We start from the raw sequence: 72089 nt of genomic DNA on the forward strand, positions 1-72089 counted from the left end.
TCGAACGTGTTAAGTTCCGCAGGAGATCCAAGTCTAAACCTAAAAGAACAAATAAATTAAACTTAGGATCAAACGTGTTAAGTTCCGCAGGCGATCCAAGTTTAATTTAAAAGAACACATGGTAGCTAGGAAAAGGTTCAGATCTTTGTACAAATTTTTTGTACAGTGGAACCGTTAGGTTTTCCGAGTAGCAACCAATAGGATGTCGAACCGGTAGATGATTTTCTACCATACGAATTTCATGACCATCTGCTCCGTTATCTTGGCTAGGGGCTCGGCTTCAACCCATTTTGAAAAGTAGTCCACTGCCACAAGTAGGAACTTCCTCTGACCGGTCGTCATGGGGAATGGTCCTATGATGTCCATGCCCTATTAGTCGAACGGACAGGAAACAGTGAAAACCTTCATCTCCTTTGTAGGCCGGTGAGAGAGGTTGTTGTACTTCTGCCAGGATAAGCACGTGGCCACCTTTCGAGCGGCATCCTCTTGGAGGGTCGGCCAAAAATATCCGACCAGAAATATTTTTCAAGCCAACGCACAGTCGCCCGAGTTACCCCTACAAGCGCCTTGGTGTATCTCCTTCAGTATGTAATCGACGTCTTCTGGCCCGACGCATTTAAATAGGGGTCGGGCGAAGGCCTTCTTATAGAGCTGGTCATCGATCAGGGTGAATCGGCCCGCTCTCTTCTTTTTCAAGCGAGCATCCTCTGGATCGGTAGGCATAATCCCCGAACACAAGAATTCTGTTAGGCCCGTCCTCTAGTCATTTGGAAAGGTGATTCCCTCCATACGGTCAATGTGGGCCACCAGTGACACTTGCTCGATCGACTAACCTATGACAATCGGCGTTAACGAGCTGGCCAGCTTTGATAGCTCATCCGCCGCATGATTTTCCGATCGGGAGATCTTCTGGATAACCACCTCTTAGAAGTTGACCTTCAGCTTTTCGAAAGACTCTGCATAGAGTCTTAACCGCGAGCTACTAATTTCAAAGTTCCCAAACAGTTGCTGAGCGGTGAGCTGGGAGTCCGAGTGGATGAGGACCCTATCTGCTCCCACGTGCCGAGCTGCTTATAGGCCAGCTATCAGTGCATCGTATTCGGCTTCGTTGTTAGTAGCTCGGTAATCCAACCGGACGGACAGCTGCATCTGATCTTCCCAAGGTGAGATGAGGATTAGCCAATCCCGCTGCTTTGTCGAGTGGATGAACCATCCACATATATCTTCCATGTTGCTGGTGGTTCGTTACTTTGGACTTCTATAACAAAATCCGCTAGGGCCTGAGCCTTGATCGTCGCTCAGGGTTGATATTAGATGTCGAACTCGCTGAACTCGGTCGTCCACTTGATTAGTCGTCCAGACGCTTCTGGATTGAGGAGGACTCTCCTTAGTGCATTGTTAGTCAGAACTATTATTGAGTGTGCTAGAAAGTACAGGCGAAGCCTCCGTGTGACGAGTATTAGTGCATAGGCCAATTTTTCGAGACTGGTGTAGCGAGATTTAGCGTCCTTCAATATATGACTCAGAAAATATACAGGTTGCTGATCTTGGCCGCTCTTCTTGACTAAAGCCGATCCAACGACATGTTTGTTGGATGACAAATATTGTTGGTTGCTACTCGAAAAGCCTAGAGGTTCCACTGTACAAAAATTTTGTACAAAGGTCTGAACCTTTTCCTAGCTACCATGTGTTCTTTTAAATTAAATTTTGGATCGCCTGCGGAACTTAACACGTTTGATCCAAAACTTAATCTATTTGTTCTTTTAGGTTTTGACTTGGGTCTCCTGCGGAACTTAACACGTTCGACCCAAATCACCTTAAGTTATTAATTCCATTAAATATTATTTTCCATAATTGGTTCCCAGTACTGACGTGGCGAGGCACACGACCTTCTTAGATATAGGAGCAACCACCACCGACTAGACAAAACCTTTTATGGAAAGCTAATATTTAATTTCCTGAAATAACTTTAGGTTAACCGAAAAAAACAATCAAATCACAAGGAAAAATAAAACAAAAGAACGCAACATCGAAAAACATATTCGAAACACTAAAATCATATGCCTCTTGTATTTGGTATTATTTCCAAAAATAACTAGTATGATGCAGAAAGGAAAAATACTAGTTATACCTTTTAGAAAGACCTCTTGATCTTCTACCGTATTCCTCTTCTAACCTCGGACGTTGTGTGGGAAACGATCTTCCGAGGTGAGAACCACCTTTCCACCTTCCTTCTTTCTTCTAGATTTCGACCACAATAAACTCCTCCAAGCATGAAGAATTTCGGCCACCACCAATGCTCCAAGGGATGCTAGAGACGAGGCTTGCTTTCTCTCCTTCTTCTCCTTCCTTGATCCGGCCAAAAACAAAAGCTCCACCAAAAGATGAGTTTCGACCAACAAGAGGAGAGGAGAGAAATAGGGCCGGCCACCAAAACCAAAGAGGAGAGGAAAGAAAAAGAATAGAAGTTCATCTCATGAAGGCTCCTCTACCTCCTCTTTTATAATCCTTGGTTTTGGCAAATAAGGAAACTTTAATAAAAACTTCCTTAATTCCTTTGCCATGAAAATAAAATTTAATTAATTAAAATCAAATTCCTCTTCTTAATCAACATGGCCGGCCACACAACAAACCTCCAATCAAAGGAAATTTAATTCAATCAAGAATTAAAACCTTCCTAATTTGTTTCCGGAAATTTACAAAAATTTCTCCAATAATTTAATCCCTTCATGATTGGTTTATAAAAAGAAAATTTAATAAATTAAAATCTTTCTTTTAAACATGTGGATAAAAAGAAAATTATCTCTAAAAATTAAAATCTCTTTTAATCTACAAATAAGGAAAGATATCAAATCTTTTCTTAATCTTTTGTAGAAACTAATAAAAGAGAATTATTAATTTTTAAACTTTCTTTTAAATCATGAACATGGTTAAAAAGGAAAGTTTTTAGCAAAATTAAAATCAACCTTTTAATCTACAAATAAGGAAAGAGATTTAGCTCTTCTCTTAATCTTTTGTAGAATCTTATAAAAGGAAAGATTTAAACTCTCTTTTAAAACATGTTATCCACATAAGAAAATTTTTAAAAAATAAAAATCCTTTTTATTTTAATTTGGGTCGGCCACACCAAGCTTGAACCCAAGCTAGGGTCGGCCACCTTGAAGCACCCATGAACCAAACTTTGACCGGCCCTAGCTTGGTCTCCAAGCTAGCTTGGCCGGCCCCTTATGGGATGGGTAAGAAGGTGGGTATAGGTGGGTATAATACTCTATAATTAAGAGGCTACGATAGGGACCGAGAGGAGGAATTGGTTTTGGTCTCCCGATAAAATTAAGCATCCCGTGTTCACCCCGAATACACAACTTAATTTTATCAATAATAATTCATTCCACTAGAGAACTATTATTGAACTACCGCATCAATCCCAAATTACATTTTGGGCTCCTTCTTATTATGAGTGTGTTAGTCTCCCTGTGTTTAAGATAACAAATGTCCACTAATTAAGTAAGTTACTGACAACTCACTTAATTAATATCTAGCTCCAAAAGTAGTACCACTCAACTTCATCGTCATGTCGGACTAAGTCCACTTGCAGGGTTTAACATGACAATCCTTATGAGCTCCTCTTGGGGACATTCTCAACCTAAATTACTAGGACACAGTTTCCTTCTATAATCAACAACACACACTATAAGTGATATCATTTCCCAACTTATCGGGCTTATTGATTTATCGAACTAAATCTCACCCATTGATAAATTAAAGAAATAAATATAAAATATATGTGCTTGTTATTATATTAGGATTAAGAGCACACACTTCCATAATAATTGAGGTCTTTGTTCCTTTATAAAGTCAGTATAAAAGAAACGACCTCTAATGATCCTACTCAATACACTCTTAGTGTACTAGTGTAATTATATAGTTAAGATAAACTAACACCTAATTACACTACGACCTTCCAATGGTTTGTTCCTTTCCATCATGGTCGTGAGCTACTGTTTATAATTTATAAGGTACTGATAACATGATCCTCTGTGTGTGACACCACACACCATATTATCTACAATATAAATTAATTGAACAACTACATTTATCATAAATGTAGTCATTTGACCAATGTGATTCTTATTTCTAGATAAATATTTATACCAAAAGTTAGGCTTTTAGTATACATCCTAACAATCTCCCACTTATACTAAAAGACTAAGCTGCTATATCTGCTGCCATACATCTGATTCCCAACCCTTCAACATGCCCATCAAAAGCTCTTGCCTTAAGGACCTTAGTGAAAGGATCTATAGGTCATCACCTGATGCAATCTAGGCGGCAACAACTTTTCCTCGTTTATACGATTTCTCGTATTGGGTGGTACTTGTGCTCTATTGTGTTTACTTGCCTTATAGACTTATGGTTTCTTCGAGTTTGCTACTGCACCAATATTATTACAATAAATTGTAATAATCTTTGGACAAACCAGAAATCATATCTAAGTCTATCTTGAGGTTATTGAGTCATTCAAGATGCTTTGCCTCAGTCCATATACTGATTGAGCTTGCACAAAAGATGCTCTTAGCCCTTTGCAATGAATCCTTCTGGTTGCTTTATATGGATGCTTTCTTCAAGACTTCCATTAAAGAATGCTGTCTTGACATCCACTTGCCAAATAGATAAAAGAATCCGAATAGACTTAAGCATGGCTACCAGTGAAAAAGTTTCTTTTTTCATCAAGCCTTGCTTTGAAAGTTTCTACCTTCCTGTCTATCCCTCTTTTCCTATTATAGACCTTTTTACACCCAAAAGCTTTACACCATTTGGTGGTTCTACAAGCTTCCAGACTTTATTAGAATACATATATTCTAATTCTATTATTCATTACTCTTTGCCAAGATGCTGCATCTTTATCTTGGAGTGCTTCGTCATATGTCCGGAGATCAGGTTCATTTCCTCCTGGGATCGAGTCCAAAAATTCTCCCAAAACATGAATCTTTTTAGGTTGCCTAACAACCCTCCCACTACGATGAGGCACTTTCTGCAATTGTGTATCATTTGTGATACGTGTTGCAGTTTCCTTGTGGTATCTCATCTTGTACAGTTGGTACTAGATTAGACATGCCTTTTATTATTTCCGTAAGAACAAATTTACTTATGGGCACTTGGTTTATTACATAGTCCTTTTCTAAAAATCGGTCATTGATACTATCAATGACCTTCTGATTTTTAAGACTATAAACCTACTTTCATTTCTCTAGGATAACTCACAAACAAGTGAATTCCTGTGTAACTTATCATTGTCTCTCTTCAGCATATGTGCTGGACTACCCGAATCTGAATATGCTTCAAAATAGGCTTACGCATATTCAGCAATTTTATATGAGTAGAGAGTTCTGACTTTGGAAGGTACTATGTTCACTTCCGTTTCCAGAGTATATCCTTAAAATGAATTTAGTAATTTTCTAAATAACTCATCATTAATCTACTTATTTCCATAAGAGTCTTATACCTTCCTTTTTCTACACCATTCTGTTGGGGTATACTAGGTGTTGTTAGTTGGGATTGAATCCCTACTTCTGATAAGTGACTCCTAAATTCTCCCAAAAAGGTACTTGCCACTACGATCTCACCGTAGTGTCTTGATACGTTTACTTTGACGTTTCTCCACATCAGCCTCGTACTCTTTGAACTAATCAAAGCACTTAGACTTACGGCACATTAAGTAAATGTATCCGTATCTCAAATAGTTGTCTATAAAATAGACGAGATATTTGAAAATACCTTTTGTCTGGATAGTCACAAATCAGAATGAACCAATTCCTATATATCTTTGGCTCCATACCCCTTAAACTTAAAAGCTCCTTGGTTATTTTCCTTCCAAGTAAGACTCGCAGGTTGGAAAGATTTCCACTACAAATGAACCCAAAAGTTCATCAGCTACCAATGAATCCTACTTAAGTTAATATAACCTAGCCTTAGATGTCAAAGATATAATTGGTTCATTTTTGAAGGTTACTTTCTCTTAAGTTAGAAGATGTGTTGCTAATTCCATTTGTTGCATCGTGGGAGTTATTGGATTATAAATTGTCAACCAACATACCAGAATAGATAACTTCCCTATTTTTCTTGATAACAACTTTGTTATCAAAATAGACACAATATCTATTCTATAATAGTTTAGAAACTGAAATCAGGTTCTTTCTAAACTTAGTATGTAAAGACAATTTCTAATAATCCAAATTTTATTCCTATTAGAGAATAAATCTCTCCCACCGCAACAGCTGCTACTTTTGCAGTAGTGCCCATGTGGACGGTATTTTTTTTTTATTTTCATTTAGTTGTCGGGTTTCCTGGAACCCCACAATGAATTGCAGACATGATTAATGGCATCTGTATCTACACTCCAGGTTCTGGTAGATAACACCACTAGACATGTTTCAACTAATGAATTAAATACACCTAAATTGTTCTTAGTTCTAAGAAGACAGTCTACCTTAATGTCCAAGTCCTATTTCCAATCATTACAATTGGGACTACTAAGTCTTTTCTATAGTATAACAACTAGGGGATTGACAAACATTTTAAATCCTAAGAATCACAAAAATATTTGGTCAAGATCAATTCTTAAAAATCCCTATAAATTTTGTATGCCACGATAGTGTGGTCGTATACAAAATCAAAAAGGAGATTTTATCCATTAACTTTACTTTATGACGAATTAATAGTTGATCTGTCTTTGATCAAATATTTGGTCAAAACCTTTTGAATTTAAAATAACATTGATTCCTCAAACAATATTATTTAAATTCACCAACACTTCAAACACCGTGAATTTTGCATGCCACGATAGTGTGGACGTATACAAAATTAAACATTTGTAACAGGAGGGGTTTACCCATTAATTATCTTGTCAATAAATCTTTATGATAAATAAAATTACCTCAAACACCGTGAATTTTGTATGCCACGATAGTGTGGACGTATACAAAATCAAACATATGTAAGAGGGGGTTTTAATTTTATTATCTTGTCAACCTATTTATTTGACAAATTAATAGTTGGTTTACTTCGGTCACACAAATAATAGCAGTGACTCCGATGGGGAGGATACTATTAAATGTGTCTAAGTGTATACCATTACTTGACACTAAGTCCATTAATAAGATTGTGCCCCTTCCGATGGGGAAGATCACACACTCTTAATTAACTTCCTATAGTCATCCAAAATGGAAGTTTAAGCTAGTGATCCACAAACAAGCTCATCCGATATGGAGGAAGGCACTCAGAGCCAACGCGCAAGCTTGTTGCATCACTTATAAACCAGTAATGGAGACCGTGAAATTTATTTAAAAATAAATCCCTTTCCCACTTAGTTGTTTAAAGTGAGGAATTTTGCCTATGCTAGTCTACCTAACATGCATACTAACAAGCACACACAACACAGCATAAAAAGCAATAAATAGAAAAACTAATTTTCAACTATTATGGCTTTTATCTATTGCTGTCCTCCGTGTGTCGCCAACCCTAGCTACTGCCATCTTTGACCACCGCCACCGGGTCTAGTTGTCACATCCATCTTGCTCCTTGTTCCGCTGCGCCTCTGGTCCTCAAAAGGTTCCACGCCTTGCAAGATTCGATCCGCGGCATAAATAGAATTTTACATTTTTCAATCCTATATTCCTTAGAGGAATGTACATGTAGACTAGATCGAACATAAAATAAAATTTACATCCATCGATCCTATATTCCATAAAAGGAATGTACATGTAACTAGATCAAAAAATAAAATCCTAATAAAACTAAATACAGCTCCTGCTGTATTTTATAATACAATCATGCACACACAATAAAATGCCCTTGACATGTCCAAGGGTCCAATCACACACATAATAACTATAAGCCATAATAGTTGGATCCTGCATCCACAAAGTTAGCACATCCTACTATTAACCTGCCTAAATTATGTATGACATGTGCATAATTAAACTAATACCAAATACACAGAGGTAAAACCCTAGCTTTGATACCAATTGTTGGTTGCTACTCGGAAAGGCTAGAGGTTCCACTGTACAAAAATTTTGTACAAAGGTCTGAACCTTTTCCTAGCTACCATGTGTTCTTTTAAGTTAAATTTTGGATCGCCTGCGGAACTTAACACGTTTGATCCAAAACTTAATCTATTTGTTCTTTTAGGTTTTGACTTGGGTCTCCTGCGGAACTTAACACGTTCGACCCAAATCACCTTAAGTTATTAATTCCATTAAATATTATTTTCCATAATTGGTTCCCAGTACTGACGTGACGAGGCACACGACCTTCTTGGATATGGGCGCAACCACCATCGACTAGACAAAACCTTTTATGGAAAGCTAATATTTAATTTCCTAAAATAACTTTAGGTTAACCGAAAAGAATAATCAAATCACAAGGAAAAATAAAACAAAAGAACGCAACATCGAAAAACATATTCGAAACACTAAAATCATATGCCTCTTGTATTTGGTATTATTTCCAAAAATAACTAGTATGATGCGGAAAGGAAAAATACTAGTTATACCTTTTAGAAAGACCTCTTGATCTTCTACCGTATTCCTCTTCTAACCTCGGACGTTGTGTGGGCAATGATCTTCCGAGGTGAGAACCACCTTTCCACCTTCCTTCTTTCTTCTTGATTTCGGCCACAATAAACTCCTCCAAGGATGAAGAATTTCGGCCACCACCAATGCTGCAAGGGATGTTAGAGACGAGGCTTGCTTTCTCTCCTTCTTCTCCTTCCTTGATCCGGCCAAAAACAAAAGCTCCACCAAAAGATGAGTTTCGGCCAACAAGAGGAGAGGAGAGAAATAGGGCCGGCCACCAAAACCAAAGAGGAGAGGAAAGAAAAAGAATAGAAGTTCATCTCATGAAGGCTCCTCTACCTCCTCTTTTATAATCCTTGGTTTTGGCAAATAAGGAAACTTTAATAAAAACTTCCTTAATTCCTTTGCCATGAAAAATAAAATTTAATTAATTAAAATCAAATTCCTCTTCTTAATCAACATGGCCGGCCACACAACAAACCTCCAATCAAAGGAAATTTAATTCAATCAAGAATTAAAACCTTCCTAATTTGTTTCCGGAAATTTACAAAAATTTCTCCAATAATTTAATCCCTTCATGATTGGTTTATAAAAAGGAAATTTAATAAATTAAAATCTTTCTTTTAAACATGTGGATAAAAAGAAAATTATCTCTAAAAATTAAAATCTCTTTTAATCTACAAATAAGGAAAGATATCAAATCTTTTCTTAATCTTTTGTAGAAACTAATAAAAGAGAATTATTAATTTTTAAACTTTCTTTTAAATCATGAACATGGTTAAAAAGGAAAGTTTTTACCAAAATTAAAATCAACCTTTTAATCTACAAATAAGGAAAGAGATTTAGCTCTTCTCTTAATCTTTTGTAGAATCTTATAAAAGGAAAGATTTAAACTCTCTTTTAAAACATGTTATCCACATAAGAAAATTTTTTAAAAATAAAAATCCTTTTTATTTTAATTTGGGTCGGCCACACCAAGCTTGAACCCAAGCTAGGGTTGGCCACCTTGAAGCACCCATGAACCAAACTTTGACCGACCCTAGCTTGGTCTCCAAGCTAGCTTGGCCGGCCCCTTATGGGATGGGTAAGAAGGTGGGTATAGGTGGGTATAGTACTCTATAATTAAGAGGCTACGATAGGGACCGAGAGGAGGAATTGGTTTTGGTCTCCCGATAAAATTAAGCATCCCGTGTTCGCCCCGAAAAAATAACTTAATTTTATCAATAATAATTCATTCCACTAGAGAACTATTATTGAACTACCGCACCAATCCCAAATTACATTTTGGGCTCCTTCTTATTATGAGTGTGTTAGTCTCCCTGTGTTTAAGATAACAAATGTCCACTAATTAAGTAAGTTACTGACAACTCACTTAATTAATATCTAGCTCCAAAAGTAGTACCACTCAACTTCATCGTCATGTCGGACTAAGTCCACCTGCAGGGTTTAACATGACAATCCTTATGAGCTCCTCTTGGGGGCATTCTCAACCTAGATTACTAGGACACAGTTTCCTTCTATAATCAACAACACACACTATAATTGATATCATTTCCCAACTTATCGAGCTTATTGATTCATCGAACTAAATCTCACCCATTGATAAATTAAAGAAATAAATATCAAATATAGGTGCTTGTTATTATATTAGGATTAAGAGCACACACTTTCATAATAACTGAGGTCTTTGTTCCTTTATAAAGTCAGTATAAAAGAAACGACCTCTAATGGTCCTACTCAATACACTCTTAGTGTACTAGTGTAATTATATAGTTAAGATAAACTAACACCTAATTACACTACGACTTTCCAATGGTTTGCTCCTTTCCATCATGGTCGTGAGCTACTGTTTATAATTTATAAGGTACTGATAACATGATCCTCTGTGTGTGACACCACACACCATATTATCTACAATATAAATTAATTGAACAACTACATTTATCATAAATGTAGTCATTTGACCAATGTGATTTTTATTTCTAGATAAATGTTTATACCGAAAGCTAGGCTTTTAGTATAAATCCTAACAAATATATCCAGAGTGGCTCACCCGCGATTGGCTTGGCTAAAATGGGTAGTGAGCTAAGATATGCCTTCAGCTCCTCCAGCGCTTGGTCGCATTCAGCGTCCCATTGGAATTTTATGGCTCAACACAGTATCTTGAAAAATGGCAAGCTCCGATTGGATAACTAGGATATGAACCGGGACAATGCTGTGATCCAACCGGTCAACCTCTGAGCTTCCTTTAAGTTTTGAGGTGAGGGCATGTTCTGCAAAGCGTGGAACTTACTGGGGTTGGCTTCGATGCCTCGCTCAGTGACAATATAGCCTAGGACGAGATCACTCTTTGCGCCGAACAAACATTTGCTCGGTTTCAGCTTTATCCCGTATGCTCTTAATGTCTGGCAGGTTTCATCGATATCTGGGCACAGATCAACCGCTCGGAGGGATTTGATGAATATGCTATCGACATATACCTCCATGTTACGGTCAATCTGTCGTCGAAACACTTTGTTTATTAGCCTTTGGTAGGTGGCTCCAGCGTTCTTCAGTCTGAACTGCATGACGTTGTAGCAGTATGTCCCGTCGGCCGTGATGAAGCTGACATTTTCTTGGTCTTCTCGGGCGAGCGACACTTGATGGTATCCTTGATATGCGTCGAGCATGCAGATCAGTTCGTAGCCTGCCGTCGAGTCCACTAGTTGATTTATCCTGGGTAGCGGATAGAAATCCTTCGGGCATGTCTTGTTCAAGTCGTGAAAGTCGATACAGACCCGCTATTTGTTGCCCGGCTTGGAGACTGGCACTACATTGGCAAGCCAGCTCAAGAACTAGACTTCCCTGATGTGGTCGGCTTCCAACAGCTTTTCTATCTCCGCCCGGATGATTAAGTTTTGTTCGGCGCTGAAATCCCTTTTTCTTTGCTTGACCGGCTGAGCATCAGGTCAGACGTGCAACTTGTGCTGGGTTATGCTCGGGGAGATGCCGGGCAACTCATGTGTTGACCATGCGAACACGTTATAATTTCTCTTGAGGCAGAGGATCAATTCCGCCTTCTGCTTCTCCTCTAGGTCGGCAGCCACGAAAGTCGTGGCTTTCGATCGGCTTGAGTGGATCTGCACCTCTTCCTTTTCTTCATATATCAGGGTAGGGGGTTTCTCGATAATAGCGTTTACCTCTAACCGTGGAGCTTTCCGTGCTGCTCTGGCCTTGGCTCTGACCATTTCCACGTAGCATCGTTGTGCGGCCAGTTGGTCGCCCTTGACCTTGGCCACCTGGTCTTCTATTGGGAATTTTATCTTCTGGAAGTACGTGGATACTACCGCCCAGAATTCGTTGAGGGTCATTCGACCCAAAATGACGTTGTAGGCCGAGGGTGCATCCACAACTATGAAGTTGGTGGTCCGGGTCCTCCTCAACGGCTCTTCACCCAGTGGGATGGCTAATCTTACCTGGCCGATCGGTAAGACTTCGTTGCCCATGAACCTGTATAGCGGGGTTGCCATGGGCAGTAGCTCGCAGCGATCAATCTACAGTTGATTAAACACCTTTTTGAAAATGATATTTACCGAACTCCCCATGTCGACGAAGGTCCGATGGATGGTGTAGTTGACGATCACCGCTCGGATGATCAAAGCATCGTCGTGAGGGATCTCGACCCCTTCCAGATCGTATGGGTCGAAGCTGATCTGAGGCCCTTCGGCCTTCTCCTGACTGCACCCGATGGCGTGGATCTCTAACCGCAGAGCGTATGATTTTCGGGCTCGATTGGAATCTCCGCCGATCGACCCTCCGGCAATCATGCCTATCTCTCCCCGGGAGGCATTATTTCGGTTCTCCTCTTCCCGAGCAGAGGGCCTATTTCGCTCTGGCGGGATTTTGGAGTGATCGGTTTCCTCCCTCTGCTGATGGTGGTGGCGCTCGAGCTCCCTTCTTTCTTCTCGCTGCTCGGTTGAACGGCGACAATCCCGTCGATCAGGAGATGGAGAGCGACGACGATACCCCTAGGGGCCGGTTGGCTGATGATCGATGTCAGTCCTCGGCAGTCCCGTGTGTTGTACGTCGTCGATTGGTGGAACGAGCAAAATATAGGCATCCATACCTTGCCCTTTGACACCTTGGGCCAGCCGGATGCCACATGCTGTACGGCGTATGCCTGTGCCTCTTGGTGTGGCCATGCTCCTTCAGATTTCGGCTCCTTTGGCGGCAGATGGCTGCTAGCTGGTCGACACTCGATTGGCGCCAATGCTCGGTTGGCGCTTGATTGACGCCGAATGCTCGGCCAACGCCTCCTTTCTTCTAGCAGCATGAGCTTCTTCCACATTGATGTACTCATTGGCATTTTTAGCATGTGGTCGAAGTCCCGAGGTGGCTTCCTGATGAGTGACCGAAAGAAGTCCCCTTCGGTGAGCCCCTGGGTGAAGGGATTCATCATGGTCTCAGATGACACCGAGAGGATATCCATGGCCACCTGGTTGAAGCGTTGGATGTACGCTCAAAGCGCTTCCTTGTGCCCTTGTTTTAGGACCAAGAGGTTGACGCTTGTTTTCTGGTAGCGTCGACTGCTAGCGAAGTAGTGCTGGAAGGCGGCTCGGAAATCTTTGAAGCCTCGTATCGAGCCATCCGACAGCTTTCTGAACCACTGCTGCACCGATCCGGAGAGAGTCGGGAGAAAAACCCTACACTTTATTCCGTCCGTGTACTGGTGCAGCATTGCCTCATCGTCGAACCGATCTAGATGATCATCTGGATCGGTCGTCCCGTTATATGTCCTGATCACCACCGGGGTGTAGTGTCGAGGCAGAGGGTCTTGTAAGATCTCATTTGAGAACTGCTTGTTGATCCGTTCTGGGGATGCGGCGCTTCGAGGTGCTTTTCCTTTTCACGCGTCCTGAACGGGCGGCTCATCAGAAGATAATCCCCGCTCCTGATGCGCCTGGGCTATCTCCGAGGGGGTTTGGAATAGAGCCCAATGGAAAGGGATCGGTGCGGGCGGCGCGGGCGACACCTCCCCTTAGGTGCCGATCGACCTACGATTCTATCCTCATACGGAGAGTTGCTCCACTCTGTCTTCTTGCCCCGCTCGTCGATCAACCACTGAGGTTGTTGGTTGCGGTGCTAGCCAATCGGCTATCGCTTGTTGTTGCTGTTGTTCCACCATTTTTGCTGCTCGTGGTTGCACGAGCATCTCCAACTCTTCTTGCGTAAGCGTCACGGTGGTTAGCCGTCCAACGTCTTCCATTTCCTCGGCTCGGATTCAGGTGACGTTCCCACAGACGACGCCAAATATAATCTTGTCTGAAAGTCAGGGAAGTGGATACTGGGGACGTGGCGCTCCTGCTGACCTCCGAGGGACTTTGCGCTTTCCTGTAACACAAGAAGCGTCAGTGCCGAGCCATGGAAGGGTTCTCCGGCGATAACCCTCCGACGCTTAAGTCAGTTTCCGACAGTGAGTGGAAGCAAGGAGACAGATGAATAGTAGCAACAATAGTAATGTGTGCATACCTCCGCTGAAGCTTGGACCCCTTTATATAGGGATTTTGTAGCGTGTATGCACGCTTCTCAAAGCAGGCACAATATCCCAATCTTTCTCTGAAAACATGTCAGTAAAGTGTCCCTGACACAGTACCTTAACGAGCCGAGTATATCTCTGAAGTGACAGTGGAGGCTTCCGCCGTACGATCTTTTGCCTGAGCATGTTGCCTATCAGCGACATTGACTCCCGAAAGGATGTCGAAGGATATCCCTTGGTGTTTGTTGCTCATCCGAACGGGATGGACGCTCCGCTGGAGTCTTTGTTGTTTGGTTGATAAATCTACTACTTAACTGAGCGGGTTAGCCGCTGGGCCGATACTTCCACTGTCTGATTGCTGCATGTGTCTGGACCGAGCGGGAGAGCCATTCGGTTGTAGTAGCGTTGTCCACGGGTGGTTCGCTCGGCCATGACTCTGCTGATCTGATCATTGATGTAGAACCTGTTAGGATGTATACTAAAAGCCTAGCTTTTGGTATAAACATTTATCTAGAAATAAGAATCACATTGGTCAAATGACTACATTTATGATAAATGTAGTTGTTCAATTAATTTATATTGTAGATAATATGGTGTGTGGTGTCACACACAGAGGATCATGTTATCAGTACCTTATAAATTATAAACAGTAGCTCACGACCATGATGGAAAGGAACAAACCATTGGAAGGCTGTAGTGTAATTAGGTGTTAGTTTATCTTAACTATATAATTACACTAGTACACTAAGAGTGTATTGAGTAGGACCATTAGAGGTCGTTTCTTTTATACTGACTTTATAAAGGAACAAAGACCTCAGTTATTATGGAAGTGTGTGCTCTTAATCCTAATATAATAACAAGCACATATATTTGATATTTATTTCTTTAATTTATCAATGGGTGAGATTTAGTTCGATGAATCAATAAGCCCGATAAGTTGGGAAATGATATCACTTATAGTGTGTGTTGTTGATTATAGAAGGAAACCGTGTCCTAATAATCTAGGTTGAGAATGTCCCCAAGAGGAGCTCATAAGGATTGTCATGTTAAACCCTGCAGATGGACTTAGTCCGACATGACGATGAAGTTGAGTGGTACTACTCTTGGAGCTAGATATTAATTAAGTGAGTTGTCAGTAACTTACTAAATTAGTGGACATTTGTTATCTTAAACACAGGGAGACTAACACACTCATAATAAGAAGGAGCCCAAAATGTAATTTGGGATTGGTGCGGTAGTTCAATAATAGTTCTCTAGTGGAATGAATTATTATTGATAAAATTAAGTTGTATGTTCGGGGCGAACACGGGATGCTTAATTTTATCGGGAGACCAAAACCAATTCCTCCTCTCGGTCCCTATCGTAGCCTCTTAATTATAGAGTACTATACCCACCTATACCCACCTTCTTACCGATCCCATAAGGGGCCGGCCAAGTTAGCTTGGAGACCAAGCTAGGGCCGGCCAAAGTTTGGTTCATGGGTGCTTCAAGGTGGCCGGCCCTAGCTTGGGTTCAAGCTTGGTGTGGCCGGCCCAAATTAAAATAAAAGGTTTTTTATTTTTAAAATTTTTCTTATGTGGATAACATGATTTAAAAGAGAGTTTAAAAATTTAAATCTTTCCCATCGGAAGGGGCATAATCTTATTAATGGACTTAGTGTCAAGTAATGGTATACACTTAGGCACGTCTAATAGTATCCTCCCCATCGGAGTCACTGCTATTATTTGTGTGATCGAAGAAAACCAACTATTAATTTGTCAAATAAATAGGTTGACAAGATATTAAAATTAAAAACCCCTCTTACAAATGTTTGATTTTGTATACGTCCACACTATCGTGGCATACAAAATTCACGGTGTTTGAGGTAATTTTATTTGTCATAAAGATTTATTGACAAGATAATTAATGGGTAAACCCCTCCTCTTACAAATGTTTAAATTTTGTATACGTCCACACTATCGTGGCATGTAAAATTCACGGTGTTTGAGGTGTTGGTGAATTTAAATAATATTGTTTGAGGAATCAATGTTGTTTTAAATTCAAAAAGTTTTGACCAAATATTTGATCAAAGACAGATCAACTATTAATTTTATTCATCATAAAGTAAAGTTGACGAGATAATAAAATTAATGAATAAAATCTCCTCTTCGATTTTGTATACGTTCACACTATCGTGGCATACAAAATTCATGGGGATTTTAAGGAGTTGATCTTGACCAAATATTTTTGTGATTCTTAGGATTTAAAATGTTTGTTAATCCCCTAGTAGTCATACTATAGAAAAGACTTAGTAGTCCCAATTGTAATGATTGGAAATAGGACTTGGACATTAAGGTAGACTGTCTTCTTAGAATTAAGAACAATATAGGTGTATTTAATTCATTAGTTGAAACATGTTTAGTGGTGTTATCTACCAGAACCTGGAGTGTAGATACAGATGTCATTAATCATGTCCGCAATTCATTGCAGGGTTCCAGGAAACCTGACAACTAAATGAAAATTAAAACACCGTCCACATGGGCACTACTGTAAAAATGGTAGCTGTTGCAGTGGGAGATGTTTATCTTTTGATAAGAATAAAACATGGATTTTTGAGTAATTGTCTTTACGTACTAAGTTTAGAAAGAACCTGATTTCAGTTTCTAAACTATTATAGAATAGATATTGTGTCTATTTTGATAACAAAGTTGTTATCAAGAAAAATAGAGAAGTTATCTATTCTGGTATGTTGGTTGACAATTTATAATCCAATAACTCCCACGATGCAATAAATGGAAATTATAACACATCTTCTAACTTTAAGAGAAAGCAACCTTCGGAAATGAACCAATTATATCTTTGGCATCTAAGGCTAGGTTATATTAACTTGAGTAGGATTCATTGGTAGCTGATGAACTTTTGGGTTCATTAGTAGTGGAAATCTTTCCAACCTGCGAGTCTTACTTGGAAGGAAAAATAACCAAGAAGCTTTTAAGTCTAAGGGGTATAGAGTCAAAGATATGTTGAAATTGGTTCATTCTGATTTGTGTGATCCTATGACTATCCAGACAAGAGGTAGTATTGAATATTTCGTCTATTCTATAGACAACTATTCAAGATACAAATAAATTTACTTAATGTACCGCAAGACTAAGTACTTTGATTAGTTCAAAGAGTACAAGGCTGATGCGGAGAAATGTTAAAGTAAAAGTCACTATGGTAAGATCGTAGTAGCAAGTACCTCTTGGGAGAATTTAGGAGTCACTTATCAGAAATAGGGATTCAATCCCAACTAACTGCACCTGGTATACCCCAACAGAATGGTGTAGAAAAAGGAAGGTATAGGACTCTTATGGAAATAAGTAGATTGATGAGTTATTTAGAATATTACCAAAATTATTTTAAGGATATACTCTGGAAACGGAAATGAATATAGTACCTTCCAAAGTCAGAACTCTCTACTCATATAGAATTGCTGAATAGGCATAAGCCTATTTTGAAGCATATTCGGATTCGGGTAGTCCAGCACATATGCTGAAGAGAGACAATGATAAGTTGGAGAGGAATTCACTTGTTTGTGAGTTATCCTAGAGAAATGAAAGTAGGTTTATAGTCTTAAAAATCAGAAGGTCATTGATAGTATCAATGACCGATTTTTAGAAAAGGACTATGTAATAAACCAAGTGCCCATAAGTAAATTTGTTCTTACAGAAATAATAAAAGACATGTCTAATCTAGTACCAACTGTACAAGATGAGATACCACAAGGAAAACTGCAACACGTATCACAAATGATACACAATTGTAGAAAGTGTCTCATCATAGTGGGAGGGTTGTTAGGTAACCTAAAAAGATTCATGTTTTAATTTGGGAGAATTTTTGGACTCGATCCCAGGAGGACATGAACCTGATCTCCGGACATATGACGAAGCACTCCAAGATAAAGATGCAGCATCTTGGCAAAGAGTAATGAATAATAGAATTAGAATATATGTATTCTAATAAAGTCTGGAAGCTTGTAGAACCACCAAATGGTGTTAAGCCTTTGGGTGTAAAAAGGTCTATAATAGGAAAAAAGGGATAGACAGGAAGGTAGAAACTTTCAAAGCAAGGCTTGATGAAAAAAGAAACTTTTTCACTGGTAGTCATGCTTAAGTCTATCCGGATTCTTTTATCTATTTGGCAAGTGGATGTCAAGACAGCAATCTTTAATGGAAATCTTGAAGAAAGCATCCATATAAAGCAACCAGAAGGATTCATTGCAAAGGGCTAAGAGCATCTTGTGTGCAAGCTCAATCAGTCTATGGACTGAGGCAAAGCTTCAAGGTCTTGGAACATCCGGTTTATCAAAGTAATCCAAACCTATGGATTTATTTAGTAACCGGATAAGTCTTGTGTATATAAAAGGTGTGATGGAAACGTGGTGGTATTTCTTGTACTATACGTAGATAACATTTTTTGTAGTTGGAAACAATATCAAAATGTTGTCAGAAGTAAGGGTATGGTTATCCAAACAATTCGATATAAAGGACTTGGGAGAATGTATATATTCTTGAGATCAAAGTAATAAGGGATCGCAAGAAAAGAATATTTTACTTATCTCAAGCTTTATACATCAAAAAAAATCCTTGCTCATTTTAAGCATGCAAAACTCCAAGAAAGGTTTCTTACCTTTTTAGCATGGAGTAACTTTATCTAAAGATATGTCTCTGTAGACATCAAAGGAGATAAAGGAAATAAAGACAGTTCTTTATGCTTCGGCTGTCGGAAGCCTAATGTATGCTATAAATCTGTTTTTCCAAGGGCATAGTTAGCAGATATCAAAGTAACACTGGACAAGGAAATTAGACTGCAGTAAATCATATATTAGTACCTTAGAGGCACTAGAGATTATATGTTAGCTTATAAGGCAATTAATTTGGTCCCTGTGGGTTGCACGGATTTTGACTTCCAATAGAGACAAGAATAAGTCAACCTCGGGGTTTTGTGTTTACTTTAGGAGGTAAAGTCATAACTATGGAAGAGTGATAAACATATGTGTTTTTCTAAACTCCACCAAAGAAGCTTAGTATATGGCAAGCCTCTGAGGTGACCATAAAAGTTGAATGACTCAATAACCTCAAGATAGACTTAGATATGATTTCTGGTTTGTCCAAAGATTATTATAATTTATTGTAATAATATTGGTGCAGTAGCAAACTCGAAGAAACCATAAGTCTATAAGGCAAGTAAACACAATAGAGCGCAAGTACCACCCAATACGAGAAATCGTATAAACGAGGAAAAGTTGTTGCCGCCTAGATTGCATCAGGTGATGACCTATAGATCCTTTCACTAAGGTCCTTAAGGCAAGAGCTTTTGATGGGCATGTTGAAGGGTTGGGAATCAGATGTATGGCAGCAGATATAGCAGCTTAGTCTTTTAGTATAAGTGGGAGATTGTTAGGATGTATACTAAAAGCCTAGCTTTTGGTATAAACATTTATCTAGAAATAAGAATCACATTGGTCAAATGACTACATTTATGATAAATATAGTTGTTCAATTAATTTATATTGTAGATAATATGGTGTGTGGTGTCACACACAGAGGATCATGTTATCAGTACATTATAAATTATAAACAGTAGCTCACGACCATGATGGAAAGGAACAAACCATTGGAAGGTTGTAGTGTAATTAGGTGTTAGTTTATCTTAACTATATAATTACACTAGTACACTAAGAGTGTATTGAGTAGGACCATTAGAGGTCGTTTCTTTTATACTGACTTTATAAAGGAACAAAGACCTCAGTTATTATGGAAGTGTGTACTCTTAATCTTAATATAATAACAAGCACATATATTTGATATTTATTTCTTTAATTTATCAATGGGTGAGATTTAGTTCGATGAATCAATAAGCCCGATAAGTTGGGAAATGATATCACTTATAGTGTGTGTTGTTGATTATAGAAGGAAACTGTGTCCTAGTAATCTAAGTTGAGAATGTCCCCAAGAGGAGCTCATAAGGATTGTCATGTTAAACCCTGCAGGTGGACTTAGTCCGATATGACGATGAAGTTGAGTGGTACTACTCATGGAGCTAGATATTAATTAAGTGAGTTGTCAGTAACTTACTAAATTAGTGGACATTTGTTATCTTAAACACAGGGAGACTAACACACTCATAATAAGAAGGAGCCCAAAATGTAATTTGGGATTGGTGCGGTAGTTCAATAATAGTTCTCTAGTGGAATGAATTATTATTGATAAAATTAAGTTGTATGTTTGGGGCGAACACGGGATGCTTAATTTTATCGGGAGACCAAAACCAATTCCTCCTCTCGGTCCCTATCGTAGCCTCTTAATTATAGAGTACTATACACACCTATACCCACCTTCTTACCGATCCCATAAGGGGCCGGCCAAGTTAGCTTGGAGACCAAGCTAGGGCCGGCCAAAGTTTGGTTCATGGGTGCTTCAAGGTGGCCGGCCCTAGCTTGGGTTCAAGCTTGGTGTGGCTGGCCCAATTAAAATAAAAGGTTTTTTATTTTTAAAAATTTTCTTATGTGGATAACATGATTTAAAAGAGATTTTAAAAATTTAAATCTTTCCTTTAATAAGATTCTACAAAAGATTAAGAGAAGAGCTAAATCTCTTTCCTTATTTGTAGATTAAAAGGTTGATTTTAATTTTGGTAAAAACTTTTCTTTTTAACCATGTTCATGATTTAAAAGAAAGTTTAAAAATTAATAATTCTCTTTTATTAGTTTCTACAAAAGATTAAGAAAAGATTTGATATCTTTCCTTATTTGTAAATTGAAAAGAGATTTTAATTTTTAGAGATAACTTTCCGGAAATTATCCACATGTTTAAAGAAAGATTTAATTTATAAAATTTCCTTTTTACCAATCATGAAGGGATTAAAATTATTGGAGAAATTTTTTATAAAATTTCCGGAAGCAAATAAGGAAGTTTTAATTTGTGTTTAAAATTTTTATTTGCTTGGAGAATAGGTGTGGCCGGCCATTATAATTGTGAGAAGAAAAATTATTTTTAATTAAATAAAATTTTCCTTTTCATGGCAAAAGAATTAAGGAAGTTTTTATTAAAATTTCCTTATTTGCCAAAACCAAGGATTATAAAAGAGGAGGTAGAGGAGCCTTCAAGTGGATAACTTCTATTCTTTTTCTTTCCTCTCCTCTTTGGTTTTGGTGGCCGGCCCTATTTCTCTCCTCTCCTCTTGTTGGCCGAAACTTATCTCTTGGTGGAGCTTTTGTTTGTGGTCGGATCAAGGAAGGAAAAGAAGGAGAGAAAGCAAGCCTCGTCTCTAGCATCCCTTGGAGCATTGGTGGTGGCCGAAATTCTTCATCCTTGGAGGAGTTTATTGTGGCCGAAATCTAGAAGAAAGAAGGAAGGTGGAAAGGTGGTTCTCATCTCGGAGGATCGTTGTCCACACGTCCGAGGTTAGAAGAGGAATACGGTAGAAGATCAAGAGGTCTTTCTAAAAGGTATAACTAGTAATTTTTCTTTCCGCATCATACTAGTTATTTTTAGAAATAATATCAAATACAAGAGGCTTACGATTCTAATATTTCGAATATGTTTTTCGATGTTATGTTCTTTTGTTTTATTTATCCTTGTGATTTGATTGTTCTTTTCGGTTAACCTAAAGTTATTTTAGGAATTAAATATTAGCTTTCCATAAAAGGTTTTGTCTAGTCGGTGGTGGTTGCTCCCATATCCAAGAAGGTCGTGTGCCTCGCCACGTCAGTACTGGGAACCAATTATGGAAATTAATATTTAATAGAATTAATAACTTAAGGTGATTTGGGTCGAACGTATTAAGTTCCGCAGGAGACCCAAGTCAAAACCTAAAAGAACGAATAGATTAAGTTTTGGATCAAACGTGTTAAGTTCCGCAGGCGATCCAAAATTTAATTTAAAAGAACACATGGTAGCTAGGAAAAGGTTCAGACCTTTGTACAAAATTTTTGTACAGTGAAATCTCTAGGTTTTTCGAGTAGCAACCAACAGAACCGAGTGGGGTGGCTGCTCGGCATGCTTCCACAAACACTTATGCTTATTCTTTCTTATCTTGAGCGTCTCAACTCAGCCGATGGCCAAGCTAGTGATGATGTCGAATTGGGCCTTTCACATCTTGGACCGGCAAATCACTCGCCTGCCCGGCCTGTGATAGGGGACGTTGGCCACCTTAACTTTGACCTCCATCGTAATAAAAATTTCTCAAGATTAACCTCTTCTTATCACCGCATCAGTGTCTTTCACCAATGACTTTTTGATGTTTGCTAAATCACTGCAAACATGTTCAGTGATTATTAGTTGATTGGACTATTGGAGGAAAGTATTACTGAAAAAACTGGTCTAACATTTTGAACATATCATGAGTCCTTTCTTTGTACACAAATTCACAGTAAACAAAAACCTAGGATGGCATTGATGACAAAATTTGGTGAACCATGATCCAAAATCCAAAGTATTGGTCAACCATTTATACCCTTTTGCTCAGACCAAATTGCACAATGGTAATTGAAAGTTTATGGGTTTTCTACCGGGAGTGGTATCTGTCAGGCCAGATCCTCTAGACCATCGTAAAAATGGTTCAGAGGATATTCCCTATGTTTATATTGGTGGGAATGTATCCACTTATAAAATAAATAGGGATCATGCATCCCAATCAATACATGGAAAGGGAGCATCCTCTGGATCGTAAAAAGTGGTCCAGAGAATCTCTCGGTATCTGTGCCCTTAGCTGTTAAAAAAAAGTAGATATATGATTGGTTGAATATTGCATGCCTTTTTGCATATTGGGGTTTAACCTATCATGACTCAAACTGACGACTCAAACTTGATTTTTTTGCTGTATTTTGATCACAATTTAAACACTATGGAGAATCTCAATCATCTTCATTATATCTAACAAGAATAATAGGAACGAGAACAGGAACAAGGAACAGAGAATGAAAATTTACTGATCCTCCCGACGGCAACCTGGCGAGGCAGTGAGCACCGACCACTCGCGTGGCGGCCGCTCGCGAGGCGGAGAGCAGCATCACGCAAAACGGCCTCCGCCTCTCGAGGCAGCGACTGTTGGCGAGGCAAAACGGCCGCTGCGACTGCACAGACACGAGTCTAAGTTGATATTTTATTTTTAAAATAAACAATTTTTAATAAGTATAGTTATAAAAATCTTATAAGGATATTTTAAAATAAGTGTCATCGAAAAATTATTATTTATTTTTGTAATGATATGAAACAGAGTAGACACAAATTGGATAAGCGAGATGGTATAATAGATATATAGCATACAAACAAAATTGCATCTAAAACAAATAATCATTTCAAAATCACAAACAACAAGACCTAGCTACTTCACAAAATGACAAATGCAAGAAATTAAGAATCTTATTAAAATGGAGTAAAAAGGTCTTACAAGTGATCTTATTCCAAAGAGATGTTTGAAATGGAAGAACAAAAGTTAAAACATCAAAAACCAACTTCTGAACGAGAAAAATAAGTTTTATTAATTAAGCAGAAAAATGAAATGGCAAACTCATGCCATGGATGAATGCAGACGGTTACTTTACTTAGAGGATGGAACACAAATGGAGTTTTAATATAAAACCCTAAACCACTAGCTTTCTAATGAGACTCTCAATGTACATAAACTCGGAACTATAAAATATGCCGAGCTTGTTGATGACTACCAAACAAAAGGACACAATAAATATAAATGACCTTTTATGTCAACTGTACCTAAGTGTCAATGGAGAATGCTGATGGTTTTTACTTATGTAGATATGCCCAAAGAGAATCGAGCGATTCATCAATGAGTATTTACTAGGAGAAGGAGAAGGCTAAAAACAAATAGAGAGGATATTGCATCCCTCGTCGTTGTCCTAACTGAGGTGCTTTTCATCCTATGATCCTTAGAGGAAATATTAATAGATACATATTTTCTATGGGAATTAGGAAGATGGCTAGAGGATTGAGGAGGTGTCAAACAAGATTTAGGATTCATAGTGCCAAAGCTTGTGCCTTGAGCATTGACACAAATCGACGTTGCATTTTTAATATCTGGGTTGGGACCGTTATAATCCAACGCGATATTGGATAGCTCAATATCTTGGCAGGGATACCATTCACTGCACACGAGACTAATGGCTGCTTTTGAGCTTGATGTCCCTCTGAAGTCTCTAAATTTCACGTCCTTGATCTGAACTTTAGAAGGCTCCTAGTGCAAACAAAAGATGATAATCAATTGATTAATAGTGTGTGTGTGTATATATATATATATATATATGTATATGATTGAGTCGTAGATATATGTACCGTGGCGTTACAATGAGAGTTCGGGCAGTATCTTTGGTCGATTATGATTGGATTTCGAACGTTTATCATGGTCATATCCTGAAAGAGGAAGTGAGCGGCAATGGGTGAGGATACAGACGTCTGCCATGTCTTGATCCTCACTCCATTGTCGGAGCGATTGAAGGTGCACTTGGTCACTGTCAAGCCCTCCACGTGCTTGTCGTTCAAGCCTTGGCCGAGGCTGCCCACGCTGATGCCGTGGCCCGGGCCGCAGGTCACGTTGGTGATGGTCACGTTCGTGACGTCTGGCCCGATGGAGATGCAGTCGTCTCCCGTGCCGATCGTCGAGCTCAGCACGCTGACGACGGAGGAGGCGCCGATGTGGATGCCGTCTGTGTTGGGGCTGTCATGGGGAGCTCTGATCGTCACGGAATCGATCGTCATCTCCTTGCACCCGTATACAACCATGTGGAAGAACTTGCTGTCGATCGAAGAAATGCCGGAAACGCTCCCGCTCGTCACGAAGCTCAACACCAACGTCTGCACAGTATTGTGATTTATTTGCTATTCATCATATATATATATATTATCAATTCAAATATATATACATAGAGAAAGAGATTACAATGGGGAGCCTTGTGCAGTGCTTTTCTACTGTGCAGTTGTTGTAAGGCCAGGCCGAAGCGCCTTGCCCGTCGAGGACGCCGCCGCCGGTGATGTTCAGTCCGTCGACGTACTTGAATTCGACCCAATTCTTCATAGTACCGTTCGCATTCTCTGGCGCGAAGTCATCGATATTGGTGCTCGCTAGCAAATTCCCGTTCAGTTGGAACTTTACTTTTCCGGCGCACTGCCCTTTGAACGTCAACGGACCGACCAAGTATGACCCTTCCGGAATCAACATCGTACTCTCACCTTGTGAATACGAACACGCTGCGCTCCATGCGCTCAAAAACGCCTACGTACGTACCATCATGCATGTATATATATACACTTCAATTCATCATATAATTAATTCTGCTTCGTCCTTACCTTGGAGTCATCGACTTTGGCATCTGCTTTTGCGTCATAATTCATCACGTTGAAAACTCCTTCTTCATTACTGGCTGCGACTCTCAAAGTGATGATCAACCATAGAAGCAGAAGCGGCATAATGAAGGGGAGAATAAGGACGTTGTGATGTGAATCCATACCGTATTAAAAGAAGGAAAGGATGATCAACGTATTTAAAGGAGGAAAAGAAAGAATAATTCAGTTGTATGATTGATCTGGTCTAGGGTTTTAGGATAACTATTAAGTTACTTAACTTATCCAAACTATCCATTAAAATTTGCCTATATTTTTAAAAGAGAATTTTTTTAGGATAAACTTTTAGGAGGATCTGGTCGTGTTAAAAAAAAAGGAGAATGTTTTTTTTTTAGCATAAACTTTATTTTATATTTTTTAGTTATTTAAAAAAATCTTGACTATATAATTATATTATAATTGATTAAAATAAAATTTAAAAATTGCTTTTTAATAATCAAATTGATTTGGTCTAGAAACTAATTAAATTTACTATTTATTTATTTATTTGACAACAATGAATATTGACGTGTTAAATCTAATATATATTTTTATTTTTAAAGATATTTAGTAAGATTAAAATTATCAGTCAATCTAACTTTTAATTTTCATGACTAATTAAAAAAATAATGAATATTTAATCTTACTGAACGTTGGATTCTTTTATATATATATATATATATATATATATATATCAAATTGAAAGAAAAGGAATATTTGATTTATCTATTAAAATAATATTTTATCTTTTGATTTGAAATTTTATAGGAGACTTTAATTATATTTCTAATAATTATCCTCCTCAAATAAAGGACGATTATTAATTTTATAGTTTGAGTATTCTCTTAAGCATCTAGTCATTCTTAACTTATTTAATGTCTCCTTTTAAATATCCGGTTACTCTTAACCTTCTTTAGATCTCTTTGTAAACATCTGGTCACTTTTGACTTGCTTTGGAACTCTCCACAAGTATCTGGTCAATTTTAACCTGCTTCAGTCCTCCCATAAGTATCCAGTTATTGTTGACTTAATTCGGGTCTCCCTTTAAGCATTCGGTCACTCTTGACCTACCCTGAGCTTCTCGTCAACTTCGTTCAAAACCACCTCACATGACATTCGTTCTAGATCATGACTTTGATACTGCTCGTTAGAACACATATGAGTTAGAGGGGGCGAAAAATAGCTCGCTTCGCTTCTTCAAACTCGATGTTGTAGCGGAAAACTTGAAGCAAAGATTCTACAATACTAACACTTGGATTTACTTGGTATCTACCTCCTTGAGGTAACTAATCCAAGGATCCACCCTTTATACACAACATCCAGTATGAAAACCTCATTCTTAGAAACTATTTGGAGGCAGAGAAGCCTTCTACAACCTTGTGTTCATGGAAATAACAAGAAAAATAAAAAAAATAAAAAAATAAATACAAAGAAAATCAAAAATAATTTTATAATAATAAAATATTGCTCAGTTTGCTATCTTGTTGTTTAGAAATGTCTCTTGATCATTTGAAAATGTAGCAACACTTCTCTTCAAACTTCTCAAGAACTGACTCCTTGAAATGTCTACGGGAACCCATTTTCTAATGTTCCTTTCGAATTGAAAAATGTCTTCCAATTGATTAACCTTACCCCCAATAGATTGTCATATCAGATTGATCATTCAAAACCTATAGAATGATTTTTTTCACCTGACCAGTCATACCAATCGATTGAGTGAATCGTTTTTGAAGCCTTCTATTTTCGTGAGAAAACACTCCCATAATCGATTGACCATGCTGAATCGATTCAACACTTTTTTGTTTCCTCACGAAAATTGTTCAATTGATCGCCCTAATCGATTGGCGATGTCGGAATTGATTGCCCTAATCAATTCTGACACCTTTTGTGCTTCATGAAAAATCTCCCAATCGATTAGGCAATTAGTCTACTTGATTTGAATAGCTTTTATTCAAATCTCATCTCCTGCCAATCGATCACTCTAATCGATTGACACTGCTCAATCATCAGACTGATCAATTCAAGTAGTAAACCCGAAATTCTGGATTTAGGCTTTGTCAATCGATTCCACTTCCTAGCAATCGATTACTAATCCTAATTTTAGTCTTTTCGAGGCTGAAATCACGTCTTGTCTAGCATTCGATTGACCTCAACCTACCAGGATTTTCATTGCCCAACATCCAATCATCTGTGACCTGTTGAACTTTTCATTGCCTAGCATCCAATCGACCCTAACCTATAGGGCTTTTTAGCAAGTGTCCAGTCAACTTTTGACCTACTTGGACTTTTCATTTCATATCTAGCGTCTGGTCTTCCATGACCCACTTGGACTTACTGTCTCGTGTCAAGTATCCAGTCTATTGGTGCAATCACCCTGAGGTCAAGGTTGATCAATTTAACTAACCTTGAGTTAACTTTAGCCTGAGTTTTGATGTTTGATAATATGAGAGACACTACAAGAAATTTTGGATTTAACCACACCAATAGACAACGTTGTTTCAAGAAACTGTTGTCTTTTTACCATTTAAACAATAGTTTTATTGAAAACCACTGTTGTTCATCATAATTTTTTTAAAATGACAAGAGATAACTAGATACTTATTTGGGAAAGTCCTACTTGGAAGTTAGGCGACAATAAAGCCCTAGTTGGAAACTAGGTAGTGAAAGTCCTAGTGGGGCTAGCAGTAAAGACCTAGTTAGGAACTAGGTAGTGGAAGTCCTAGCTGAGCTAGGCAGTGAAGAACTAGTTGAAAACTAAGCAATGGAAGTCTTATCGGGCCTAAGTAAAAAAAATTCTAGGTGGATTAAGGAGGATCACATATTAGTAAAAGAAAGTTCTAACTATAGTTAGGCAAAGGAAAATTCTATCTGAGGTTAGGCAGGGTGGAAGCCTACCGAGTAACTAGTCCTAATTAAGGTTAGGCAAAGGAAGGTTCAAGTGGGTCAAGAAGGATTGTATGTTAGCAAAGTAAAGCTCTAACTGCGATTAGGTAAGGAAAAGTCCTAACTAAGGTTAAACTAGGTGAAAGTCTACCTAATGACTAGTCCAAATTGGAGATTTGACAAGAGGGAAATTTAAGTAGGTCAAGGAGGACCACACTTGGTAATCGGAAGTCCTAGTGGAGCTAAGCAATAAGAAAGTCCTGGTAGATCAAGTTGATTGGATGCTAGGTAACGAAAAGTCCCAATGAGTCACGACTAACTTTGGGGTTGGGCAAAGAAACCCTAAACTAGAGTTCAGAGTTTAGGGTTAGGCAATCAATTAACTCAATCAGTTAGCCCAAGGTAGTGCCTAATCAATTGGGGCATGCTCCAATCGATTAGGAAGAGTGCCTAATCAATTAGAAGTGTTTTGCGAAAACACAATAAGGGACAGAATCGATTAGGCAATCGATTGGGCTTAGTCCAATCGATTAAGTCAATCGATTGGATAGGATTTCTAGCAAATAGAAGTTTGGGCAATCGATTGGCCTGAGATTCGTGACAGAATAGAGGCTTGGTGAATTGATTGAGATAATCGATTCATCCTTTGCCAATCAATTGTGCTAATTGATTGAGGCCTTTGTTACGAGAGATCATAGAGCTTGGGAATCAATTGGGCAATCGATTAGACTACTTTATCTTGTGAATAGAAAGCTTCTAAATCCATTGGAGCAATTGATTAGAAGCTATCGCGATTTGATTGGTATGACTCACTAATCAATTAGGGATTTTAAAAAGAACCGTTCTACAGGTTGTTGGACAATCGATTAGGGGAAAACCTAATCGATTAGGAGGTGAAAATCAGTTCAAACAACATTTATATAAAAGGGAGTTCGTCTAGGGTTTTCGCCACCGATTCTTGGGATGTTGAGAAAGAAGTGTTGCTGCATTTCTAACCGATCAAGATGCATTTCCACGCAACAAGATAGCAAGCTAACACTATAACAAAAATGTTAAAAGACAATGGATAAAATCTATTGTTGTAGCCATTTAAAAACCATTGTAATTAGTAGTGTTGCTAAAAGTGTGCTAAATGACAGTAGTTTTAAATCGTTGTCTTTGGACGTGATAGACAATATTTCTGCATCGACTTTAAATTATTGTCTTTTAATACCAAAGACAACAATTTTACAATGGTTAATGTGGCATCCCTAGTTTTTTTTCATATATATATATATATATATATATATATATTATATATATATATATATATATATATATATATATATATATATATATATATATATATATATATATATATATATATATATATATATATATATATCCAAGCATGTGAACGTCTCGAATCATAATTATACTTACAACCATAACATACTTTTAATTTAACTAAATTACTTAAATAGTTGTTAAAACAAATAACTACTAGTAACATTTGGAGCTGGTCATATAGTCCAAGAACTTATTCTACAAAAGGAAATATTTAGCTAATGCAGAAACTAAACTGGAAGGTCTTCGGGTTGTACTGTGATTGTCTTGAGCTGGCTCATTGGTCATTGCCTCCTGTCTCATTCATCTCATACCTCAAATAGTTAAAATATGTGAGTTGAGAGACTCACATATTCAAAATCATGTTATGCAATAGTTAGTACCTATAATCTAGTGTATTAAGAGAAACACATGCTACGTAACTTAGGACTTGTCTACTAGCATATCATGAACATAAGCATAGCCATTGACATAAGCATAAGAGCATAAACATAAATATGTAAGTAAGCTAAGCATAAGAACAGGATTGATAATGAGCATGTACATAAGCATAGACATAAGTATACTTGCATGACATCAACACACACATGAGAATATATACTTGATCATGAGCATGTATATAAGCATATGCATAAGCATACTTGCATGATATCAACACACACATAAGAATAGACTTGATCATGAACATGTACATAAGAATCGGCATAAGTGTACTTGCATGACATAAACATACACATACTAGGGATGAGCATAAACATAAACATAACTGCGTACGGTTAGTAAGCTCCTAGGCTAGGGTCACCGGTCATACTTACCATGTAGAATTTGGTGAGCTCTTGGGCTAGGGTTATTGGTCACACTCAACCACATAGATTTGGTGAGCTTCTGGGCCAAGGCCACCGGTCACACCCAACCACATAGATTTGGTGAGCTCCCGGGCTAGGGCTACCGGTCACACTCAACCACATAGATTTAGTGATCTCTTAGGCTAGGACAACCAATCACACTCTACCTCGTAAGGTTGGTGAGCTCCTCGGCTAGGGTCACCGGTTACACTCAACCACATAGATTTGGTGAGCTCCTGAGCTAGGGCTATCGGTCGCACTCTATCTCATAAGATTGGTAAGCTCTCGGGCTAGGGTCACTGGTCACACTCAACTACATTCATTACATAAGCATGAGAGTAAACATAAACATAAAGACGTAGGTAAACATGATTATGTACCTAAACATGTGATCACTACATAAGAATGAGCATAAACATGTACATAAATATAAACATGATCCCTACATATACTAGTAGAATTTTGGATTTTTACTTCGCCACTGGTTACTTCGACGATTATTAATTACGAAGTAATATATAACAATCAACTTCGTTAATAACACTAGTGAAGTAAAACATTATTTTTTTACTTCAGAATTTAAAAAACAAGGGCTTCACTATTAATTTTTAATAATATTTTACTTTGATATATTAGTTTTGATGAAGTAAAAAGTTTAAAAAAAATTATAATTTTTTATGTGTGAAGTAAAAAAGATGAACCAGATACAAATTAATTAAACTTCTAATTTTCCATCGTCGCTTCTAATTTTTACGAGTCTTAAACATTAACCTCGCTAAGACATAAATGCTCAAAATCCCAATTGCTAGCCCTAGCAGCCGCACGCCTCCAACCTTCCACTGCCTCTATTTTTTTGTCTCTAGCTTGCATCTCCATCCTCTAGCCTCGCGTCTCTAGCATTGCGTCTCTAGCCTTGCGTCTCCATCCTCTAGCCTTGCGTCTCCGTCCTCCAGCCTTGCGTCTCTGTCCTTTGTTTTTGCATCTCCAACCTTGCATCTCCGTCTTCCATTTTTACATCTCTAACCTTGCATTATAGGGCCAGTCTTCTACTACCCTCTCTCGGATCTAGTTCAGTGTTTGTATAAATCTGCTTTTTAAGTTCTTACTTTGACTGATTTCTAGTTCATCATCTTCGATTCTCAAGGAATCAACGATCATCAAAATTTTGAGGGATTATTTAGGAATTTAATGTTTTTTTTTCAAACCTGCAATCACTAATTTTATTTTTCTTGTTCTAGTCCCAAATCTGTTTCTATTGTTTTCTATTTTTCTCGTTACTCAAATAATGGAAGGATTGGTGGTATGTGCTGAAAGTAGTTTCGCTTACACGTCTATTTCAGTAAAACTGGATAATAATGCAGGTCATATACCTCTATATGTTGAAGTTGCATTTCCATATTTTTCACATTAGGATCTTCTTGTTGATATATGAACAATGAAGAAAAATCATCATCTCGAAACAAATCTGTAAGTTGAGAAATATTTTGTTTGTTGTTTCGTGTATGTTGTTTACAAGGAGTTTGTTGTCGCAGTCTATTAGCGCCCATATAGTTTTATTTTTATCTTTTAGATAAACTAGAAATGAGTCTATATTATTTATTTAATGGAATTTCAAATCCGCCGAGGAGATAGTTCATTAAAATTCTGTGAATTTTTTGATTTCATCTTCTTTGAAAGAGTTAGTAATTTGTATAGTAAAGTAACATCATATGCATTCTTGTGAATAATATTTTTGATTTGATTGGTAAAAGGAAATTGGACTATATTTTACCTTTATTTCTTTGCAAAAATAAACAATATTGTTCTACCATCATAGAAATACAGGATTTAAATAGATCATTGAAATGATTATGTTTTATGATCTCCTAAGTGTTAGATTCTATAGCTTTATGCAGTCTTACTCTAAACCTTTTGCTTATTTACTATAATATTTTTTAGGTTTTGATTAAATTCATATTAAAGAAAGGTAAAGTCATTGAAGTAGTTTGAAGAAGACCTTCATCTAGCGGTAAATAATACAAAAATTTATCGTTACAATTTTTTGGGATTTTGCTGTATTGAAATGGATAAATCTTGGATTCAATCGAATAGAAGGTCCAAACAATATGAAGAGGGTGTTGAACAGTTCATTAGCCATTGTTTACAGAATCCTCAGATTGACCCCAATTTAATTCATTGTCCTTCTTGCAAATGTATAAATCTTAAAAAAGGACCGGTTAAGTCCATTCAAGGGCATCTTTATTTCCATGGTTTTAGTCAAAATTATGTGAATTGGATTTGGCATAGTGAGTCTGCTGAAAATGATGGAGTAAATTTGAGTACCAACCAAGAGTCAATTGATAATTATCACGACGACTTTGAAATAGCTAATATGTGTGAGGTAGCATATGATAACTATACAGAAAATCCAAAAGCATTTATGGAATTTTTGGAGGAATCAGAGAGAACATTGTACAATGGATGTAAACATTACACAAAGTTGAGTGCACTTGTGAAATTGTACAATACCAAAGCAAGGCATGAGATGAGTGATGCCCTATTTTCATATCTACTAATGGATTTCGAGGATATGCTGCCAGATAATTATAATCTACTATAAAAAAATGTATGATGTAAAAAAGATATTGAGTTGTTTAGCTTTGAGTCATGAAAAGATTCACGCTTGTTCCAATGATTGCATCCTTTATAGGAAGCAATATAAAGACTGCATAAGTTACCCTAAATGTGGCTTGTCGCGGTGGAAGCTAACCAAGAATAATGTTGAGAAGAAAGGTGTTCCTGCCAAGGTGATGTGGTATTTCCCTACCTTACCAAGATTTAAGCTCATGTTTAAATCTTTAGAGACCTCAAAAAATTTAACATGGCATACAGACATTAGAGGAGTTGTTGGGTCAATTACGTCATCTAGTTGATCCACCAAGCTTATTCACCATCTTGGAAGTTGGTGGATCATATGCGACCCGACTTCGAAAGTGAGTCAAGAAATTTCGCTTAGCACTTGTAGCTGATGGCATTAATCCTTATAGCAACTTTAGTAGTCAATACAACTGTTGGCCAATCATGTTGATTACCTATAATCTTCCTTCAAACATGTGTATGAAGAGGAAATTCATTATGCTAACTATGCTCATTTCAGGGCCTAAATAACTAGGAAATGATATAGATGTCTATCTCGAGGTGCTAGTTGAAGATTTGCAATGATTGTGGGAAGGAGCTGATGGTGTCTATGATGCTTATCGAAGAGAGTTTTTCACTCTTAAAGTAGTCTTATTATGGACCATCAATGACTTTCTAGCCTATGGTAACCTTAGTAGATATACTACACTTGGTTATTATGCATGCCCACTATGCGAAGAAGATACTTATTCAAAGTATTTGGAAAATGGGAAGAAAATGTCATTTGTTGGTCATAGGCGATTCCTACCACGGTTTCATCCCTATTGAAGGCAAATGAAGGAGTTTAATGGCATGGAAGAACATGGAGAAGCTTCTACACCATTATCTAGGGTTACCTTATTTAATAAGCTTTCAGACATAAGGTGTGAGTTTAGAAAGAAGATTAGTTTAACAGGTAAAAGGAAAAAAAAATGCAAAGGAGAATAATGTGAAAGACAGTAAAGACAAAAGAAGAATTCAGAAAATGTTGGAAGAAGAAGTCAATTTTTTTCAATCTTCCTTATTGGAAACATCTGCATGTTAGGCATTGTCTCGATGTGATGCACATTAAGAAAAATGTCTTCGAATCCCTTATTAATTCTTTGATGAATGTTAAAGGAAAAACAAAGGATAATGTGGCAGCTAGGTTGGACATGGTTCAAATAGGAGTTAAGCCTGAATTGACCCCTAAATTTAGTGAAAAAAGAATATATCTTCCTCCTGCTACATGCTCATTCACAAAAATGGAAAAGTTACAAGTGTGTTAGTCGTTAATAAATATAAAAGTTCTAGAAGGTTTCTCATCAAACATGAAGAATCTTGTGTACATGTCTGAGCTAAAGTTAACTTGATTGAAATCTCATGATTGTCATGTTCTAATGCAACATTTCCTGCCAATACTTATACATGATGCACTACCAAAACATAAACTAATATTTTTTTAAAAAATAATTTTCAAAAATATTCTATTTTTACTAATTAATTTTCTATTTTGACAAAAAAAATTTAGAAGTTAGTTATCTATTTTAAAAAATCTTAAAAATTTTTGATAGACTTAAACAGAATAATCTTTATCAGAAAAAAATAAAAATAATTAGTTTAATGAACACAATTGATTTATTTTATCATAACAACTAATTTTATAAAGATAAATCTTAAAAATATTTTTCAACTCCGAAAATTCTTCTAAAATTTTCTAACTATGAAAAATAGATTGTCAAATACTAGAAAAATTAAAGTTCCCAAATTTCTATTTTCTTGAATGTTTAATATTAAAAATAAATTTTTTAAAAAATAATTTATAATAATTCAGATAAAATTCAAAAATTGTTAAAAAATTTTATTAAGATAAAAAATAATACGTTTTATCACATAAAAATAAAATTTTCAAAAATATGTCTACAGAGTATTTTTTAAATTTTCAAAATACTATTTTTAAAAAAATCATAGAAAATAATTTAACTTAAATGAAAATTTTAAACATTTTTTTGTTTGTAAATTAAATCATCAGATAGCAAAGAAAAAAATTTCAACTCAAAATATGAATAGTAGTCATTTAAATAATTTGTTTAAATAATGTGAAAGATAAAATATATTATAATTTAAAGCATTCATAAAATTAACTTTAAATTATATTAGCATGATTTGAGAATCCAATATAAATTATTTCCTACTGGATTAATCAAAAATTTTGGTGGAACATAATTTTTAGGAATTTTTCTAATTTGACCCCTATGGTTCCTAATATACCAGTTTAGCCATTTGTAATTTCTAAAATTTAAATTCCATACATTTTTCGGAGTTGAACCTGCATAGTCATTTTTCAATAATTTATTTATTTTTTAATTTATTGTTCTTATTTTTGAGTTTATCAAACAATTTTAATGGACATGCATTAGCTAATTTTCTTTTTAAATCCACATTTTCTTTCTTTAAATTATTATTTTTAGATTTTAGTTTACATAAAAATCTGGTCATTAAGGTTATTCCAGAATATAGTTGATTAGGGGGTAAGAGGTATACCTCACTTACTGTAACGCCCGAAAATTCTCAAACTTGCATTAGAATTATTCTACGATTTTTCTGGAATTTCTAGATATTTTTCCGGAATTTTCCGAGTAGCGGAAGTAGCAAAAATAAATATAAGCGTAAAACAGCCTAGGCGGGGATTGAACCCGAGACCTATGGTTTAGTGGACAAGGCTAGTAACCAGTGGACCCAGCAGGGCTGTGCTGAAAGGAAAGGGGAACAATCCTAGTTAAGTGGGATTTGGGCGGAACTCATCACTAAGTATAAATAGGAAACTTAAGTTGGGTTTGGGTTAATTTTGGTTCGGCAGCCATCCCCTCATAAACCCTCACCGTGACCTATCCCTCTCCCAAAAACCTGCACCGCCGCCCGCACCTCTCCCTCCTCCTCCTCCTCCTCCTCCTCTCTCGGCGCCCAAGCCCCAAGGGCTCTCGGATCACTTTCCGGCGACGACTCCAACACGAAAAGGGTTCTTCTCCGCGAGAGGAACGCGAAGACGTGAGCGGATCGTCGAGAGGACCATCTCCACCGGAGTTTTAGCGAATAGAATCGTAAGAAATTACGATTATGAGGTAAGAAACCCCTCACCTGCGGTATAATAGCTTCCGTTTGAGTTTTTATGCTTTAGTTAGGATGTATGCAGTTTTTATCAATATCTAAGGTGTATTTAACTCTCTTTTCAGATTAGGGTCTTAGTTGAACACCTTTAGATGGGCCGGGCATGTCTTCCCTCTTCAAATAGGAGGTTAGATGTTGTCGGGTGCCTAGAGGTGGTCTCCCTAATAGAAAGGAGAGTTAGGGCACGCTAGGTGTTCGATAAAATAGCTAGTTTAGTAAAAATGCACCCTAGGCATCTTTAACAGCTCAGTTAGATACATTAGAAGTATCTATGCAGTATACTCAGTTTATTACAGCTTATATGGATTAGATATCCAATGGGTGGGCTCCCATAGTCGCCTCTAGGTGCAGATAACCTAGTTCTAGGTTCAGATAACCTAGTTTCAGCAAAACAGTATTAGCTACTTCAGTATTTTACTTTCAGTTGGCACTGTACAGGATTAGATATCCATTGGGCTGGGCTCCCATAGTCGATCCCTAGGTTTAGATAACCTAGCTAGGTTTAGATAACCTAGTTAACCCTACTAAATTCGGGACTTGCAAACCCGGGTCTAGTTAGGGATGCGCGCATAGCAAGTACAGTTGCCAGGGCCCTACAGCAGCATGTTTAGTATTTTCACTTACTATGTATTAGTTTTCAAAACTCAAGAAAAATCAGTTATACCAGTTGAGTTTCATTGTAGCTTCAGTTTAGTTTAACTTAGCTCAGCATTATGCTTCAGTGAAATTTTCCATGTTAGATCTATGTTCAGCTTATGTTATGCCATGCTTGTATGATACTATGCCATGCCATGCTTGCATATTCAGTATGTTTTTCCAAAAGCATGTTTTAAAAGCATATTTGCATCGTATGCATGATTTAGTGAGGTAGATGGTTTCTTACTAAGCTTTTTAGCTTACAGATACTATTTTCCTTATACTGCAGATACAGGTAAAAGGAAAATGGACTAGCAGCGGAGGCTGGAGGACAATGCGAAGATGGTGTGTGTGTGTTGAACTGGAATCAAAGGTCCTTAGGGGACTTAGCAGGATGAACATTAGACTCTTTAGCATGTTTACCTTAGCACTTTACAGTTTATAGTTTAATACTTTCATCTTTATGCACCTTTAGTTTTGGAACGTACTAAACTATGAAAGAATGAATTAGATTGGTAGTAGTCATTATGGGAATGCTTGTTAATGCATGTTAGAAGTAGCTTCAATTGATTTAGAACTGCTGTGTGAGGTTTTGGCACGCTCAAGTGCTAAAATCAGAACTTCCGGGTGAAATCAGACTCTGATCGGTCTCCAGACCGATCAGGGTCTGAGCTGTGCCACTGGATCGGTCAGCCGACCGATCCAGCGAGATACAGTATGCTACTGTATCCTCCTGGATCGGTCAGCCGACCGATCCAAGCATACCTGGATCGGTCTGTCGACCGATCCATCACGGGACAGTAGCGAACCCAGGATCGGTCTGCAGGTTCCTGGATCGGTCCCCAGACCGATCCAGCCAGTGTTCGCGTGGGGGGTCAATGGATCGTTCCACGGACCGATCCAAAGCTCCAATTTTGCCTCCTCAGCCTAGCTATGATTATCTGGAAGGTAGTGGGACATGAAATCTCACTCTCACAGAGTTAACAGAGGCAACTACCATCGTTTAGTAAAATTTTTATTCAGCCCAGTTTTCCGCATTAGTAATTTAGCTGCAGTTAGCAAAGAAACTGTAGCGGTCCGCCTTGCAGCCTAGCGGTAGAAGGTGGGTCGTTACAGAGTGGTATCAGAGCCAAGTTCCATACTTCCTACACACACATCAGCATTGTACCTGCAGCTTCCAAGTAAGAATACCTCTACTCTCTATATGTTCCTTGCTTTCTTATTTCAGTTCATGTTTATATATATCTGAAGCATGCTAGTATATGATAGTTTTTAGACATGATATCAGTTGTTGTGAAACTATGAATGCTTTAGTTATGTATGTTCTCTATGTCATTAGAAATGACCCGAGGACGCCCAGCTAAGCGGGCACCAGCTACTGAGCCCCAGCAGGAGGCAGGCAGTTCAGTGCCCCCTCCAGATCTTACAGCGTTGGTGGCTCAGTTACAGCAGCAGCTAGCGGAACAGCAACAGGAAATAGCCACCTTAAAGGCTAACCAACAGCATACTCCTACCGTCACCCCGGAACCGAACTTAGCAACCCCAGCATTTATAGAGGTTCCACCAGTTCAGCCAACAGCACCAATACCAGCACCAGTAGTCCCAGCAGCTGAGCTAAGGAAAGAAGCTTACCTAATCCAGTGGCAGAGAGTTAAGCCCGAGAATTTCTCAGGCACTAGCGAACCATGGGATGCTCAAGCATGGTTCAAAACACTGGAGAGGATAATGGAGCTTCTAGACTGGCCGGAACAGGAGAAGGTTAAATGTGCTTCCTTCTGCCTGACAGGGGACGCTAGCATATGGTGGGAGAGAGTTAGAGCGAAGCGCCCAGTGAATCAGATGTCATGGGCTGACTTCGAGAAAGAGTTCTTCGAGGAATTCTTTCACATGCGAGTTACAGACCGCCGCTACGACGAGTTCATTGAATTTCGCCAGGGCAACCTCTCAGTGGAGGAAGCCGTGAAGAAATTCAACAGGTTGGCTCGTTTATGCCCAGAGCTAGTCAGCACAGAGAAGGAGCGAATCCGGTTGATGCTCAAGATGCTGAGGCCAGAGATAGCAGTGAACGTGGCTGGTGGCGTACATAAGCCACAAACTACAGAGGAGTTAGTGAGCAGCGCCTTGACCACAGAACATTATCAGAACAGCATAAAGCAGCAGAAGCAGGTCTCCTCAGAGTCCAAAGGCCAAGGAAGCTCTCACACTCAAAAACAGCAAGGCCACAGCTCTAACTGGAAGGGGAACTCCAACAGCAAGCGCAAATCAGGGAGTGACTCAAAAGGAGGACCATCTAGCAAGCGACCCAGTTATCCAAAGTGTGCTACTTGTGGGAAATTCCACCCTGGGGTTTGCTGCAAGGGCACGCGAGAATGCTTTGAATGTGGACAAGAAGGGCACATGGCCAAGCAGTGCCCGAACAAGACTGGTCTTCCTCAGCCACAGCAGATTCAGCATGCAGGCCAGCCAGCGCAGTTATATCAGATGCAGTCTGCCCTAGAAGGTCCCCTTATCAGCCAGGGCAGATTAGAGGCCCCTCCAGCTATGGCGAACGCGAGGATCTACTCACTCACCAGAGAGGACGTAGCAAATGCCTCGACAGTCGTCACAGGTCAGATTAGCATCTTTCAGTATAGTGCTACTGTTCTATTTGATACGGGGGCAACCCATTCCTATATAGCCAGGGTGTTCTCCGAAAGATTAGAAATACCATCAGAAGTACTCAGTGGTCAGTTTTTGACGACACTACCTTCGGGAGAAGTTATGGCATCCACGCACTGGCTCAGAGCAGTGCCAGTCATTATAGCAGACAGGGAACTCTTCTGTGATCTGATCCTGCTAGAAATGACTGACTACGACGTCATCCTGGGAATGGACTTTCTGATCAGATACGGTGCTTCCATAGAGTGCCGTAAACAGAAAGTCGTATTCCAACCCGAAGCAGAAGCACAGTTTGAATACATCGGCGAACCGAAGAGAAAAGCCAGAAGATGGCCAGAGGTTGATGGATTCGGATGTACGGGTACCTAGCACATGTAGTCAGTACTAGTCAGGGCAAGGACCAACAGCTAGCAGAGGTCCGAGTCGTATGTGACTACCCAGCAGTCTTCCCTGAGGAATTACCAGGCTTAGCACCAGACAGGGAGATTGAATTTGAGATAGAGCTCTTCCCCGGTACTAATCCCATTTCCAAAGCGCCTTATCGCATGGCTCCAGTAGAACTGAAGGAACTTCAGGAGCAATTACAGGAGTCACTCACCATGGGGAGCGCCTGTATTATTCGTAAAGAAGAAGGATGGAAGCATGCGACTGTGTATAGACTACAGATCCCTGAATCAAGTCACGATCAAGAATAGGTATCCTCTTCCGAGAATCGATGACCTGTTCGACCAGCTGAAGGGAGCAGCAGTGTTCTCTAAGATAGATCTCAGATCGGGTTATCATCAAGTGAAAGTCAAGGAAGGGGATGTACCTAAGACAGCATTCAGGACCAGATACGGACACTACGAGTTCGTAGTCATGCCCTTTGGCGTGACCAATGCTCCAGCTACATTCATGGACCTTATGAACAGAGTATTCAGGGAATACTTGGACAAGTTTGTCATCGTGTTCATAGATGACATCCTTATCTATTCAAGTACTCAGGAGGACCATGCAGAGCATCTGAAGACAGTTTTGCAGATCCTTCAGCAGAAGTACGCCAAATTCACGAAATGTGAATTTTGGCTAGACCAGGTAGCCTTTCTCGGTCACATCATCTCCAAGGATGGTGTTATGGTAGATCCCACAAGATAGAAGCGGTAAGTAACTGGAAGAGACCTAAGAACGCCAAAGCTTTCCGGGATTAGCAGGATATTACAGAAGTTTGTAGAGGACTTCTCCAGATAGCCTCCCCAGCCTCTTACCGAAGAACAGAAATTTCAGGTGGAGGATGTGAGAGCGGCTTGAGCTAAAAGGAGGTTGACCGGTGCTCCGTTTGGCTCTACCTGACACCAGCTTTGACATCTGGTGATGCCTCTAAGTTGGGACTAGGAGCAGTACTGATGCAAAACGGCAAGGTGATCGCCTATGCCTCCAGACAACTCAAGGATTATGAGAAGAACTACCCTACTCATGACCTTGAGCTTGCAGCAGTAGTGTTCGCTCTCAAGATTTGGAGACATTACTTATATGGAGCTCAGTGCAGAGTATATACAGATCATCAGAGTCTGAAGTACTTCTTCACTCAGAAGGATCTGAATATGCGACAGCGCAGGTGGCTAGAGCTGGTCAAAGATTACAACATAGACATCCTCTACCACCCAGGGAAAGCCAACAAGGTAGCAGACGCACTCAGCAGAAAATCCAGCGCTACCTTGTTATCTCTAGCAGCCATGTCACCACCCCTACAGAAGGAGATCACGGATTTTGGTCTCGAACTCATCGTCGGACAGCTCTCTATTATGACCTTAGAGTCTACCTTGCTTGGTGATATTCAGTCAGCTCAGGACCAGGACCCTGAAATTCAGAAAATCAAGCAAGGGCTAACAAAATCAGAAAGTAGAGAATTCAGGGTGTCCGATAGCGGGGTGCTGTATTTTGGAGACAGACTCTGTGTTCCAAATCAGGAGGAGCTACGGAGACAGATTTTAGATGAGACTCACAAGACTCCCTATGCGATGCATCCAGGTTCCACCAAAATGTACCAAGACGTGAAGAAACATTTTTGGTGGCCTGGGATGAAGCGAGACATCGCCAGATATGTTAGCGTCTGCCTCACCTGTCAGAGGGTCAAGGCGGAACATCAGCGACCAGGAGGAGTCTTGCAGCCTATACAAATTCCAGAATGGAAGTGGGAGGATATCTCTATGGATTTTATAGTGGGACTGCCCAGAACCACGAATGGTTTTGATGCCATCTGGGTAATAGTCGACAGGTTGACGAAATCAGCCCACTTTTTAGCTATCAAGATATCCTACTCCATGGAGAAGCTAGCTCAGTTGTATCTCCAGGAGATCGTCATACTACATGGAGTCCCACGAACCATTATTTCAGACAGAGACAGCAGATTCACATCACACTTCTGGGAGTGTGTACAGTCAGCATTGGGTACAAAGCTAAAGTTCAGCACAGCATTCCATCCTCAGACAGATGGACAGACGGAGCAAGTAAATCAGGTACTCGAAGATATGCTCCGAGCTTGTGCCCTAGACTTTAAGGGAAGTTGGTGCAAATATCTGAGCTTAGCAGAGTTTGCATACAACAACAGCTATCAGGCCACTATCGGCATGGCACCTTACGAGGCTCTCTATGGGCGGAGGTGTAGATCTCCAATCTGCTGGTATGAGAGTGGTGAACAGAAGGAACTAGAACTTCAGACAGATCTAGTAGCAGATACCACAGCAGCTATACAGCAGATCCGCCAGAGGATAGACACGACACAGCTCAGAGCCGCCAGAAACGCTATGAGTTTTCAGTTGGGGATTCAGTGTTCCTCAGAGTAGCTCCCATGAGGGGAGTAATGTGTTTTGGGAAGAAGGGCAAGCTAAGTCCCAGATATGTGGGACCATACCTTATCAGTCGAAGAGTGGGCAAGGTAGCATATGAGCTAGAGCTACCTCAGGAGATGTCAGCTGTCCACAATGTATTTCATGTCTCTATGCTGAAGAAGCATACCCCAGATGCCACCCAGGTGATTGAGCCCCAGTCGGTACAGATCCGCGCAGACCTCAGCTATGATAGTCGGCCTATTCAGATAATAGACCGAGCAGTTAAGAAATTGCGGAACAAGGAAGTACCATTAGTCAAAGTTATTTGGCACAATCACACAGCAGAAGAGGCAACTTGGGAGACAGAAGCCAGCATGAGACAGAAGTACCCAGAATTGTTCTAAGTTCGAGGACGAACTTTTTATAAGGTATGGGGGATTGTAACGCCCGAAAATTCTCAAACTTGCATTAGAATTATTCTACGATTTTTCTGGAATTTCTAGATATTTTTCCGGAATTTTCCGAGTAGCGGAAGTAGCAAAAATAAATATAAGCGTAAAACAGCCTAGGCGAGGATTGAACCCGAGACCTATGGTTTAGTGGACAAGGCTAGTAACCAGTGGACCCAGCAGGGCTGTGCTGAAAGGAAAGGGGAACAATCCTAGTTAAGTGGGATTTGGGCGGAACTCATCACTAAGTATAAATAGGAAACTTAAGTTGGGTTTGGGTTAATTTTGGTTCGGCAGCCATCCCCTCATAAACCCTCACCGTGACCTATCCCTCTCCCAAAAACCTGCACCGCCGCCCGCACCTCTCCCTCCTCCTCCTCCTCCTCCTCCTCCTCTCTCGGCGCCCAAGCCCCAAGGGCTCTCGGATCACTTTCCGGCGACGACTCCAACACGAAAAGGGTTCTTCTCCGCGAGAGGAACGCGAAGACGTGAGCGGATCGTCGAGAGGACCATCTCCACCGGAGTTTTAGCGAATAGAATCGTAAGAAATTACGATTATGAGGTAAGAAACCCCTCACCTGCGGTATAATAGCTTCCGTTTGAGTTTTTATGCTTTAGTTAGGATGTATGCAGTTTTTATCGATATCTAAGGTGTATTTAACTCTCTTTTCAGATTAGGGTCTTAGTTGAACACCTTTAGATGGGCCGGGCATGTCTTCCCTCTTCAGATAGGAGGTTAGATGTTGTCGGGTGCCTAGAGGTGGTCTCCCTAATAGAAAGGAGAGTTAGGGCACGCTAGGTGTTCGATAAAATAGCTAGTTTAGTAAAAATGCACCCTAGGCATCTTTAACAACTCAGTTAGATACATTAGAAGTATCTATTCAGTATACTCAGTTTATTACAGCTTATATGGATTAGATATCCAATGGGTGGGCTCCCATAGTCGCCTCTAGGTGCAGATAACCTAGTTCTAGGTTCAGATAACCTAGTTTCAGCAAAACAGTATTAGCTACTTCAGTATTTTACTTTCAGTTGGCACTGTACAGGATTAGATATCCATTGGGCTGGGCTCCCATAGTCGATCCCTAGGTTTAGATAACCTAGCTAGGTTTAGATAACCTAGTTAACCCTACTAAATTCGGGACTTGCAAACCCGGGTCTAGTTAGGGATGCGCGCATAGCAAGTACAGTTGCCAGGGCCCTACAGCAGCATGTTTAGTATTTTCACTTACTATGTATTAGTTTTCAAAACTCAAGAAAAATCAGTTATACCAGTTGAGTTTCATTGTAGCTTCAGTTTAGTTTAACTTAGCTCAGCATTATGCTTCAGTGAAATTTTCCATGTTAGATCTATGTTCAGCTTATGTTATGCCATGCTTGTATGATACTATGTCATGCCATGCTTGCATATTCAGTATGTTTTTCCAAAAGCATGTTTTAAAAGCATATTTGCATCGTATGCATGATTTAGTGAGGTAGATGGTTTCTTACTAAGCTTTTTAGCTTACAGATACTATTTTCCTTATACTGCAGATACAGGTAAAAGGAAAATGGACTAGCAGCGGAGGCTGGAGGACAATGCGAAGATGGTGTGTGTGTGTGGAACTGGAATCAAAGGTCCTTAGGGGACTTAGCAGGATGAACATTAGACTCTTTAGCATGTTTACCTTAGCACTTTACAGTTTATAGTTTAATACTTTCATCTTTATGCACCTTTAGTTTTGGAACGTACTAAACTATGAAAGAATGAATTAGATTGGTAGTAGTCATTGTGGGAATGCTTGTTAATGCATGTTAGAAGTAGCTTCAATTGATTTAGAACTGCTGTGTGAGGTTTTGGCACGCCCAAGTGAACTTACCTGGATCGGACCGATCCGGCCGCATCAGAAGCTGAAGCTGTGGATCGGTCGACCGACCGATCCGTGAGATAAGATGCTATCAGATCTCCTCGGATCGGCCACCGATCCGATCCAGCGTGATAGCGATCCGGTATTCGGTGCACGGATCGGTCGACCGACCGATCGAGACATACTGATCGATCGGCCGCCGACCGATCCATCACGGACGATAGCGAACCCAGAATACGGATCGGTCCGCCGATCCGACCTCTCGGATCGGTCCCCGCACCGATCCGGCGCGTGGGGGGTCAATGGATCGTTCCACGGACCGATCCAAAGCTCCAATTTTGCCTCCTCAGCCTAGCTATGATTATCTGGAAGGTAGTGGGACATGAAATCTCACTCTCACAGAGTTAACAGAGGCAACTACCATCGTTTAGTAAAATTTTTATTCAGCCCAGTTTTCCGCATTAGTAATTTAGCTGCAGTTAGCAAAGAAACTGTAGCGGTCCGCCTTGCAGCCTAGCGGTAGAAGGTGGGTCGTTACACTTACCATATCATGTTCGAAGTTGGATGCAACCCCTTCGCTTCTGCTTTCTTCAGATGTAGCTTCCCCTTCATTGATGCTCTTCTCTTTGTGACTCATCATGAGTGTTAGTCTGGCATACTCCTCCAGTTCAGACTCCGATGATAACTCCTCCCATGTTACCTTCAGATTTTTGTGCTTTGGTTTGCTGGGCACTTTGTTCTTCTCCTTCTTCTTTAGTTTCGGGCGGTCATCCTTAATGTGTCCTTCTTCTTAACCATTGTAGCACCTTACTTTCCATTTTTCAAGAATAAATTTCTCGGCCTGTGACTTTTTAAATTTATTAGATTTAAAAAACTTAGTGAATTTTCTTACCATGAAGATTGTTTCATCTTGATCAATCGATAAGTCTGAATCTGGTCTGCTCTTTTAGGCTTGTAGTGCTAGGTTCTGACTTGGTCCCTTTATTTGTCCTGCACACCGAGACTCATGTAATTTGAAAGAAGAAAAAAGGTCTTCTATGTTGGTGTCAAAAGCATCCGACGATCAAACCCGTGTTTTGATAATGACAAAGGATTCAAAGTTAAGTTGGTTTGTGATCTAACAGTTTGAATGAGCTTGCAGGAAAGTCCTAAGTGTGCTTAGGCAAAAGTCCTAACTGCAGTTAGGCAGGTAGAAAACCCTAGGGGGTGGTAACCCTAGGTCAAAGGGGGTGATAATCCTATGCGGAAAGTCTTGGTGGGTCGAGGGCTTCAGGCAAAAGTCCTAGAGGGTGGTAACCCTAGGTGAAAAGTCATGGTGTCGCGAACCAGGTGGAAAACTGGACGGACCGGAGAGCGGGCGTCGAGCAGAAAGTCCGAAAGCATCAAGCGTCGAGCAAAAGTCCAGTCGATCTGGAGGATCGTGCTGGCGATAGGTAAATCTCCTGAGAGGAGTAGGTGAGGACGTGTTCCCCGCAAAGGGAACAGTAGGCGTCGAGTCGACCTAGGGTTTCCGGTTGAAAATTCGGAGTCAGACTCGGACAATCCAGAGACTGTCAAACACCTTTCTTATCATATCTATGTGTCCTAACCTTGTCTTGCAGGGTATATGTGTATTTTGTGGACTAACACGTTGTGCAGGGACAAAAGATCACACTTGGCCTCGGATGAACAGTGTCCGAAGTGCCTCCATGGAGCTTAGAGGCGCCTCGGGTGCAAGCCAAAAGAAGTCAGCGCAGTAGAGCTGGAGGCGCCTTGGATGAGTCTGAAGGCGCCTTGGACCAGAGCTTGGAGGCGCCTTGGAGTGGCTTGAAGGCGCCTTCAAGTGGATGAGGTGCGACCGGATCAGTACTGATCCACGTGGTTGACTCGGCGGGTTGGAGGTGCCTCGAATGGGCTTTAAGGCACCTTCACCAGTGTATAAAAGGACGTCTCAAGCAGCAGTCTAGAATATCACCTTCCAAGCAATCCTTATGCAACCAGCTGTTAATAAGAAGTTTCGACGAAGCTACAACTTGACGCCGACGACCCGGAGCTCAGGAACGGCCATTTCTATTGTCGTTGTTATATTTAATTATTGTGAATTGTACTTGAAATTTGCAATCCTTTTCAAAATTATAGTTGTTGCCCAACGTAAACGCTCAACGAGCGTGGGCCTTGGAGTAGGAGTCGTCACAGGCTCCGAACCAAGTAAATACCTTGTGTTTGCATTGTGTTCTTTTTTATTTCCGTTGCTTTACTCGATTAGTGTTTTACGAATCGAATGAAATAGTCACGAGCGCTATTCACCCCCCCCCCCTCTAGCGCTTCTCGATCTAACAATTGGTATCAGAGCGGGGTTGCTCTGAATTGGTACAACTACCGTTCGAACATTTTTTTTCGTCGCCTTTCATTTTTTTCCTCCAAAATTAATTTTGAAAAATTCACTATCATCTTTTCACCACTGGTCCGTATTAGCGAAATATCGCATTTTCAAAAATTTGTGGTAATATTTTTTATATTATTTTAATAATATTTTAATAATATTTTATTATTTTTTCTTGAAATTCCTAAATTACTATTTTTATTTTTTTCTCCCACACTACTAATCCAAGACCTAGTCTTGGAATAGATTTTTTGTTTTATTTGTGTGCAAGATTTTCAATGACTTTCCAAGAAGGTTTTAGCATGGTCCGCCCGCCACTCTTTTCGGGAAAGGATTTTGACTATTGGAAGAACCGGATAGAATATCATCTCAAGACACAAGTTGAGATGTGGATCATTATCCAGACTGGACTTGAGCTTCCACGTGATAGCACTGGAGAACTCATCTCATGCATCAACTGGGACGCTAGTATAATGAAACAAGTTGAAGTCAATGCCAAATCAACTTGCATGCTACAGTGCGGCCTAACCAATGAGGAGCTGAACCTCGTCGGCCCCTTCTCAAGTGAAAAAGAATTGTGGCAAAAATTGATCGAGCTACACGAAGGTATTTCTGATTCAAACGTAAGTAAGTGCAATTTAATAGACGATTCATTAAAATTAAATGAGCAGACTGATACTACTTCGGCCGAGGAAGGTGTTACGTTATTTGCAGGAATAAGCAAGACGAAGAAAGCACTGAAGGCAACATGGTCTGAATCATCAAACGAGTCCGAGTCCGACGAAGAAGAACCGACGAGCTTTCTCGCTCTACCAGTACTAGCAACTATGGCGGAAATCTAGTCTGAATATGAGTCGGATACCGAGAGCGAATCTGGAATCGAGTCCGAGCGAAGCCACGGATCTGTTTCCATTTCCGAAGGTTCTAAACCCACTGTAAGTTCTTTAATTTCTAGTATTAACTTAGATGATTCAGAAAATTTAGTTCCTTACTAAAGAAGTTGGCTAAATCCAACGTCCGAGTCAAGTCACTCCAAAAGGAGGTAATAGCCCTTAAGGAAGTGACTAACTCGAGTCCTTTAACTGAGCCAGTTCAAATTGGAAATTCAACCCAAGTCCAACAACTTGAGGAAGAAAATTCTAATTTGAAAACTCAAGGACATGTTGGAATGGTTTACTTTGTGTTCCAAGAATCTTGATCTGATTCTCGAAAAACAAAAAACCGTTTACAACTGATCCGAACTTGGATTCAAGACTAAAAGGAAACACCACTCATATTTATCACTTGTTAATAGATCAAATAGAAAGGTAGTCCAAGCATGGATACCTAAGTACAACTTGGTCAATCAAGTTGGACTTGGTCAATATTGGGTCCCCAAGGATCAAGTCTATTACTTTGATAGACCATATCGAGGTTATGATCCAGGGGGAGCCAAAAGAAAAACTGTATTGATAAAAAGATAAATCATTAAAAAATTAAAATTAAATTAAATTAAAAATCTAAGTTATAAATTAAATCATAAAAAGGTAAATCAACCACGTAGGGAGAGGCTCCGGAATAGCTGGCACCTCCAAAACTATCCTACCCGGCAGGGTAACCCAAACCAAGCTACTCGGCAGGGTAATTAGAACTAATTAGAAAGGGAACAAGTTTAACTTGACCTATGGTACTGGTGAAATTTTGGATGATAGTACGTTAGGGAAATTTAGTCTATGCATGTTTAGGAAGATATGGCTTTGACCTGGTGCATTTGGCTAAGTGGAACTAACCGAAGCTACCATTTATGGATCCTAACTAGTTAGACTAAGGTTTTGTATTAAGTTCAGTGGATATAACTATTTGGAAAACCTCGAAGGCATGGTTACTTTAATGATGTCCAAGTGACTTACCATAGTCCAGAAGTTTATCCAAAAAATGTCTATTTGTTGAGCCCAAAACTAAACCTGAATCTAACACAAAGTTAAACCAAACCCTATAATTGAACTCAATTCATCTTACAAAATTATAGGATTCCCTGATTTAAAATTTAGATCAGGTGAGATGATTAAGGATTAAATTAAAAATCAATTCAAATTAATCTAATGCAATCTTTTACACTTAACTAAGCCAAATATATAATTTTCTGTTAAAATTTATTTTAAAAATTATTTGTAAAATTATTTTAAAATCATTTTAAAAATTATTTAGAAAATTATTTAAAAATCATTTTAAAAATTATTTGAAAAAATATTTAAAAATCATTTTAAAAATTATTGAAAAATTATTTAAAAATCAGTTTAAAATTATTTGAAAATTATTTAAAAATTATTTGAACATTATTTAAAAATTCATTTTAAAAATTATTTTAAAATCATTTTAAAAATTATTGAAAATTATTTAAAAATCAGTTTTAAAATTATTTAAAAATTCATTAGAAAAATTATTTAAAATTATTTGAAAAATTATTTTAAAATCATTTTAAAAATTATTTGAAAAATTATTTTAAAATCATTTTAAAAATTATTTGGAAAATTATTTTAAAATCATTTTAAAAATTATTTTAAAATCATTTTAAAAATTAAATAATAATTATTTAAAAATCATTTTAAAAATTATTGAAAAATTATTTTAAAATCATTTTAAAAATTATTGAAAAATTATTTAAAAATCATTTTAAAAATTAATGAAAAATATTTAAAAAACAGTTTAAAAATTATTTAAAATTATTTAAAAATCTGTTTAAAAATTGTTTGAAAATTATTTAAAAATCCATTTGAAAAATCATCTAAAATTCATCTGAAAAATTATTTAAAAATTCATTTGAAAAATTATTTAAAAATCATTTGAAAAATCATTTAAAAAAAAAATATTCAAAGTCATGATCGCACTCAATATATTAATTTACTTTCAAAATGATGATCGCACTTAATGTATTAATTTACTTTCGAAATCATGATCACACTTAATATATTGATTTACTTTCAAAATCATGATCGCACTTAATATATTGATTTACTTATTTGGAATTCTAAGTTATATTTTCAAATGAAGTTAACTCCATCTCACACTCACTCATAAGCTGAACATGCTTGGACTATAGACATTAATTTAGGGGGAGTGAAAAAATTTTTTCCCCAAGAATATATTTTAAAAATATATATATATATATTGTTTTTGACTTATCTTTAAAATAAAAATTATTTTTTATTTGACTTCAAAGTTGAAAACTATTTTTGACTTGTCTTCAAAAATACAAATTATCTGTGACCTGACTTTAAAATTTAAACTTTTCTAAAAGGCTAAATGTTTTCAAAGCTAAGTACTTAAACTAAGCTCTGATGTATATCCTTTTAAGTTAAGTACTTAAACTAAAACTTTTCAAATTTAGCTTAAGTTTAGTTAAGTATTTTTTTGAAGCATTTTTGAAAATTTAGCTAAGTGTTTCTCAAAGTAATTATTTTCAAATGCTAAGTTTTTGTTGAAAACACTAATTATTTTGTCAAAAAGCTTTTCAAATTAAGCTAAGTATTTCTCAAAAAGCTTTTTAAATTTAACTAAGTGTTTTGACATCACAAAATTAGCTAAGTTATTTTTCAAAGTTGAAATAATTTATGACAATTACTTTTTCACTTAGTTAAAAGTCTTACAAGAACATTTCTTCTAAAAACCTAAATATATTTTAAGGTATGACTAAACATTTTTTTCAAAATCTTTTCAAACACACCTAGTACTATGGTTTTTCTTTTTACTCTCCTTGTATTTTGATATATGGCAAAGGGGGAGAGTAGCATAAAATTCAAAAGTAAGATTCAAAAGTAAGCTCTAATTAAGGGGGAGCCTTACATTTTAAAGTTTTAGTTTAAGCTTTGTTTGTGTCTAAAATTGTTTACTTATGCTTGATTAAACTAAAACTTTAAAAAATTGTTACTTATGCATCTGTTTACTTATGTCTATTTTTACTTAACTTTGAATTTGAGTTGCCATAATAAAAAAGGGGGAGATTATTGGTGTCGGAAACATCCGACGATCAAACCCGTGTTTTGATAATGGCAAAGGATTCAAAGTTAAGTTGGTTTGTGATCTAACAGTTTGAATGAGCTTGCAGGAAAGTCCTAAGTGTGCTTAGGCAAAAGTCCTAACTGCAGTTAGGCAGGTAGAAAACCCTAGGGGTGGTAACCCTAGGTCATAGGGGGTGGTAAACCTATGCGGAAAGTCTTGGCGGGTCGAGGGCTTCAGGCAAAAGTCCTAGGGGGTAGTAACCCTAGGTGAAAAGTCCTGGTGTCGCGAACTAGGTGGAAGACTGGGCGGGCCGGGGAGCGGGCGTCCAGCAGAAAGTCCAGAAGCATCGAGCGCCGAGCAAAAGTCCAGTCGATCTGGAGGATCGTGCTGGCAACAGGTAAATCTCCTGAGAGGAGTAGGTGAGGACGTGTTCCCCGCAGAGGGAACAGTAGGCGTCGGGTCGACCTAGGGTTTCCGGTTGAAAATCCGAAGTCAGACCCGGACAGTCTAGAGACTGTCAAACACCTTTCTTATCATATCTATGTGTGCTAACCTTGTCTTGCAGGGTATTTGTGTATTTTGTGGACTAACATGTTGTGCAGGGATAAAAGAGCACACTTGGCCTCGGATGAACAGTGTCTGAAGCGCCTCCATGGAGCTTGGAGGAGCCTCGGGTGCAAGCCAAAAGAAGTCAGTGCAGCAGAGCTGGAGGCACCTTGGATGAGTCTGAAGGTGCCTTGGACCAGAGCTTGGAGGCACCTTGGAGTGGCTTGTGTAACGCCCGCCCTCCCTGCTAACCCTAAGGGACGGGGCTACGATACTCTATGTACAAATTTTTCTTTTTAAAACAGCGGAAGACTTAAAATAATTCTCTTAGTTTAATAAAAACTTTTCTTTTGTTTTCCCTTTCATCAAATCCGAACTACACTATCATGGCCTCAATAACATGATATCAAAATTAGTAGAAACATAACATCACATCACACATACGGTACTACAATTCATGATACCAAAGCATAGTTCTTTAAAAGTTTTTAAAGCAGGTTCTTATTTGGTTGCCTAGCCACTGCCACACACATCTCCTTGCCTCTCCTGCTGCTCCTCTAGCTCATCCAGCTTTTTCCTTTATCTGTGGTACAAGGACAGTAAGCTGTGAGCACTCATGGCTCAGTAAGTTCCTTTCCTACTCACTAAAACCGAAAATCATAGTATAATCAAATAATGTCTCAACATGGCATCATTTCAACTAGTCATGACATAATGTAACATACTCTTTTAAGCATACCATGCAACATGAAGAAATCATAACTAGTCATGGCATATCATAGCGTAAAGCATAGCATGAAGCATAACATAATCGTATCTAATCATGGCATATCGTCATAAGGAGTCATGGCATATCTTACACATGGACATATCATGGAACATAACATAATCATATCTAACCATGGCATATCATAAATCATCATAAGGTATATGCAATATGATTTTGAAAAACATGTATCCGAAAAACATGTGTATGTCTCATGATCTTTAAAACCATTTCTTCTTACATATATACTTGAACATAATCTCAACTTAAAGGGGATCCCGGCTATGTACCACTTACATATTGCGCGCAACCTATGTAGGTCCAAGGTAGCAAGTCTTGAACCCTACAAGGCAACATACTAGGCCCGAGTCTTACTCCATCGACCTAGGGGCACTTAGGAGCCCATCCCTAACGAGGCCCGAGTCTTATTCCATCGACCGGGCGCTTATGGAGCCCACCCTTGGTACAAGCCATATAAAGTAAAGTACATGTCATACTTATACATATCATACATCATAAAAGCATGCATCACTTAGGCACACATCCTATCATAAAAGTATGCATCACTTAGGCATACATCATGTCATAAAAGTATGCATCACTTAGGCATACATCATGTCATAAAGGTATGCATCACTTAGGCATACATCATACCATAAAAGTATGCATCACTTAGGCATACATCATATCATAACAATATGCATCACTTAGGCATAGATCATAAAAACATGCATATCTTAAGCATAAAACATATCATCAAGCATGCATAATTTAACCACATAGTATATCATGAAAGCATGCATATTTTAAGCACTAAACATAGCATCAAAGCATGCATAATTTAACCACATATCATAACATAAGCATGCATATTTTCAGCTCATATCATATCATCAAAGCATGTAAAATTTACCCACATATCATAACATAAAGCATACATATTTTGAACTCATAACATATCGTAGAAATTCTCATCTTGTATAGCTCACAAGCATACATGTCTAAGCATAAAAGTGTATCATGTGCTCATCCAATCATAAGGAACAATATAACATGATTAATTTGGGTACTAAGCTTCCTAATCCTTTGGGTTCTTATCTTGGCCGAAACCCTCTTAGGTGCCAATTCAGGTTTTAAACAACATCCAAGCATGTAGAACCTAATTCATCCACATATCATTTTCATAGGAAGTATTATAAACAAGATTTACTTGGACTCTAAGTTCTCCAAGTCCTTCAACCTCATTTGGCCGAACCTTAACAAGTGTGAAACAAGGTTCTAAATGACATAAAGTATGGAAACCTTAACCATATTTATAGCATTTGTTTCAAGGAATATGGTAAGCACAATTGAGTTAGTTCCTAAATCCTTTAAGCCCTTAAAATTATGTCATGGCCGAAACTTACAAGTACTCATTTAGGTTTTCAAGCAAGCATATAAGCATGTGGACTTACTCTAACATCATGTATAAATTTATAAATGGCATCATACAAGTGGTCATGGCCGAAACTTCCCTTAGCATCAATTTAGGTCACTAACAACATATAGCATGTGAATTTTTAGCTTTCTACATTTCATATTCCATGGAGAGTGACATGAGCATGTTCAATGTAAGTTCTAGGGTTTCTAAGGCATGTATCCCTTCATGGCCGAGACTTTAAGGTGTCCATTTGAATCATAGTTAAATATATAAGCATGTGAACACAATCAACATGTTATCTAAATTTCATAAGAAGCATCTTTAACACATGAGGTCTAAATTTTAAGGTTTCTAGGTCTTTAAACCCTACATGGCCGAACCTCATCAAGCATGGAATTTGTTCAAATGGCATAAAAGCATAGAAAGCCATAACACATTTCATAACATGTATAAAAGTCAAGCACTATAAGCATACATTTAAATTGTGTCTTAGGTTTCCTAGGTTTTTCCTTTCTTTATCTCATAGCATATGTTTGGCTGAAACCTTCCAAGTCTTTAAACTAGGTTTTAGGTGGCCTAAAGTATGGAAAACCTAAACAAGTTTTATGGCAAAAACATCAAAGGAACTATACATATAAGTTTGGTTCACAAACAAGCTAGGACCCTTGTGGTCATAACTATCATATATCATGCAACCAATTTTTTCTATACTCTAATTAAGCATGGGAGCATCAAACAACTTTCATATCTTATTGTCATGGAGGTTTTGAGCATGTTAAAAAAATCTGTTTAAGCTATTCTAAACCATCCACCTTACCATGGCCGAAACATTAAAAGTGATGTTCATGAGTTTCTATCAACATACAAGCATGCAACTCTTTAAGAAACTCTATATTCTATCATATAAACATGGTGAGTTTAAATTCAAAGTCTTCCTAACCCTAAACCCTTCCTTGGCCGAAACTTGTGAGTGGGGTACTTTTGGTTCCAAGTAACCTTCAAGTATGAAAATAATAATGGATCCTTAACCATTTATTTAGAGAGTTTTGTGCAAGTTAGGTAAACAAATAAATTCCCTAGCCCTTATAAAACCTTTTTGGCCGAAACTCTAGGGTTAGGTACATCTCTAATCCAGCATCACATATATATAAAAATATGAGAGAAAACCTTCTTACAAAGCATAGAAAAATTATCATGAATCAAGGCTTATATTAAACATTCCTAGGATCAACAAGTCTTTTCTTTGGCCGAATTTTCACAACTTTGTTTCTAGGTTTTAAAATCCTCATAAAATCCAAAAACACATTAAAACCACTTGTACCACAGGTGAGGGGATACTTACTCCCTTTTCGCTTGTGGTTCTAAAGTGTGGTGATGGAAGAAAGGGTCTCTTCTTCTTGTTCTCCTCCTTTGATTTCCCTTGGTAGCCTTCCTTGTATCATAGGAGGAACCTTGTTTTGGGGGCCGAAAAATGGAGGAGAGGGGGCTGAGGCTCTCGGTGGTGGAGAGGAGAGAATGAGAGAAATGAGAGAAAAATAAAATCTTCTCTTTACATGCTCCCTTTTATGTTAAGGGGGAAGAGGTAGCAAAATTGGTTTTTGCTTTCCTTCTCCGTTAGCCCTTTTTTTTTTTATTTATTTATTTGTTCTCATTATTCATGATGAAACAAGGGGGAATGAATCCCCTTAATTGTCCTCTTTAAGTCACGGCAAAGGGAGAGGAAGAGGGAGAGAAAAGAAGGAAGGCAAGTTGCCTTTCTCTTGCTCTTTTCTTGTTTTCTTTTGGCTAGCTTTTACTCTCATCCTTATCATGAGTTTCCCTCCTTTGCTATCAATATATCATTCCTATCTCAACTGGTTATTACCCATTAATCCTATCATTTACATCATGAGAGGTTCAAGGTTCAATCCTTGACCACTCCCTATTTTTATTTCTTTTTGGTTCAACATTCTACTAATATTTTTCTAAGGCAAATTCATCATTCTCATATTTATCTTAAAATCTGAGTGGGTGTTACAGCTTGAAGGCGCCTTCAAGTGGATGAGGTGCGACCGGATCAGTGCTGATCCACGCGGCTGACTCGGCGGATTGGAGGCGCTTCGGATGGGCTTTAAGGCACCTTCAGCAGTGTATAAAAGGAGATCTCAAGCAACAGTCTAGAATATCACCTTCCAAACAATCCTTACACAATGCCAGCTGCTAACGAGAAGTTCCGACGAAGCTACAACTTGACGCCGATGACCCGGAGCTCAGAAACAGCTATTTCTATTGTCATTGGTATATTTAATTATTGTGAATTGTACTCGAAATTTGTAATCCTTTTCAAAATTATAGTTGTTGCCCAACGTAAATGCTCAACGAGTGTAGGCCTTGGAGTAGGAGTCACCACAGGCTCCGAACCAAGTAAATACCTTGTGTTTGCATTGTGTTCTTTTTTATTTCCGCTGCTTTACTCGATTAGTGTTTTATGAATCGAATGAAATAGCCACGAGCGCTATTCACCCCCCTCTAGTGCTTCTCGATCCAACATTCTAGTGTACTTACTTTGAGGTCTTTAGAAATATAGTAGGAATCTACTATTGATATTCATTCTAGTGTTCTCAGGAACATATTTAAAGCATACCTTTGCACGTCCCGATTGTCTGTAATCTATGAAGATGGGCACCGGTTCTGATGAATGACGATGACCTCCGATGAAGATGAACTCTGAAAATCCGAAGAAACTTCTCAACAATCCTACGTACAGTAAGACAAGTCAACAAAACGTTAGTGACCTAAGACCGGGGTGGGGATCCCTGGCTAGACCCTCCAATGCTCAAGTCAGTTCCTTTCGCAGATGAAAGAAGAAGAAGAAGAAGAACAGTAACTCAAGTGAAATAGAGTTTAGATGCTAGAATTTGCGTATCTCGCCAATGGAGAGGATCCCCTTTTTATACTACCTCACATGACCTCCGTAGTCGTGAAATCTCTGGCTCATTAGGGTTTGTTAGGAGATGAAGTCATCTTCTATACTTCATATAATAATTCTTTAAGGAATGTTTTCTATACCCCAGATGTATCCATTTTGTCGTTTATGACTTGTATTTATAATGGGGACACATCATTATAATTGAAGAAGCTTCTAGAAGATATTTCCCGCTAAATATTCTATTAAGCATGTCTCAGTCGATCGTTCAAGCCAGCCGTATATACTGTTAAGAATGCCTCCTGTTGAATATGTCTCAGTCGGTCATTCAAGTCGGTCGTATATACTGTTAAGGATGCTTCCTGTTGAATATACCTCGGTTGATCGTTCAAGTCGACCGTATATACTGTTAAGAATGCTTCCTGTTGAATATATCTCGGTCGGTCATTCAAGTCAGCCGTATATACTGTTAAGAATGCTTCCTGTTGAATATATCTCGGTCGGTCATTCAAGTTGGCTGTATATACTGTTAAGAGTGCTTCTTATTGAGTATATCTCAGTCGGTCATTCAAGCCGGCCGTATATACTATTGAGAATGCTTTCCGTTGAATATGTCTTGGTCGGTCATTCAAGCCGACCATATATTAAGACTACCTTCGTTAAACATGTCTTTACACCCTGGCGGGCTTTACCCGGCCAAGCATATATGAGCATGTGGATGCTTGCTTGGCCTGCAGTCGGTCGGTTATATATTGAGAGTTATATATAAGGCTAAATGCCTTTATGCTCAAGCGAGCTTTGTCCGACCGAGCATATATGAGTACATGGGTGCTCGATCAGCCTACGGTCAACTGATAATATGTTGAGAATCTTATATAAGGCTAAATGCCTTTATGTTCGGGCGGGCTTTGCCCGGCCGAGCACATATGAGCACGTGGGTGCTCTCTCGACCTGCAGTCGGCTGGTTATATGCTGAGAGTTATATATAAGGCTAAATGCATTTATGCTCGGGCGGACTTTGTCCGGCCGAGTATATATGAGCACGTGGGTGCTCGCTCAGCCTACGGTTGGCCGGTTATATGCTGAGAGTTATATATAAAGCTAAATGCTTTTATGCTCGGGCGGGCTTTGCCCGGTCGAGCATATATGAGTGAGGGAGTGCTCACTCGACCTATGGTCGGCCGGTAATATGCTGAAAATTATATATAAGGCTAAATATCTTTATGCTCAGGCGGGTTTGCCCGATTGAGCCTATATGAGCACGGGGGCTCTTGCTCGACTTGCGGTCAACCGTTAATATGCTGAAAATTATATATATGGATAAATGCTTTTATGATCAAGCGAGCTTTGCCCGGCCGAGCATATATGAGCGCGAGGGCGCTCGCTCGGCCTGCGGTCAGCCGGTAATATGCTGAAAATATTATATAAGGCTAAATGCTTTTATGCTCGGGCAGGCTTTGCTCGACCAGGCTTTGCCCGACCAAGCATATATGAGTGTGAGGGCGCCCGCTCGGCCTGCAGTCGACTAGTAATATGCTAAAATTATATATAAGGCTAAATGCCTTTATACTCGGGCGGGCTTTGCCCAGCCGAGCATATATGAGCACGTAAGCGCTCGCTTGGCCTGCAGTCGGCCGGTCGTATGCTGAGAATCTTATATAAGGTTAAATGCCTTTATGCTCGGGCGGGCTTTACTCTGCCGAGCATATATAAGCGCGAGGGCACTCGCTCGGCCTACGATCGACGACCGTATGCTGAGAATCTTATATAAGGATAAATGTCTTTATGCTCGAGCGGGCTTTGCCCGACCGACCATATATGAGCGCGAGGGCGCTCGCCCAACCTTTATTCGACCGGCTATATACCTTTCCTATCTCTCTGGACCTAAACCCCTCCTTCATTCACCAGGCCAATCTATCATAACCTATATCAGTTATCGTTCTCTGAGGTTTGTCAATCCAGTGATTAGCTCCTTGATTCTTCCGTATAGATGAGCAACTAATTCACGTTCTTCCATCCGGAGGTTGCTTATTTGATTCCAGAGCAGGTCCCATCTCACGAGCTTTGCTTCGGACATTCTTTCGTTTAACTCTAGGAACTTCTCCCAAAGATCTTTTGCCAATTCATAGGTTCTGATTCAACTGACTTCATGGGGTGGAAGTATCTCAGCAGATGGAACTTGGCTCGTCCATTTGGTACAAAGTCGGTTTATTCTTTCTTGGTCCACTGGCATTCCTCCTTTTCAGCTCCCTGATGGAATTTGGGGGCTACAAAATAATATATGATTATTAACAATAATTCAAAATCAGTTTTAAAGAATACCACTTATACTTCTATATCGTGAACTCTCCCTCAAACTTAGGTGGATAGATGTTAGGTCCGGTCATTATCTTTGTACTTCAAACGGCGGTTAGTTCTTCTGAAACAGTTGGGCTCTAATACCACTTGTTGGTGCAGCGTGTAACGCTCGCCCTTCTACTACTTAGGAAGGGAAAAGAATGACTAAACTAAAGGGAGCAGCAGGAAGGGCAAAGATGTGTGTGGAGGTGGCATGGTGGATGAAGATCTGTTATGTGTGTCAACAATTTTATATGTCTTAATTTATGCATGTGAACTATTCTATGTTTTCTACCTTAAGTTTTTGATGATATCTACAATAGAATAACTTGAATCTGTTTGGATACTTATGTTCCCTCTTGTTTCATGTTTAGTATGCTCCATGCCCTAGTAAAAATATCTTGTGTCATGTTTAAGTAGTGGGTGCCAAATCAAATTATATGCATGAATGCTAGTATGTTCACATGATATGTCTAAAAGATTAGCATGTTAGCATGTTCAATATGTTACATTATTATATTGTTCACATGTCATGTTCAGTTAATATGCATATGAAGAAATTAAATCAAATGTGTCTTCCGCTGCCATGACTTCATATGTATATGTATGTATGTATGTTCTAGTAACCCCGTCCCTTCCTAAGTAGTAGAAGGGCGGGCATTACACAGCGGGCCGGTAAGAGGGGGTGAATTGCTTGTACAAAATAAAACTAAACCCTTCTCGATCTTTCAACTCAGATTAGTAGCACACTTATAAAAAAAATTGAACAATTAATCAAATAAAAGAGACTATGAAATTACTTAGTTATAACCTAGGTGGTTGTTAATCCAAGATAAAAGAAAGCACTAAAAAGATTTCCTTTATGTAGGCGGAGAAGCCTGTTACACTCATTGAATGCTCAAAAATATGCTAGGAAATAAATACAAGAGTTGTTGAATATTTTATAGGTCCAGGGGTCTTTTTATAGCACCTGGAAAATGTTATCCGCAGCTTAAAGATGCCTTCACAGATGTCCAAGGCACTTTCTATCGGATAATTTTTATCTCCCGAAGATAAAACTTTATCCTTGGGTAACGACTATAGAAGGAGCCTTCCATGGGCTAGAAGGCGCATTCACACTGTTCATCGAAGGCATCTCCCAAACAATGGAAGGAGCCTTCCATAAGGTAAAAGGCAAATCAGCTCCCATACAATGATCTCTTCTTGTGTGAGTGATGCTCCGGCTACTCGGAGTTGAGCTCACCAGAACCTAACTCTAACCTTCTCCTCGAGCAGACTTCCTGATAGATCGTTTGAAGCGATAGAGGGGGGGGTGAATATCGCTCTTTTTAAAACTATTCTCTCCTTTCAAATCAAAGTCATGCACAACGGAAAGTAAATAGAGACAGTTTGTTTACTTCGTTCGGAGCCTAGCTCGACTCCTACTCGAAGGCTCGCGGTCCTTGACCGCACCGGTGAACAAATCACTATAACTCTTCTTTCCAAAATTCTTCGGAAAGAAGCAGATCGTACAATGGATCAAGATAGTAACACCCTACTATCTTGCTTAAATGAATTACAAATGCAAGCTTAAAATAAATTTTACCGACAACTTAAAATGAAGATGTAGCTTAGGTCGGCTCTTCCGGATGATGTAGCTTGCTGCACATATGAGGACGAGTTGCTTGCAGAGCAAGAATTTTTTGTCAGAAAGTTGTTACACTGGCCTCTGTCTTCGAGCCTGACTTTATAGATGTACTGGAGGTTCGGTCGACCGATCCCACTGTTCGGTCGATCGAACCCGCTCCCTTCCTTCCTGGCTGAAGTTCGAAGCTGGCTCGATCTTTTGCATTTATTGGTCTTTAATGGTTCGGTCGACCGAACCCCTTTTTCGGTCGACCAAACAAGCTTTTTCCTGGTTCGTCAGAATCTGTCGTGATCTTGATTTAATGCAGCTTTAATGTTGATTGGATCGGTCGACGGATCCCTGGGTTCGGTCGACCGATCATCCCATCTTTCCTTTGCTGCTGATCGGTGCTGATGAACTGGCTAGGCTGAGTCATCATGGTTCGGTCGACCGATCAGGCTTTGATCTGATTCTGGCTCAGTTCTGATCTGGACTGACTTATGTGTTGATCTTACTTGGTTCGGTCGACCGATCCTCTGGTTCGGTCGACCAATCCAACTTAACCTGCAAAACAGTGTTAGACATAACCTGCAACACAGATGTTAGACCAAAACAACCTGCAACACAGATATTAGCACAATAGTATAATAATGAGAAATAAAAGAACAGTAGAACTATTCTTGATCTCAACTTGGAAACTTTCTTGGTTTCTTCAGTTGGATTAACGACCTAAGGTTGTTCCCTTCGGGAACCCGACCTCACTGTCGCTCCTTCAGTTTGTTTACCTCAACCTACCTGCCAAACATTGATCCTCCAGATCTAGTTTGGACTTTTCACTCAGCCTTGATCGGCTCCCCAGAACTTTTCCTTCGATCTTCGGTCCTCCAGACCTCTCGATCACTCTGCCAAGCTTCGGATCCCCTCGACCCACTTGAACTTGCACCTGGGTTCCACTATCTGCTAAGATTTCTCTGCCTAGCCTCCAGCTAGGACTTTCCCGGTTGAGTAAACATCATACACACTCAGTCAACTTATTAGATCATAACAAGACTTAACTTGAACCTTTGACGACATCAAAACTCAGGTTTGATTCTGGTGCAGCTTGCACTAACAATCTCCCCCTTTTTGATGTTTGGCAACCAAGGTTCAAAGTTAAGTTAAAAATATGCAACAAGTAAATAAACAAGCAGATTTAACTTTTAATTTTCCCTTGAATTAACTAACTCCCCCTAAATTCACTATCTCTCTCCCTTTGACATATATCAAAAATAGGGGCAGAAACAAAAACCAAGTAAATTTTGAATAGACTTATCAAAGAATTTACTAATATTTGGAAAAAAAACATTATTAAAAATATACTAAGTCAAGAAATATATTGAAAATTCTAAAAATTATATGTTGAAAAGAATGAAATTTGAAGGATATTTTGAAAATTAAAACATTTGAAATTTTATATTTTGAAAAGAATAAATTTGTAAACAACATTATGAAAAATATACTTTGAAAAACATTTTGAAAAAGAATGAATTTTGAAAAACATAAAAAACTCTTGAATTTTGAAAAACATTTTGAAAATAACATTTTAAAATATTTTGAAATGAATGAATTTTAAAAAATATTTTGAGAAGAATGAATTTTTGAAAAAAATATTTTGAAAATAATTTGATCACTAAGTAAAAATAGTATAAGCTTAAAAAATCTTGTTTTGAAGCTCCCCCTAAAATTGACAAATTCCTAAAGTCCAAGCATGGGTATAGAAAAACTAAGGAAAAACTGTCCTTATGATGAAATGTCCAACCCTTGTCCAACGCTAGCTATCACAAGATAGTAGCAATTTGACTCAGGTTGGTCAATTTGAGTATTTATTACTAACCAGGTTTTTACTAGCTAGTTAACTCAAATTGATCAATATATGATTTTTAAAGCCCAGATTTATAGCAATGCACTGACATAAGCATCTGAAATCTAGGGCTAGGTTCTAAGCATCTCACTCATTCTAAGTTATCAAACAAGGGATCCTACTATGCTTGTGAGATGCTGGCTCCTAAGACTATAGGATCATGCAATTCTACGGTAGATCCTAAGCTACTCAAGAAAATTTAAAAATAATTTGAAAGAAATTTTGAAAACTAAAAATTTGAAAGGGATTTTTACAAAAATAATTTTGAAAAATAAACTAAGTAATAATTTCCAAAACAAACAAACCTATTCTATAAAATTTAGCAAAGAATTACAAAAACAACATGATGAACTAGAAATTTCTCAAGATTAAACATAGTCATAATTCAAGTTAATAAATATAATAAGTTACAAACAACAGATCCCCTGAATCACTCATCCTCATCCTCATCATCTCGATAATAATCAAACATCCTTCGTTGCTCCTTCTCTAAAGCATCAGTACGCTCTATCGTCTCTTGACGAAAATCAGCAATTTGTCCCTGAAGAGAGCTGTACTGATCATCCATTTTTGTTTCCAAGGAGTCAAAGCGACTAAAAATATCATCTCGCAGACGGGTAAAGAAGTCACTAGTTGGAGGAGGAGGAGGAGGAGAAGCATATGAACTGCTTTGAGGAAAATCAAAGAAGGGTGTCATGGCAAATCCAGGATCAATAAGCACAAGAGGAGGCGCAGTAACTGGGATCGGATCATCCTCATCAATAGGGTCGTCGACAGCCGGTGGGATGTAGTGTGGATGAGTTCTTTTGTACACAAGTCCTTCGGTGCTAGTCTTAATCCCAGCCAAGGACAACTGCCTAATCCCGACAAGATCAAAATCCGATAGCTCAATCAACTCACCCCGATGAACTCCCACACCCAGAGAAGCAATGTAAGCAGTAAGAACATGACACTGAACCATATGAACCTTAAATGAAGTACTGTACCCTGAATAGTAAATGATAGATTTGTATACGTAGTATCCTAAGTCAAAGTCTAGTCTATGTCTAAGAGCATACATCAGAAAAAGATGAACAGGACGCAAGACACCCTGATCACCAGATGATAATGGATAAACGCAAGACACGACCATCTTATAAAAAGCATTATCTTTTGGACTAAGGGGTATAGTTGACATCTTTTTAGGACGAGGTCCCTCAAAGAAGTCGGCATACATGATGTCAAGGGTCAGATGAGAGAAAGGAGCAGGTAATGGATCGGGAAGAAACTTACTAAAAAAGATACGATTAACCGAAGGTCGTATCCGTAGAAAACGAATAAACATGTCAAGATCAAACAACATATCTCGAGTAGCAACTCTAGTCCTAAAATGATGAGGATCAAGTTCACACAGATTGTGATAAAATTCAGAACACAAAATAGGATTATATGCATGACGACAAAAGACAATACTGTCTAGTTGAAAGTGTTGTGTGATGTTTATGACCTCATGACAGAATGTTTGATAGAATTGAAGATCAAGACAACGCGTTCCTAACACCTTAAATTTCTTATTAGGAAAAGATTGACACAATTCTTCAGAAGAGAACCTAGTGTCTTGGCTGGGATTAAGAGAGCTAGCCTCTCGTTGTGCAATAGCTCTACTTTTCTCACTATATAAAGATAATAATGAAAAATTAATATTGCAGAATATAATTAATTGAGAAGGGACTAGATAAATACCGAGGCATATTCGGAGGTGAGGCAAGGCAAGAATCAGCGAGTCAAATTAGAAGAGAGGAGAATGGATTTGTTGGTGAGTTCTAAAGGTTGCCCGATTCTGTTTATATAGAGGGTGATCGGTCGACCGATAAGGGGTTCGATCGACCGATCCCTTAAATTTCTCGTTCTTTGTCCGGTGAGCAGTCGTTCGCTCGATCGATAAAACTATTCGGTCGACCGATATTTTAATTTTGGCACAGATACAGGGTGGGTGGGAGTAGTTGAACGGATGAGAATTTAATGTTTTCGGTCTACAGATAAAACAGTTCGATCGACCGAAAAATTGAATCAGTCTGTAAAAGTGTTCGGTCGACCGATTTTTTTTTTTTTAAATAATTTTAATTAAGTTTTAAAATAATTTTAATTAAGTTTTAAAATCATTTTAATTAAGTTTTAAATAATTTTAATAAAGTTTTAAAATAATTTTAATAAAGTTTTAAATAATTTTAATTAAGTTTTAAAATAATTTTAATTAAGTTTTAAAATAATTTTAATTAAGTTTTAAATAATTTTAATAAAGTTTTAAAATAATTTTTAATTAAGTTTTAAAATAATTTTTATTAAGTTTTAAAATAATTTTAATTAAGTTTTAATTAAGTTTTAAAATAATTTTTATTAAGTTTTAAAATAATTTTAATTAAGTTTTAATTAAGTTTTAAAATAATTTTTATTAAGTTTTAAAATAATTTTAATTAAGTTTAAAAATAATTTTAATTAAGTTTTAAAATATATTTTAAAATAATTTTTATTAAGTTTTAAAATAATTTTAATTAAGTTTTAAAATAATTTTAATTAAATTTTAAATAATTTTAATTAAGTTTTAAAATAATTTTAATTATGTTTTAAAATAATTTTAATAAAGTTTTAAATAATTTTAATTAAGTTTTAAATAATTTTAATTAAGTTTTAAATAATTTTAATTAAGTTTTAAAATAATTTTAATTAAGTTTTAAAATAATTTTAATTAAGTTTTAAATAATTTTAATTAAGTTTAAATAATTTTAATAAAGTTTTAAAATAATTTTAATTAAGTTTTAAATAATTTTAATTAAGTTTTAAATAATTTTAAAGTTTTAAAATAATTTTAATAAAGTTTTAAATAATTTTAATTAAGTTTTAAAATAATTTTAATTAAGTTTTAAAATCATTTTAATTAAGTTTTAAATAATTTTAATTAAGTTTTAAAATCATTTTAATTAAGTTTTAAATAATTTTAATTAAGTTTTAAAAAAATTTAATTAAGTTTTAAAATCATTTTAATTAAGTTTTAAAATAATTTTAATAAAGTTTTAAAATAATTTTAATAAAGTTTTAAATAATTTTAATTAAGTTTTAAATTCATTTTAATTAAGTTTTAAATAATTTTAATAAAGTTTTTAATTATATTTGAATAAGATTTGGATTAGATTTGAATTTATTGAAAGAGGTTATTGAACCCATGTTAGATTCAAACTTAGCTTTGGGTTGATCAAGTAGGCATCCTAAGGATAAGCTTTCAGTTCAGTGGCGAGGCATACGGCCTACTTGAATATCATTAGACCACTTGCTGAAAGCTTTCCAAACTGTTCCCACTCAAAAACTTAATACTAAATTTTGGTCTAACTAGCCTATGTTTGACTGGGATAGCTTCGGTCAGATCCACTAAGTCTAGTGCACCAGATAGAATTCCATATTCAGCCTAGACATGCCTTCGACAAAGTTTCCTTGACGTACTATCATCCCAATCCATTCTGGTGCTATGTTGTAGGATTTGGTAAACCTTTTTCATCTAACCATTCTAAGTAGAAAAATAATCCTAAGCCTAAGTATTGAGTTTGGTTTAATCAAGTTGGTTGGATTATTTTTCTATTTGCTCCCCCTGAGTCATAGCTTAGATAAGGTCTATCTAAGTAATGGATTTGACTCTTGGGAACCAAGTAGTGATTTAGTTCAATTTGTTTGGTTAATAATTTTGTTTGAACCCATGCTTGGACTTGACTTCTAGTATTTTGACTGATTAAAGATAAGTATGGTTTGTTTGTTTGTTTAGGTTTGTAACCAAGTCCAGATCTATTGTACACGGCTCGTTACGATCCAAGTACCATATTTAGACACTTGGATCCCATTTCGAACCTTTCCAATGTTTTCTTGGGTCGCTCGACTTGACCTTTCAAATCGGAATTTTCTTCCTCAAGTTTTTCAACTTGAGTTGAAGTTCCGAGTTGAACTTGGTTAGTCGAGTCACTCAAGTTAACTTGTTGCTTAAGGTGGTCTATTTACTTGAGTAACAAGTTATTTTGTTTTTCAGATTTAGACAATTTTTTAAACAAACATTTAACTACCTTAAGCAAGTTATACTTCGAATAAATCGTTACCATATTTGGATCTTCCGATCCGGGGCTTCTCTCAGAATCGAGGTCGATCTCGGACTCGTATTCTTCTTCGGACTCGGAGTCGGAATCTTCGTTTCTTGCCATAAATGCAAGATGGCTCGAGTGCTTCGTTTGTTCCACATCGGATTCGTCGGAAGAGGTTTCATCCCATGTCGCTTGAAGAGCCTTCTTCCGTCTTGTCAATTTGGGTTTTTCTTCTTTCCGATTTGGGCATTCATTTTTGAAATGCCCCTTTTTGTTGCATCCATAACAAATCATTTCTGATTTGTTTTGGATCTGGTTCGGTGGAGTCTTTTTAGTGCTTCTTCTAAACTTCTTCTTAGTCAACAGTCTTCGGACCATGTTGACTAATTCTTCTTCGTTAGTTGAGTCAGAGTCTGACTCGCTTTCTATCTCGATTTTTGTTTTTGATTTTGTCTCCTTGCTCGGCCCTGCATACTAAGCAACACCTTTCTCGCCATGGCTCATGTTAGATTGCTCATGTAGTTCTAATTCACAGAATAACTCGTCTAACTTAAGAATTGAAAGATCCTTAGAAACTTTGTAAGCATCTACAATTGATGTCCACAAAGCATTCCTTGGAAAGGCGTTTAGAGCGTACCTTATTGTGTCACGATTTTCAAGATTGTGTCCGATCAGGTGAAGACCGTTGAGGATGTCTTTCAGTCGAGCGTGTTGTTGTGAGGTCATCTCTCCAGGAAACATTTTTATATTTAACAAATTGTTTAAAAGTATATCTCGTTTGTTTACCTTCGAGTCGTCCGTTCCTTCGTGTAGTTTGACTAGCGAGTCCCATAATTCTTTGGCGTTGTCGTAGGGACCAATTCTATTCAACTCCTCCATCGTGAGCCCGCACTGAATGGTATTGATTGCTTTGTAGTTCAGTTGTACCTTCTTGATCATCTGAGGAGTCCATTCTTCTGGTTCTAGAGTTATTTCGTCCTTTATTGGGGAAGTATAGCCTTTCAGAACTGTGAACCAGAGCTCAATGTCGGACTTTAAGTAGCACTCCATCCTATTCTTCCAGTAACTGAAATTCTCTCCTTTGAATAGTGGAGGTCGGACCGTACTATAGCCTTCTTGATATGAGTTCAACATCCTTGCAAGAAAAAATTAAGAAAAATATTTCCAAGACTCTCGTCTAGGGATTAGTAGTGCTTGAGAAGAAAATAGAATAAAAAATATTTCTAACAGAAAAGAAAAAGTTTTAAAAATGTTTTGAAAATCGGTTAAGAAATTTCAGAGTTAACGGCTCTGATACCAATTGATAGATCGTTTGAAGAGATAGAGGGGGGTCAATATCGCTCTTTTAAAACTATTCTCTCCTTTCAAATCAAAGTCATGCACAGCGGAAAGTAAATAGAGACAATTTGTTTACTTCGTTCGGAGCCTAGCTCGACTCCTACTCGAAGGCTCGTGGTCCTTGATCGCACCGGTGAGCAAATCACTATAACTCTTCTTTCCGAAATTCTTCGGAAAGAAGCAGATCGTACAATGGAGCAAGATAGTAACACCCTACTATCTTGCTTAAATGAATTACAAATGCAAGGTTAAAATAAATTTTACCGACAACTTAAAATGAAGATGTAGCTTAGGTCGGCTCTTCCGGATGATGTAGCTTGCTGCACATATGAGGACGAGTTGCTTGCAGAGCAGGAATTTTTTGTCAGAAAGTTGTTACACTGGCCTCTGTCTTCGAGCCTAACTTTATAGATGTACTGGAGGTTCGGTCGACCAATCCCACTGTTCGGTCGACCGAACCCGCTCCCTTCCTTCCTGGCTGAAGTTCGAAGTTGGCTCGATCTTTTGCATTTACTGGTCTTTAATGATTCAGTCGACCGAACCCCTTTTTCGGTCGACCAAACAAGCTTTTTCCTTGTTCATCAGAATTTGTCGTGATCTTGATTTAATGCAGCTTTAATGTTGATTGGATCGGTCGACGGATCCCTGGGTTCGGTCGACCGATCAGCCCATCTTTCCTTTGCTGCTGATCGGTGCTGATGAACTGGTTAGGCTGAGTCATCATGGTTCGATCGACCGATCTTATGGTTCGGTCGACTGATCAGGCTTTGATCTGATTCTGGCTCAGTTCTAATCTGGACTGACTTATGTGGTGATCTTACTTAGTTCAGTCGATCGATCCTCTGGTTTGGTCGACCGATCCAACTTAACCTGCAAGACAGTGTTAGACATAACCTGCAACACAGATGTTAGACCAAAACAACCTGCAACACAGATATTAGCACAATAGTATAATAATGAGAAATAAAAGAACAGTAGAACTATTCTTGATCTCAACTTGGAAACCTTCTTGGTTTCTTCAGTTGGATTAACGACCTAAGGTTGTTCCCTTCAGGAACCCGACCTCACTGTCGCTCCTCCAGTTTGTTTACCTCAACCTACCTGCCAAACATTGATCCTCCAGATCTAGTTTGGACTTTTCACTCAGCCTTGATCGTCTCCCTAGGACTTTTCCTTCGATCTTCGGTCCTCCAGACCTCTCGATCACTCTGCCAAGCTTCGGATCCCCTCGACCCACTTGAACTTGCACCTGGGTTCCACGATCTGCTAAGATTTCTCTACCTAGCCTCCAGCTAGGATTTTCCCGGTTAAGTAAACATCCTGCACACTCAGTCAACTTGTTAGATCATAACAAGATTTAACTTGAACCTTTGACAACATCAAAACTTAGGTTTGATTCTGGTGCAGCTTGCACCAACACTTCCTCCCCAGCTTCTCATCCCTCAGACGCTGCACACATCCTTCTTGTTCACCAGTGTATTCTTCCATAGCATCTCGTCCCTCGGATGCACCAAGCCCATCGACTCTTTTTTCCATGTCATCCTTCTTACTAGCTATGTCTTCCGCTCAACTTCTTGTGTTCCTAAGCTCTTGCATAGTTAAATACAAGGATCAAATACACAAGACTTAACTTAACTTGGTTGACCACATCAAAACTACCATGGGGTACTTACACAAGCAAATTGAAGTGGTCAACCAAGAGATAGTTCGATGGCTCAAGATCAAATTGGACCACATTAAAGGCAGCTAGGTGGATAAGCTACCAAGTATCTTTTGGGTTTACTAAACTACCTCTCGGGAGAGCACAAGGATGACTCCTTTTTATCTAATTTATGATAGAGAAGTAGTCATCCTAGTGAAAGTTGGCGAAGAATCTACTCAGAAAAGTACATATGATCAGGACAACTCTGATCAGAGACTTCTCGACTTCGACTTGATCACAAAATCAATGAAAAAGTAGCTACTCAACTCGTTTCCTATCAGCATAGGATATGTTGGACCTACAATGAGTAAGTCGTCCCTCACACTTTTTAGGTCGACAACTGAGTCTAGAATAAGGTCAAGTCAGTTGGTAACGTCAATAAGCTAGAGCCATAATGAGGATGATCATTTTGGGTTATCTATAAGAGGAGCTCAGGGGCATATTACTTGAAAGATGCAAGCGACAAAAAGTTGGATCACCCATGGAGCGACAATCATTTAAAGTCCTACCATTCCTAAGTTGTGCCAGTATCCTTCGTTTATCTTTCACGTATCATCAAAGTTTTGTATCTCCTTTTTTATCAATGGAAAAGTACTTCTGGTATACTCATGTCTCCTTTCCCAAACTCTCTCGACTTGAACATTGGCAGGGTCGAGATTTAGACTGCGATATCAACCTCCCCTTCGTACAAGAGTCGAGCACATATCGTATCATCAATATCCTTTTTAGGGTCCAAACTCCCCCCACTCAAACATAGTCGGGGTCGAGATCTAGGCTACAATATTAACTTTCTCTTTGCACAAGGGTTGAGCTTATATCATATCACCAATATTTTTTTCAAGGCCAAAAATTTCCTAACTTAAACACAGTTGGGGTCGAGATCCAAGTTGTTGTATCAACCTGTCCTTTATATAAGGGTCGAGCCCCTAGTGTATTGTAAAAGTTTTTTTCATAACTCAAACTCTTCCGATTTGGACATAGTAAAAGTCAAGATCCAAGTTGCAATATCAACCTCCCTTTCGAACAAGGGTCGAGTGGATATCATATCACCAAAGTCCTTTTTAAAGCCTAAACTCCCTCCACTCAAACATAGCCGGGAGTCGAGATACAGATTGTGATATCAACATCCCTTTCACACAAGGGTCGAGTGCATATCATATCGACAAAGTCATTTTCAGGACCCAAACTCCCCCAACTCGGATATAGCCAAGGTCAAGATTCAGACTGTGATATCGACCTCCCTTTCGTATAAGGGTCAAGAATATATCATATCACCAAAGTTTGTTTAGGGTCAAAATGTAACGCCCGCCCTTCTTACCCAACCAAAGGCGGCGCTACGTTCTTTATACTACTTACGTACATGCTTTGGTTATACTATAGCAGCGGAAGAAAAAAAAACTATTCATTTTATTTAAATAAGCATGATATCACAGATGAAATATGCATATATTGATTCTATAACTAATCATATTAATCTGTCCGAATCGTTCTTTGCCGAGCCACCACCACACACATCCTTATCCGCTCCTCCTGTTCTGCTCCTCTAGTTCATCCAGTTCTTTTATCTGCGGTACAAGGAAAGTAAGCTGTGAGCACTCATGGCTCAGTAAGTTCCTTTCCTACTCACTAAAACCGAAAATCATCGTATATTAATATCATGCGTAATATCATAAGCATATAACATACAAAGGTATCATATTCATATCATCATGGCATCATATCAAATCATTAGCTAATTCAAGCACATATGCAGGCAATGCATCATGAATTTGAAAACTTATACTTGTAAGTACTTGAAATTAATATCATCATCATTGGGGATCCCGGTTTGTACCACATACATCATGCGCGCGCTTCTTAAGTAGGTCCAAGGTAGCAAGTCTTGAACCCTACCATACATACATACTAGGCCCGAGTCTTACTCCATCGACCTAGGGCATTCAGAAGCCCATTCTTGCGAGGCCCGAGTCTTATTCCATCGACCCCGGGGCGTTTACGGAGCCCACCCTTGGTACAAACCATACAAAATAACATATCATGCATAACTATCATATCATGTCCTTAACAATCTTTCATGCATTTCCTTTTTCGTTTCTTTTCATTATGTATAGCATTTCCTTATGCTCTCACGTATCATGGCATATTACATAATATAATTTCATTCCTTCATTATGTATAGCATTTCCTTATGCTATCACATATCATGGTATATTACATAACATAGTTTTATTTCTTCATTATGTATAGCATTTCCTTATGCTATCACATATCATGGCATATTACATAACATAGTTTTATTTCTTCATTATGTATAGCATTTCCTTATGCTATCACATATCATGGCATATTACATAACATAGCATTTCTTCATTATGTATAGCATTTCCTATGCTATCACATATCATGGCATTTACATAACATAAATTTCATTCTT

The 72089-nt window shown here is 38.3% G+C and overlaps 1 protein-coding gene across 1 annotated transcript; it reads right to left on the minus strand.

Moving 5' to 3' along the window:
* Positions 1–22966: 22966 nt before the first annotated feature.
* LOC121995112 (exopolygalacturonase-like) lies at positions 22967–25571 on the minus strand. Its single transcript, XM_042548939.1, has 5 exons — positions 25413–25571; positions 25006–25338; positions 24402–24920; positions 24022–24303; positions 22967–23185 (listed from the first exon to the last, which is right to left on the minus strand). The coding sequence occupies exons 1-5, from the start codon at positions 25569–25571 to the stop codon at positions 22967–22969; spliced, it is 1512 nt and encodes a 503-aa protein (XP_042404873.1).
* Positions 25572–72089: the final 46518 nt, after the last annotated feature.

This window comes from Zingiber officinale, chromosome 6A, assembly GCF_018446385.1.
Source record: "Zingiber officinale cultivar Zhangliang chromosome 6A, Zo_v1.1, whole genome shotgun sequence".
Classification (NCBI taxonomy): domain Eukaryota; kingdom Viridiplantae; phylum Streptophyta; class Magnoliopsida; order Zingiberales; family Zingiberaceae; genus Zingiber; species Zingiber officinale.

Coding starts and splice junctions, on each gene's coding strand:
- LOC121995112 (XM_042548939.1), bottom strand. CDS start 25,571: ATGGATTCACATCACAACGTCCTTATTCTCCCCTTCATTATGCCGCTT. Junction 25,339..25,412: donor CCAAAGTCGATGACTCCAAG/GTAAGGACGAAG, acceptor GTACGTACGTAG/GCGTTTTTGAGCGCATGGAG. Junction 24,921..25,005: donor ACTGCACAAGGCTCCCCATT/GTAATCTCTTTC, acceptor AATACTGTGCAG/ACGTTGGTGTTGAGCTTCGT.